We start from the raw sequence: 72,089 nt of genomic DNA, 5'->3' as shown, positions 1-72,089 counted from the left end.
TGAAACATAAAGAAAATAAATTATAAATCTTATTCAACAAGAAAACATGATGTAGCTTAATAAGAAAACTTACCATACAAACCAAAATAAAGAAAAACATAAAAGGCAGCGTACAGAACAACAAAGTTCAATATTTTTATTAACAAAGTTTTAGTACAATAATTAGGATTGTAATTATGAAAATCATTGTGAGAATTATAATACAGTACATTTTGTACATTGATATGGGCCTGACCAATACAAGAACTAAAATGAAGAAATACATGAATTTTTGTGGAAACCAGTCTTTATTTTTAATTTTTCAGTTCATGTTCTTAAAAAATGAGTGGGCTTATAAACGAGGGACGACATTCATCTGGTATGATTGAGGTCTTGCAGCATTGGTGTTAGGCTCTGGTTTTATACTCAAATCCTTTCTGTCTATGGTGGGCTCCAATGTAAACTTTTGTAGTATAGTGGTTAGAAAGAGGAAGAGCTCCATGCGAGCATACAAAATGAGCATATACACAAGTCACGCAAAACAGAAGTGTCCTTTTCGATTACTCTTTTAGACAACTGTGAGATAATAGAGAATGCTGTGATAGCCTGGGGGAGTAGGGTATATGGTGTAGCTATGCGGTGAACAAAGGGTGTCTGGTTAACCCTTTCTATTCGTGATGCCAGGGTGGGGCTCCTCTGTAATGCTTGTCCTACCGCCACCCTTCCCAAGAGCGATAGGGAGGTATAGAATAATTGAATGTCCACAACCGGAGAGTTTGCTGAAAACAGTTGGAACTTTACAGAAGATTTTATGCAAGATTCATAACCGGAACAGTCTCTATACATGCAAAGTCTCTAGAGTCTGTAGACTGATATGTGCTGTTCCACTGGATTTAGGGGATTTAGTTTCGGTCCAGTAGTCACGCTAGCTTTAGCGGGGATTAGTTTAGAACTCATGGTTTAGTTTAGGCTGAGGCCGGTAGGTTTTCTGGCCTAGCGTGTCTTTGAAAGTTGCGCAGATCCATCCTGCTAGTCCGGCATCCACAAGAGCAGCAACCCAAGAGAGCGATAATTGGCTACAGCTCCCTTATATGGGCAGGGGCTGGACTAGAGCTAATTGGTCCAATACTTCTGTCAATCACCTTCACATAGAATTATGGTAGCATGTGACCCAAGGACCTCCAAAGGTCCTCTAACATACCATAGAGGAATCAACATAGTCACATGACTGAAGGTCCTGCGACACCAACAAGGTAAGTAGACTATACATTATATTAAATATACACATTATTATTAAATATGTACATATAAACATTATAAATTTAGAATAGAAAAGAGGCGACTAGGGCCCTTGCCACCTGGGGGACCCTACCTGAACGCAGTAACTCTGACTTTGGGGACCACCACACAAGGTACGATATGCAATACGGTACAGGGACACCACAAAACCCTTATCTATGAGCCACCGGAATTTCAGTGATCACTATGTAATGCTCACTGGTAGTTATCACTTGCGGCATTGTGTGATGGTTTCCAGTGTCCATGAACAGAGCATTCACCTCTACTTATTAACACCACTTGCGACCGTGGTCAGTGTTCTGTGACCCCGGTCGCAACTGCAGACGGAGTGCAAGCATCTAGTGGTGTGAACGCTGCCGCACAATGTAGAGTCTATCTTGCACCGGGGATGTGGAATTTGTATCACCCAATGCCTGGGACACTCAGTTCCGGGAGCCGGGCAGGTGATTTCTTCAGGCATTAACCCTGCTTCGGGCAAGCAGCGCTAAATGCCAGAAGACTTCACACAGGTCGGCACACACTGCTACTGTAGCTATATCTCCCTGCTGCAGCCTATAACGAGCCTTCCTGGAGGGATGCGTGCGATTGGTAACATCATTGCATCGGCAGCGCAGGACGCCAGGAAGCTGAAGTTCTGTGCGGCGCATGTGATGACGTCACCTGACGTGCGCATACCCGCTAAGAAGGCTCGTTTTAGGCTGCAGCAGGGAGATGTAAGTACTGTAGCTGTGAAACTTAACTTAATTTGCCTAATTACTTGCCTAATAAGCGAGGACCTGCTTATCACCAGGGGCTAACCTATCTTCTTAGGGGGCATAATTGTTTAAATTTGAGCCCTACCTGCCAGAGGTAATATCTATCTGGGGGCCTGTACACCTATTGGGAACCCCTACCTGATCATCAAATAGGGCTCCCTAGTAGGTAGACAGGCCCTCAAATGGATATTACCCCCATCAGTGATGGGGATCATACTGTATGTATCTGGGGCCTCTATACCTACTTGGGAGCCCTACCTGATGGGGTCATATCTATCTGGGGTCCTGTGTACCTACTGGGGAGCCCTACCAGATGGGGGTCATATCTATATGGGGGCCTATGTACCTACTGGGGAGCCCTAGCAGATGGGGGTCATATCTATATGGGGGCCTGTGTACCTATTGGGGAGCCCTACCTTATGGGGGTCATATCTATCTGGCAGCCTGTCTGGGGACATGATGAGGGCATTATATGTGAGGGGCGCATAATGGGGGCATGATATGTGAGGGACGCATAATGGGGGCATGATATGTGAGGGGCGCATGATGGGGGCATTATATGTGAGGAGCGCATGATGGGGGCATTATATGTGAGGGGCGCATGATGGGGGCATTATATGTGAGGGGTGCATGATGGGGGCATTATATGTGAGGGGCGCATAATGGGGGCATTATATGTGAGGGGCGCATGATGGGGGAATTATTTGTGAGGGGCACATGATGGGGGCATTATATGTGAGGGGCACATGTGGCCCAGCCTCACCCAGCCTCTATCTCCAGTGGCCCCCAGATAATTTGAGATTGAGACCCCTGATCTAGATCAATCTAAAACCCTAGATTTTACATTTTGATTGTTAGATGTGCTGAAATGTTCAACCTTTTTTTATTTCTAGCCAAAACTTTATATGAAAACTGTAGGCTACAACGAATAATGTTTTTATGTGATGCAAATAATTTATATGGTTGTATTAATTTATTAATGCTCAACATATTATGATGTTTTTTTTTTTTTGGAAACCATACCACAAACCATACCAAAACAAGTTGACCTTTTAAATCACCAAACCCCAGATTAGTATTAATTGAAGATTTTCCTAGTTTTAATGATGGAAAATATAGATTTTATTAACGACAGGAGGCGAGCTATATTTGCATTCTTTCTTTACTGAACTCACATAGCAGCGAAACAGTTAATGAAAGTTTGTAGAGAAGAAAACTTAGGTGTAACCAAGCATAACAGGTTATCACAGGTGCACTAATCATACTCTTAGTACAGGTAATAAATAGCCAGGCAGGTTAAGTCCCACCCTCTTTCTGAGATGCGACAAAGTAATAAACAATTAAAATAAACCATAGTCCAGAATTCCGGGAAGAAACCAACAGACTATAAAACTGAAGACTCTTAGATGAAAATGAAGATCTTGAACTGGGACATGGAGTCATCAAAAACTTTTAGCGGAAAGGATTCTTCCGAAGAGTAGTCCATGGATATGGGATGAAGATCATCAATATGCTGAAAAATATAAAAATGGTAAATCATAATAAGGGAGGGATATAAATGATAGGGAGGGATATTGCTCACCTCCTGTCGTTAATAAAATCTATATTTTCCATCATTAAAACTAGGATAATCTTCAATTTTATGTCTGACAGGAGGCTCCCAATATTTGCAAGTTTAAAGCTATAAAAACATAAGCAATAAATTATACATTATAGAATAGACATGGAGACATGAGTGTCTGGACTGAAGTAAAATGTTTTAAATGTATGTTCGGTTGACCAGTTGGCTGCTTTAAGAAGATCAAAGAAAGATCCTCCTTTTTGAATGGTTTTGGTGGACATAGCTCCTCAGGTAGAGTGTGCTCCGAATTTGGAGGTATCAATTCCAGCCATATCCATGGGTATCCTGACCCATCTTGCTAAGGTAGCTGATGTAACTGGAAGATGGGGTTTATAATAAGATATGAGTAATTGGGAGAAAGAGTGATTACGAAGAGAAGATGTTTTATGTTCGTAAGATTTTAGGCCTCTAACTACACAAAGTTTGGGATGGTTAATGAAGGTGGGATAGAAGACCGAATGGATATTGTTTTTTGTACATCGGGAAATAGCAAAATGAACCCCGTGGGGAGAAACGGATCTTTTTGAAATATCTAGAGCTTTGACATCTGAAACTCTCTTTATAGAAATGAGGCAAAGAAGTACCGTAAGTTTGATCGAAAGTAATTTCAAGGGAAGGAGATCATTATCTTCCCAAGAAGAAAAGAGATTGAGAATTAGGGAAACGTCCCAGGTGGATTCATATTTAAGACGAGGAGGTCTTTTGAGGCGAATTCCTTTCAATAAGCTACATAAAAGAGGGTGCTTACCAATTGGGAGAGAATTGATGTGTTTGTGCTCTGCCGAAATGGCAGAGCGGTACAGATTTATAGTTCTGTAAGCCTTACCTGAGTCAAAGGATTCTGAAAGAAAATTTAGGATATGGGAGATAGATGCTCGAACGGGATCCAGAGATCGTTGAGAGCACCAATGAACCCAAAGTCTCCAGGCTGATCTGCAAGCTTTGTGGGTACCTGGAGCCCATGATTCTGAGAGGATGCCTTTAGTTGATTGTGAAATTTCGCAATCAAGTGGGGATTGCCTGTGATCATCAAGGCGATGAGTGATAGAGAGCCGGATAGGATCAAGGGGTGAGGGTTCCCTAGAGGGTCCTCAAGAAGAAGAGGGAAAACAGGTAGGATTTTTGCAATATCCATGGATAGTTGGAGAAACCAAGTTTGGGATGGCCACCATGGGGTAATCAATACCATGGTCGACCGTTGAGTTATCACCTGAGATAATACTCTCGGAATCATTGCAAATGGAGGGAAAGCGTAGAGGGTTTTTTGTGGCCACAGTTGAAGAAAGGCGTCTATTCCCAAAGCTTCCGAGTCTGGTCTCCAGCTGAAGAAAAGAGGTAATTGATTGTTCAAGCGGGAAGCAAAAAGGTCCATATAAAGAGGTCCCCATATGGAATTGATAGAGGAGAAAATGGAGGAATCCAGTCTCCAGTCGCTGGAATCTGTAAGGAAGCGAGAATTCCAGTCTGCAATGGAATTGGCTAAACCAGGTAAGTATGCTGCTTTCAAAATAATATTCTTTTCTAAGCAGAAATGACAGAAATCCTTTGCAATGTCTGATAAAGCTTTGGAAGTTGTACCTCCCAAGCGGTTGATGTACTGAACCGCTCAGATATTGTCCATTCGAAGCAAAATACAGCAGAGGGATCTGTACTTTGCGAAACTCTTCAGGGCAAAGGAACCTGCAAGAATTCCACTTCCCATGACAGGGTCAGAATTGATTTTTTTGTTGTTGATGTAAAAACCTAGTGAGGTGAGAAGAGATATTGTCCATTGAAGGTGTTGGAGAAGAGTTGTTTGAGACTGAGCCATGATGAGAATGTCGTCCAAGTAAATAATTAGACAGACACCTCTGCTCCTGAGAATGGATGTAATGGGTTTCATGAGCTTTGTAAAGCACCATGGGGCTGACGACAGGCCGAAGGGGAGGCAGGTGAACTGCCATTTTTTACCTTTCCAGATAAATTGGAGGTATTGTTTGTGGGTGGAATGTATTGGAACAGTGAGGTAGGCATCTTTTAGATCTACCTTCACTAGCCAATCTCCTTGAATCAAGATGTCCCTGAGAAGGTGTATCCCTTCCATTTTGAAGTGTTGGTATAATACAAACTTGTTCAAAAGGCGAAGGTAGATTAATAGTCTGTATCCGCCATCTTCTTTCTTCACAAGAAAAAGATTGCTGAGGAAGCCTTGTGTGTGATTTGGGATTGGAATAATCACTCCTTTGGAATGAAGGTCTATGATCTTTTGATCTACAAGTTTTTGGTCTGAAATTGAAAATTGAATTGGTATGGGAAGAGTGTGTTGTTTTGGGGGAGTCATGAAGTCTATGAGGAATCCTGAAACCGTGTTCAGAATCCAAAGGTCTGAGGTTATTGAAGACCAAGCATGAATAAAATGTTGGAGTCTTCCTCCTAGGGGAAGAAGGAAAGAAGATAGAGGAACTGGACTTACCTGAAGATGGTCTGGTCCTGGGGTAGCCTCTGTTGCCTCTGGATCTCCATGGGTGTCCTTTAGTTGGGAAGAATGGAGCTGGAGTGAAGGAGGATGATTGTTAAAAGTTGCTTCTTTCTTGATTGGAGCCTCTAGGGTACTGCCTAGATGAGGAGGTTCTGCTGGGAAAGCGGCCCCTACCTTTCCCAGCTTTCCCAAAAATTTTAGAGGGAAAAACTTTCTTTAAAGATGATTGGGCTTTGTCAAGGGATGTATAAATCCCAACAAATTTCCCTATTTCCTTAATAAAAGCGTCTCCAAAGAGAAGACCTTAAGAAGAGTTTTCCAACTCATGTGTTGCTAGATTAGCTAATTGAGGATCCATCCTCATTAGAATTGTGCGGCGATGTTCCACCGCAATAGCTGAATTAGCATTGCCTAGTAGGCAAAGGGCTCTTTGTGCCCAACCATGCAAAGTGTTGGCATCAATGGGGTGTCCTGAGGCTATTGCTGAATCAGATATTTCTAATATCTGTGTTAGAGGGCCTAGGACATCAAGCAATTTATCTTGACAGGCCTTGAAGGATCTGTCTAGACCTTTTTCTAGGATTCTTCCCCGTTTTATTTAGATACTTGACTAGAATAGGGTCAAGTTCGGGGGTGCATTTTGCTTTTTCAGGCAGATTAGGCCGAGGGCATTCGAATCTTAACTTGTTTCGGGTGGATCTGTCCAAAGGTTTCCTAATTCTGGCAGACAGATATTTTGCCAGATGGGAATTTGGCACCCATTCTGAGGATCTTGGGTGATGAATCAGATTGAAATATGGGGTGCCCTGGCTATCTAGAAGAACCGTTTCTGTAGTTGTCCGAGTTTCTGGGTCATTATGTGTTTCAGCAATTTCACCTTCCTCATACTCCATTTCTTCAGCAGAAGAATGATCAGATATATCTGAGTATGAGTCAGAGTCATTATCTGAGGAAGATGGGACCACACATGAATCAGGTTTGGATCTTTTAAGAGCCTTTTTTGCCCTAGCACTTTTGACTTCCCTCTGGGCAGGGGGTCTGGGATGTTTAGGGTTAACATCAGTATGGTGACTAGTTGTAGTCAAATTTTCATTTGTGTCCTGACCTAACCCAGAACGAGAGTGTCGCTTAGGCAGGGTTTCACGGTCGTCATTTGCACAGAAATGTATTTTATGTGTGCGTTTCCCCTGAGATTTGAAACCTTTAGCTAAACCGGTTGTGGACTCCTCTGCAGACCAAAATATGTCTAAAGGAGTAGATGGTTTATTAAAACTGGGGTTATTGTGTGACATAGCCGATGACACAGCTTCTGATATGGTCTCACGTATGGAGGAGATAGCTGATTTTATAGCTAATTGTATTGTATGGTTTACCATATTTTTAACAGCAGTTGGGTCTGACATATCAATATCGCCAGAGGTAGAGGAATGTTCCTCTTTAGAGGTTTTATTTTCAGAGGACATTGAAATAATAAATTACTATGGTAAGTATACCGATAGAAATATAGGGTAGTAATAAATTATGACCTCAGAAATATAAGTATGACTGGAAAATAGTTATAATTAATAGCTATCTGCCGGTGAATAACTTTCCTGAGTGATATAAATCTTTTGGCAAAGTCTGACAGGAGCTGAGAAGCGATGCGGAGCTGTGACAGGGTCTCGGCAAGAGAGCTGACAGGCAGACTTGAGCTGTTACAGAGATATTCAGTGAGAAGCGAGATCTCGCGATAAACGGGAGTTGAGCTGTGAGGGGAAATTGAGCTGTGTGGGAGAGCGCGTGCAGGAGTGAAAGAGAAACAGTTACAAGGTATATATCATTGACACAAGGGAATATATGACGGAAAGAATAAGGATAAGATGGAACGAACATTACCGGGAGGAAGGGGGGTGGTTGGCGTGGGAGACGGTATAAGTGTGTATAGTGTATTGAGTAACGTAATGTACCAGCGTATATGTGTGAGCAATGTATAATACTGCAATTCTGGTAACAATATTATATTATATTTAAACAATATATTACTACAATATAACACTTGAGAGAGAAGACAATATGGTACTTATCTCTTGAGTGAGCAGTGAAGAAAGAGGGTGGGACTTAACCTGCTTGGCTATTTATTACCTGTACTAAGAGTATGATTAGTGCACCTGTGATTACCTGTCATGCTTGGTTACACCTAAGTTTTCTTCTCTACAAACTTTCATTAACTGTTTCGCTGCTATGTGAGTTCAGTAAAGAAAGATAATGCAAATATTGGGAGCCTCCTGTCGGACATAAAATCTGTGGTTAATCTTAGTATCATCTCATAAATTTGACGTAAATCAGCACTTTAACAGCTGAAAATTTTTGTCTGTAAAACACGTCCACCACAGACAATAATGATAAATTCCCCCATGGTGTTTTGTCTCCTGAATGAATAGAAGAAGTATAAGGAACACTGACTTGACGTCAATGTAGCCCAGCATACCTTGCAGCTAACAGCAAGATCACATAATCCAATCCTAGCCAATAATTTCTTGCATTATGTGACAGCTTCCAGGGCATTCGGAAGACAGCATAGAGATGGGTTTAAGAGGCTGTTAAAACCCTATACACTACATTGCGGTTGCCATCTTGGAGAGAAAGCTGAGAGAGCGCACAGAGAAACTACTGATCCAAGAAAGCCTTCACAAATCCAATAAAAAGCAAGCTGAGCAAAGAATTGAGCATTGGGCTGACCTAAGGCGGTGACCTTTCATCTGCATTGCTGTGTCCAGTTAGTAAACTACAAATCCCAGCAGTGTCACTGCAGAATGACCCCATAAAATCACATTGCAATACCTAGCAAGCTGAGCAAAGCAGTGGGCTGACATGTATTTAACATAAATATGCATTATAAGTATAGATGAGCGAATCGAAGCTGACAAACCCGAATTTGTTACGAATTTCATGAAATATTCCATTTGCAACGAATGAGAATATCGCTGTGTTTCGATCGCGCAAATCGCTTCATTAAACTTAATTTTACAGCATTCCAGGCTATTGGAGACCTAAAATGGCGGATCCACATGTGAGTACATGGGGCAGGGGATTATGGGAGGGCGGGAAACAGCGGCGGGAATGAAGGTAGGCGGGCTGACCCTGAACCACATGTGAGATGCAGCCTATCAGTGTTCACTGACCCCTGTGATGTCACAGCCCCTATATAATCGGCGGCCATCTTGCCTCTCTTCATTTAATCTATGCACTCAGATGGAGAGGACGGGACTGCGTGTGTGTGAATAGCTCATACCACAGCATTACACTGCAACTGCTACTCACATCAGCATTAGGGAAAGGCAGGAGTGCAGAGTGCTGTGCTGTTACTCTGAGAAGGATCATTGATAGCTAAACCTCCTATTCACGTTATTGAGCATTGCAGCAGAGAGGGGCAGATAGCTGTCAGCTGCCTCATACAGATCTCCAAGCTGCCTGAACTTTATCAACCATCTTACCACCTCATTTTTCAGCGCAATTCAGTATTTTTTTTGCTCCACAAATCATCTGCTGCTCAGAATTGTGTGACAGAGTGCAATTTAGGGTTTAATCCCTGTATTTTTTTTTGTGGTGCTGCACTGTTGGGTCCTGCTGCTGTTCACAAATACGTTATTTTTCAGCGGACTGTAGTGCATTTGTCTTCCCTCATAAGTGCATAACACATGCCTACATCAAAGCAGTCTACTATTCTGTATCTGTAACAAGTCTAGATACAGGGAAAGTCCTGGCAAAAGTAATCAGCTGCTGGGGTTTTTAAAAAAATACTTATTTTCTCTGCGTATTGTTGCGCATATTATTGCCCTAATCAGTGCATACCGCATAGGTACATCCAAGTATTGTACCATTTTTTACCTGTTAGTCTGTCAAGTGGCTACATACTGTCAAAGTCCAAACAATAGTATCCACCGGCTGGTGTTTTACAAAAATACAGATTTTTTTATGCGTATAGTTGCGCATATTACTGCCCTCATCAGTGCATACCGCATACATACATCCAAGTAGTGTACCATTTTTTACCTGTTAATCTGTCAAGGGGCTACATACTGTCAAAGTCCAAACAATAGTATTCACCGGCTGGTGTTTTACAAAAATACAAAGTTTTTTTCTGCGTATAGTTGCGCATATTACTACCCTCATCAGTGCACACCGTATATGTACATCCAAGTAGTGAACCATCTTGTACCTGTTAATCTGTCAAGGGCCTACATACTGTGAAAGGACAGCCATAAGTAATCACCTGCTGCTGTTCTAGACAAAAACTGTTTAAAGAGTAGTGTTGCATATTGTAATACCGTCATATACGCACTAAGTATGTCAGGCAGAGAAGTGCCAGGACGTGCACAGAGGATGGCAGAGGCCTAAATACTTCAGGCAGAGTTGGCAGCAGACTAGGGGTGAGTGGCAGCAGGAGTCGCAGCGAGAGGAGCAAGCTCCCGTTATCAGCCAGCGGTCGTGTCTTGATCAGCAACCCATCTGCCGTCGTCGATTGGTTAACACGCTCATCCACATCATCACAAGTGACATCTGACACCCCCAGTCTAATAGAGGACAGTTAGCAGCTACTGCCCAGCCAAGAAGTGGAGGAGACATGCGCCGCTTGCTCCGCTAGGCGGCCAAGTAGGGATGCGGAGAGTGACGTGGGAGGTGGTGTTCAGGATCCTGAAGCAGACAATGATGGGGAACCTGAGGAGGACATCAGTGACGTGCACACACCTGTTGATGATGATGAAGCCGATCACAATTGGGAGCCAGGTGCAGAAGGGATTTCATCATCATCAGGAGAAGAAGAGAGTTGCAGGTTGCCCTTGAGGCAGCAAGGCGGTAGCACGGTTGGCAGTCAGCGTGGTGGCAGGAGTGGAAATTCAGGAGCCAAACGTGCCCGGGGGAGACCACCTGCTTCGCGGCAGCCTACCTTTCTGGGAGGTAGTGGAACAGGGGTTCCTGGAGACGGCGCCAGTAGCAGTCAATTAGTGCGGACTGCAGGTGGGAAAATCAGCTACTCGGCGGTGTGGAAGTTTTTCATAAGGCATCCGGAGGAGGTTCACGTAGCCACATGCAAGATCTGTCGGCAGAAGGTGAAGCATGGCCAGGGTCCCAATGTCGGCACCACATCCCTCCGTCAACACATGCTTCGCCACCATAAAGCAGCCTGGGAGAACCGTGGCTCCGATGTAGTAGTCCAGCCTGCTGCATTACCTAGTGGCCATCCGCTCTCTCCTTCATCCAGCCAAAGCTCCACCACCTCAGCCGAAGGGAGCTGTGTGCCAAAACCTCCTTCTGTTGCTCCTGCTTCTCCTGCTTTTAGTCAGTCATTCCACCAACAATCCATCGGCGAAGCCATGTCCAAGAGACAACAGTATGCGCCAACTCATCCAATGGCACAGAAGTTGAATGTGCTCCTGTCCAAGTTGCTGGTGTTGCAGTCCCTCCCTTTTCAAGTGGTGGACTCTGCACCTTTCAGAGAATTGATGGCTAGTGCCTAGCTGAGGTGGAAAGTCCTAAGCCGTAATTTCTTTGAAAAGAAGGCAGTACCAGCCCTGCATAAGTTTGTACAAGAGAAAGTGGGCCAGTCCTTGAGCCTGTCGGTGTGTTCAAAAGTGCACGGCAGCACCGACGTGTGGAGCTGTAACTACGGGCAGGGACAAAACTTGTCCTTTACGGCCCACTGGGTAAATGTGGTTCCTGCACAGCCACAACAGCAATTTGGACCGGTCACACCGCTTTCTCCTCCCCGCTCTCACTCTCAGGCAGTTTATCCTGTTACAGTGTGCAACGCAGCCTCCTCATCCTCCACCGTGTCCTCAGCCTCCACTGCACGTCCAAATCTCGGTGGCCCTTCATCGTACCATGTGTGTAGGGCACGGCGGTGTCATGCTGTTCTTCACATGGTTTGCCTTGGCGAGAAGTTTTGGGAACAATGGCCGGTCAGGGCAATGGAGACGTTGTGCTAACATCTCACGGCCACATCAGCCCTGTGGGGGCTTGTTATATTTGGTCCTTCGTGCCCACACTCTGGGGTCGGGACGCTCAAAGTTTTTATTTAAATTTCAAATCAAAAAATGATGGCGCTGCTGGGCCTAGGTCTGGGAATTTAACATTTTCTCATAGGTAGCACCCGATATCCAAAATCTTTAAAAAAAATGTCTAAAATTGTGGTGTTTTTTTGGGGGGGGATTGTGAAGCCCTGCTGTGTACTCGTGCATCAGCCAACTCCAGGCTATGTCATTCAGGCAATATATGGTTTACTGATGCCGCTGTGGGGCCTGGGTCTGGGAATTTCAAATTTTCTCATAGGTAGCACCCGCTATCCAAAATCTTTTTCAAGAATTTCTAAAATTGTGGTGTTTTTTTGGGGGGATTATGAAGCCCTGCTGTGTACTCGTGCATCAGCCAACTCCAGGCTGTGTCATTCAGGCAATATATGGTTTACTGGTGCTGCTGTGGGGCCTGGGTCTGGGAATTTCAAATTTTCTCATAGGTAGCACCAGCGATCCAAAATCTCTTTGAAAAATTTCTAAAATTGTTGTGTTTTTTCTTAGGGATTGTGAAGTCCTGGTGTGTAGTCATGCATTAGCCAACTCCAGCCTGTGTCATTCAGGCAATATATGGTTTACTGATGCCGCTGCTGGGCCTGGGTCTGGGAAATTAAAATTTTCTCATAGGTAGCACCCGCTATCCAAAATCTTTGGTTTAAATTTCTTAATTCATCTTTTAATCTTAGGGATTGTGAAGGCCTAGTGCCTACTCATGCTGCTGGCAACTCCGGGCTGTGCCATTCATCCACTATATGGTCTCCTCATGCTGCCAACACCTTCACGCTGTGTCATTTAGCCACTATATGGTCTCCTCATGCTGCCAACACCTCCACGCTGTGTCATTTAGCCACTATATGGTCTCCTCATGCTGCCAACATGTCCACACTGTGTCATTCAGCCACTATATGGTGTCCTCATGCTGCCAACACCTCCACGCTGTGTCATTCAGCCACTATATGGTTTACTGGTGCCGCTGTGGGGCCTGGGTCTGGGAATTTCACATTTTCTCACAGGTAGCACCCGCGATCCAAAATCTTTTTTTTTTATTTCTAAAATTGTTGTGTTTTTTGGTGGGGATTGTGAAGCCCTGCTGTGTACTCGTGCATCAGCCAACTACAGGCTGTGTCATTCAGGCAATATATGGTTTACGTATGCCACTGCTGGGCCTGGGAATTTCAAATTTTCTCATAGGTAGCACCCGCTATCCAAAATGTTCTTCAAAAATTTCTAAAATTGTTGTGTTTTTTCTTAGGGATTGTGAAGCCCTGGTGTGTATTCATGCATCAGCCAACTCCAGCCTGTCATTCAGGCAATATATGGTTTACTGATGCCGCTGCTGGGTCTGGGCTGTGCCATTCAGACTCTATATGGTCTACTCATGATGCCAACACCTCCACGCTGTGTCATTCAGCCACTATATGGTCTCCTCATGCTGCCAACATGTCCACACTGTCAGTCAGTCACTATATGGTGTCCTCATGCTGTCAACACCTCCACGCTGTGCCATTCAGCAACTATATGGTCTCCTCATGCTGCCAACATGTCCACTCTGTGTCATTCAGCCACTATATGGTGTCCTCATGCTGCCAATACCTCCATGCTGTGCCATTCAGCCACTATATGGTCTCCTCATGCTGCCAACACCTCCACACTGTGCCATTCAGCCACTTTATGGTGTCACCATGCTGCCAACACCTCCACGCTGTGTCATTCAGCCACTATATGGTCTCCTCATGCTGCCAACACCTCCACGCTGTGTCATTCAGTCACTATATGGTCTCCTGACACTGATGCCACCACTAGGCTCTGTCATTGTGCTGCTGTGCGGCATTGATTCTAAAAGCGATGCCAGTAATCTGCATGTTATTCTGAATAACAGTATTATTTCACTACCCCAGTACACTCCATATGCGTTTTAGAACACAGCAAAGTGTTCTATACCCCTATAGATGCTGTATGTAGGCTAGAAATAGCCTTTTTTTAATATAGATTTGCTGCAAAAACATTCGGATCAAAACAACTTTTTCAAAAAATTTGGCGAATCGGCTGAATTGAATTTTTTAAATGTTCCCTCATCTCTAATTATAAACTTTAAAAGTGAATGTGGATTAGGCATCCAAGACCAAGTTATGTGTATTTTCTAGGTTTAATAAAACAAATAGCATTTCTACCAGGGTTTAACATAAATATGCATTAATAGTGTTGAAAGTAAATGTGAAATAAGCATCTAAGGCCAGGTTACACGCATTTATTGAGTTTAACCCCTTGGGGACTTTGGGCATATATGTACACCATAGTTCCACTCCTACTGTATTAATGCACTCAGCAGTCTTGATACCCGTTACCCGGCAGGCATGAATTACAGAAATGATTTATCATTTATTTATTAATGATCCATAGTAAGCCTGCTTTGCGGGTACTGTGTATATATATATATATATATATATATATATATATATATATATATTATGTGTGACTATTCAGACTTGTTTTCAGTTTGTCAGTTTCATGTTTCGGTCAGTACCTGCAGTATTAGCGGGACCACTGCAACAAAATTTAGGGGTCCCGATCAGCTTAGAGGATGGTTAGAGGGTCCTTTAGAGTTCCTTTAGTGCAGGAAGCCATGCACCAGCCTGCACTAGTTGAGGACCGATAACACTGATCAATGCTGTGCTATGCCACAGTATTGTTCAGTATATGCAATTGCAAGATTGCGTGTAGTAGTCTTCAATTGGGACTAAAGAATAGTGAAAAATTAGTAAAAAATTGTTAATAAATGTGAATAAGCCCTTCCCTAATAAAATTTTGAATCATCCACTTTTCCCTATTTTGTAAATAACATAATGTAAACACAAAATAAACATACGTGGTATCGCTGCATGCGTAAATGTCTGAACTATTAAAATATAACATGAAACTGCACAATTAAAACTTTAAAAAATACTAAAGAATTAATGATTCTTGGTCACTTCATATAGCAGATGAGAATTTATTTTAAAAAAATGATCAAGTCCCATCAAAACAAAAATGGTACATATGAAAACTACAGATGCAAAAATAATCTACCATACAGTCCCATACAAAAGTCCTTATAAAAGCTTATAGGCATCAGAAATGGAAAATTTTAAGCATACAAGTACAATGGTTATACAATAGTACTTGTTAAAAGAGGTAAAATAAAATTAAATTAAACTTATATAAATTGGGTATGGTTTTAATAGTATTGAACTACAAATTAAAAATAACATGTCATTTTTACTAAACAGTGCACTGCGTAGAAACGGAAGCCCCCAAAAGTTGGCTTTTTTTTCCAATTTTGCCCCATAAATAATGTTTTTTTGGTTTATCGTAGATTTTGTGGTACAATGAGTGATTTCACTATAAAGTACAATTGGTGGCCCAAAAAACATGTCCTTATATAGGTCTGAAGGTGGAAAATGTAAAGTGTTATGGCTATTCATAGGTGAGAAGGAAAAACAAAAGTGGAAAAATAAAAAACTATGCCCTTAACCCCTTAAGGACGCAGTGTTTTTCCATTTTTGCATTTTTTCCTCATCACCTTCTAAAAATCATAACGCTTTCAATTTTGCACATAAAATTCCATATGATGGCTTATTTTTTGCGCCACCAAATCTAATTTGCAGTGACATTAGTAATTTTACCCAAAAATCCACAGCGAAATGGAAAAAAAATTCATTATGCGACAAAATTGAAGAAAAAATGTCATTTTGTAATTTTGGGGGCTTCCGTTTCTACGCAGTGCATTTTTCGGTAAAAATGACACCTTATCTTTATTCTGTAGGTCCATACGGTTAAAATGATACCCTACTTATATAGGTTGGATATTGTCGTACTTCGGAAAAAAATCCTAACTACATGCAGGAAAATTTATATGTTAAAAATTCTTATCTTCTAACCCCTATAACTTTTTTTTTTTTCTGCATATGGGCCGGTATGGGGACTCATTTTTTGCGCAGTGTTCTGAAGTTTTTATTGGTACCATTTTTGTATTGATCAGACTTTTTGATCGCTTTTTATTCATTTTTTCATGATATAAAAAGTGACCAAAAATACACTATTTTGGACTTTGGAATTTTTTTGCGCGCACGCCATTGACCGTGTGATTTAATTTACAATATATTTTTATAGTTCGGACATTTTCGGACAGTTTTTTTTTATGGGAAAAGGAGGGTGATTCAAACTTTTATTAGGGAAGGGGTTAAATGGCCTTTGTTAACTTTTTTTTTCACTTTTTTTTTTTTTTGCAGTGCTATAGCTCCCATTGGGAGCTATAGCACTGCACACACTGATCTCCTATGCTGATCCCTGCAAAGCCATAGCTTTGCACGGATCAGTCAAATAGGGGCTTGATTGCTCAAGCCTGTAGCTCAGGCTTGGAGTAATCAATCGACGATCGGACGCCGCGGAGTCAGGTAAGGAGACCTCCGCCTGCGTCCCAGCTGATCGGAACATCGCGATTTTATCGCGATGTCCCGATCAGCCCGACTGAGCTACCGGGAAGCGTTTGCTTTCGTTTTCAGACGCGGCTTTCAACTTTGATCGCCGCGTCTGAAGGGTTAACAGCGCGCGGCACAACGATCGATGCCGCGCGCTGTTAGCCCAGGGTCCTGGCTATGATTAGTAGCCGGGACCGACCCGGTGTGATGCGGGGTCACAGCGTGACCCCGTTTTAAACACCGGGACCGGGCGTAGGGCATACAGGTACGTTCTACGTCCTTAAGGAGTTAAAGGGGTACTCTGGTGAATGAAACCCTTAGTCCATCCTTTCCCTCTCACCAACCAATTTATTTGTCTAAATATCTTTCATTATCTATATAAAGCAGTTTCCCTCTTTCAGCTGTCACTTACATGCAGGGAATGAGAGAAATACGTCATAATCAGATCCTCCATATTTTTGTGCAAAGCCCTCACTAAGAGTAGCCCCCACCTTTCTGGAAGACAAACACCACATGGTTTCTGTCTTGTCTAGGAACCACATACCCCCTCCCCTCCCTGTATGAGATCTTGCCGGCAGAGAAACACCTGCTGCAGATCCAATCACTGACTGCTGCCATTCAGAGCGTAGCATGATTTATTGCTGGGATGAGGGATAGTTTGAAAGAAAATACATTGTGTGCTGCTGTGTGTTTACAACAACACAGCATGCACACAGATAGTAATAGCAATTGGCTGGCAGCCATTACACAGAGTTGCACTGATTTTTTTGAGTTGTAGTCTAGGCTGCAAGCAAGGGAAAAGAATATTCAGGAGACAACAGGGGCCACATGAGTTGGCAAAATCACAAGGATAACTACAGGGGGCCAGGAAATAGAAAACTGGTATTGTGATGGCTTTAGGGCATTTTTTTTCTTTACTTCCCCGCAGCACAGTTTTAGGGGGTTTATCAAACATTTAGCATTTATATCTGGGTTTAATATAAATATGCATTAAAAGCTTAAGCGTTAATGTGGAATATGATTCTAAGGACAACTTAAGTGTATTTTCTGGGTTTAATCAAACACATAGTATTTCTACCTGGGTATAACATAAAAATGCTTTAAAAGCATTGAGAGTGAATATGCAATGTGCATTTTAAGCCAAGTTTAGCCCCTTTAGGACACAGCCCATTTTTGCCTTAAAGGGGTACTCTGCCGAAAAACATCCTTTGGATAGGGGATAAAATGTCTAATGGCAGGGGTCCCGTAACTGCGGACCCCCACGATCTCCTTCATGGCACCCCAGTCACCTGTGCATGGAGCGAACTCTGCTTAGTGATGGATGACTTGCAACTACAGCCGCCATGCCCCCTCCAATCATATCTATGGGACGAGGCGTGATGGCTACGTACTGCTGTCACGCCCCCTTCCATAGACATGAATGGAGGGGGTGTGGCAATCAGACATCTTGTCCCCTATCCTTTGGATAGGGGATAAGAAGTTTTTTGGCGGAGTACCCCTGTTTAAGGACAAAGCCAGTTTAATTTTTGTGCTTTCGTTTTTCCTCCTCGCCTTCTAAAACCCCTAACTTTTTTATTTTTCCATCCACAGACCCATATTAGGGCTTGTTCTTTGGGTGACCAATTGTGCTTTGTAATTACACCTTTTATTTACCATAAAATGTATGGCACGACAAATAAAATATTCTTTTGTGGGGGAATTAAAAGGAAAAAATCAATTTTGCAACTTTTTGAGGGTTTCATTTTCACGCAGTGCATTTTACAGTAAAAATGACATGTTCTATTTATTCTGTGGGTCAATATGATTAAAATGATACCCATGTTTACATGCTTTACTATTATTGTACTACTTTAAAAAAAATCTTAAGTTTTAAACAAAATTAGTATGTTTGAAATCATCCTATTCTGACCTTGCTAACTCTCTAATTTTTCCATATACAGGGCTGTATGAGGGCTCATTTTTTGTATATGTGACTTTTTAATCACTTTTTATTTCATTTTTTCTGGGATGTAATGTGGCCAAAAAGCAGCAATTTCTGAGTTGTTTTTTTTTACGTTTACGCCGTTTCCCATACAGGATCATTGACATATTTTGATATTTCTTACATTTGCGCACTTGCAGATACCAAATATGTTTATTAATTATTATAATTTTTTAAGTTTTTTTTTGTAAATTGAGGAAAAGTGGTGATAAAAATTTTGATTGGGGAAGTGGCTTTTTAACATTATTTTTTTTATTTCATATTTATTTTACACTTTATATGTCCCCATAGGGGACTATTTATAGCAATCTTTAGATTGCTAATAACAACCTGCAAACAGCTCATTCTCCCGTACTCCAAACACCTGCGACCGGACTGGCCGGTCAGATTCTTTACTATTTTGAGACACTCACCAATCCTGTTGTAACTTTCTAAAAGGGATAGTTTTTGGAACTCTTAGAAAAAGCTATTGGCCGACATTTATCATTGTCTTTAGACAGTTTTTTGTGTCTAGAAAAGGCGCAAAAAAGGCGCAAGCAGGGTTTATTTGTGCCTTTTTTGCGCATTTTGGCTTACACATTTCTGCTAATTTGGAGTTGCAATCCACTGATTTTGGTAATACACATGAAATGGAAGGGTTTTATTAACTGCGCCTTTTTGTGAAAAGGCCCAAAAATGGCGCAAAGCCACTGAAAAGTCTTTAAAACTACACCAGCCCAGACTTAGCTTAGCTTTATTGTGTATGAGAAGAGAGAGATTTCAGAAAATGTGACCTGCACAAAATTTATCAAATGCTCTGTGACCATTTAAGAAATGTGGTGCTCCTACATATTACCAGCACACAAAAAAAAATGCTTTACTTACACCTACAATGATAAATGCTTCACTTACACCTACAATGATAAATGCTTCACTTACACCTACAATGATAAATGCTTCACTTACACCTACAATGATAAATGTTTCACTTACACCTACAATGATTAATGCTTCACTTACACCTACAATGATAAATGCTTCACTTACACCTACAATGATAAATGCTTCACTTACACCTACAATGATAAATGCTTCACTTACACCTATAATGATAAATGCTTCACTTACACCTACAATGATAAATGCTTCACTTACACCTATAATGATAAATGCCGGCCATTGTCCCTTTGATACCTTCAAGTGCATTTTAACATCGGCCAACAACCAGGGATATTTTATGCAGCTTTATTTTAGTGTTAAAAGTATATAAAATCTGCTAACACGGTGTAATTTTGTACATGCTGTAAGTTACCATGGTTCGCATGTTGGCGTAACGTTGATATCAACTTTAGCCTTAAAACACTTTAAAACTTCTTGAATACATTCCTAGTAATGTTATATAGCGCTCTAGTGCTTTGAGGATTATTCTATCGCGTGGAGAACTAGTTTGACATGAACTGAACATTTTGTGAAAGTTTCAAGTTTCTTGAGTAAGTTGATAGATTAGCTACATTAGTGTAAGAAGTTCCCAATGTAATCTGCAGATGTTTTTGATACCTTCATAAGATTTTTCATGTGTATCACTGTATATACTGTCTGTATACACCTTTGCACTCCGTATGCAGCTGTTCTACATTCAGAAATATCTTTTGGCTCGGTAAAGTCTTCAGCTTGTTTCCATAGTCTCTTCTCTGGACCTCCAGTTCTATTTGTGAGAAAGTCTATTAAAAGGTGCAGCAGTCAACGGATACACCCCTACCCACGGTGACCTACAATGAGCCCTCCCTAAAAAATAACTTTTATTAAATACTTTAAAAAAAAATATATATATATATATATATTTCTCTATCGGCTCCATTGGGGGACACAGACAGTGGTGTATCTTGCTGTCTCTATGAGGTGTGACACTATGGTGATAAAAAAAAAGTCAGCTCCTTCCCGCAGAATACACCAGCCTTCAGGCTCTGAGCTAGTCAGTTTAAGCTTAGTGTCTGAAGGAGGTGGACGTGGTCTGGGTTGCTCCAGACCAGGTCTTCTAGTTTTTTGTTTTCCTAGTTAGGGACGTGTTAGTTTTTTATTCTTTTTCTTTTCTGTTTTCAGGTGGGGACTCAGGGACTGCGGTTCCCCGTTTCCCCATTGCGAGTGAGGGGGCACAGACATTGCGAATATGTGCTATTAACCCCCCCTCGCCAACGGTCAGCGCTTGGGTGGTACCTCACGGGTCCGGGTCCCCCTATTTCCCTGCTCGCCTCGCTCTCACATAGCAGCCAGGCGTGATTCAGGTAACTAATGCTGACTGAAGATTTCACTGAAGACTCCACTAGGTGAGTTCTTCTGACTGAGGTAAGTACTTCTCCCTTTTTTCTCCACAGATACGGACTTGCAACAGCTGGAGACCCCCTGTTTTGGCCCACCTTTCAGTTTTTGGGGCTAACTTACAGGGGCTGCACTGTATTTTTGGGGGAGCAGAGGCATCTGAAGGGGCATCATATAGGGGGCACTTCTCTTGTGTGTGTGTGCTTGGGTGTCTACGTCCATAGCGCCTCATTCCGGCACTTCACTTTGTGTGATTGATACTGCCTTCAAAACAGCGCCTTATAAGCGGCAGTCAGCCGCGGCGCTGTCCCGGGCCGGGCACTCTCAGCGCCGGCTTACTTTCACTTTGTCGGCAGCGCCTTATAAGCGGCTGACAGCCGCGGCGCTGCTATGAGCCGGGCGCTTCTGCGCTGGCTTACCTCTTTTCTACCTCTATTCCTCCGAGCGCACAAGCGGCCGACAGGTGCACTCGGGGCAAGGAGCGGGCGCCATGACAGTTCTCTTCAGCCGGTCTGTAGCTCCGCCCATGGGGCTGGGAGCGCTCAGAGGCGCGAAGCAGACTCCAATCAGCGCCGTGGGGGCGAATTTCAGTAGGAAGGGGTCATTTACTCAGTGCCTTGCTTCAGGCACGCCCCTCTCTTCCTATTGGCTGGCCTGTTTCTCTCTCTCTAGCTGCACAGAGCGACTCTCCTCACTGCAGCTGACAGGGGACACAGACTAGGGTGAGAAATTTCCTATCTCCCTTCTTTTCCCACATTATGTCCGTACCCAGAGCTGTTCCTCCCTCTAAACAGAGACCTGGAACTTCAGTGACTTACTATCTCTGTAAGCACTGTAATACCAAAATGTCTGGCTCTGCTGAGCCCACTTGTACTGCCTGCTCCACTGCTCCCCCAGACCCCCTGGTACCCCCTGATGCCCCTTCGGTCCCGGTGGATCCAGCCACTCCCCAGCCTGGGTTTCTTCCCTGACCCAGTATATGGCTGACTTGAACAAAGTCTCCCGCTCGGTGACTGAGGCCTCCCGGGAAGTGGTGTCCGCCTTGAAGGGCTCGCTCCTCGTCTCCATATTCTTCACTATCTCACAAGCGTCCTAGGGGTGCCTCGTCTGACTCTTCCAATGAGTCTTCAAGTAGACGTGAGCGTTCCCCTCATGGGTCCCGCCCCCCTGTCATCTGGGCACAAACGTCGCTCCTCCAGAGGACGTTCTCGGAGTTGCCGCTCTGCCACGCCAGAGCCGCGTTCTCGGTCAGAGTCGCCCCTCTCCAGGACTGCCTCTACTCATTCTCATTCCCCTGGCGAACTGGTGGACGAGGCTTCCGAGCCGGCATCTGACTCTGAGGACCGCCCGGACTCAGTCGCAACGGTTAACTCTTTGGTTACAGCCCTAAGAGACACCTTTCACTTAGAGGACCCAGGATCTTCGGATGTCAATCCAGGAGTATCCTTTCATCATGCTAAGCCAGCACCTCAGAAGTTCAGCTCTCACGCTGACTGACGACATTCTGGAAACCGCATGGAAACATCCAGACAAGAGGTTCCCGGGAATCAAGACAATTCAAGATCGTTATCCATTTGACAAGGTCTTTGCCACTAAGGTGGTTTCTCCTCCCTCAGTGAACCCACCAGTTTCTCAGATCAATAAGGTGACTACACTGCCTCTGGCAGATGCCGCTGCCTTCAAGGTTCCCACGGACAAGAAGGTGGAATCCTTAGCGAAGTTTGCCACTGAAGCTGCTGGCTCTTCTCTTCTTCCCATCTTCGCCTCCACATGGGTGTCCAAGGGCCTTTCAGAGTGGTGCCAAAAGCTCAGTCAGGATATCTTAGCGGGATCCCCCCCGGAGGATCTTTCTGCTTTGGCTCTCCAATGCTCTAAAGCCGGGGATTTTCTGTGCGCAGCTTCCATGCAGGCAGCCCGTTGTTCTGCCTATGCAGTGGGTCATCTAGCGGCTCTCCACTGCTCTATGGGGCTTAAGGCTTGGAATGCGGATGCCGCTTCCAAAAGATCTCTCACTGAGCTTCCCTTTACGGGTGGCCATCTTTTTGGCAGACGCCTTGATGAGATTATCTCCGAGGCAACGGGAGGTAAGAGTTCCTTGTTACCTCAAAATAAGGCTTGCCCTACTTTCCAAAGGAAGGCATTTTCCTTTCGGTCCTTTCGGACCTCCAGCTTCAACAAGGGATCCAGGCAGGCGCCCTCGTAGAAGAAGAAGGCTACCTCGTTCCGGGCTCGCCCGTCTTGGAAGTCGGACTCCAACCGGTCCGGCCGTTTTGTGCCCAAATCAGGCAACCGCAAGCCCACTTCTGCATGAAGTGAGGCCCCCACCCGCGGTTTCTTCTCGGGTGGGAGGTCGTCTCTTATTTTTTCGAGACATTTGGACCGCTCACATTCAAGACTCTTGGGTCAGGGACGTGGTGTCCAATGGTTACCGGATCGAATTTGCATCCCTTCCGAGGGATCGCTTTTTTCGATCCTGGGCCCCCCCGGTCTCCTCCTCTGGCAAAGCAGTTTCGAGCGGCTCTCCAGTCTCTGCTTCTCCAGGGGGTGATTGTTCCTGTTCCTTCAGGGGAACGTTTTCGGGGTTTCTATTCAAATCTTTTTGTGGTCCCCAAGAAGGACGGTTCTGTGCGTCCAATTTTGGACCTCAAGCGTCTCAATCTTCATCTTCTCATCCGCCACTTCCGAATGGAATCCCTCCGTTCAGTAGTTGCGTCATCGGTGGACTTCAAGGATGCCTACCTCCATGTGCCAAGATGCCTACCTCCATATTTCCGGGTCATTATCGGGACCATCGCTTTGCGGTTCCGGAGGGGCACTTTCAATTTGTAGCCCTCCCCTTCGGTCTAGGCACGGCTCCTCGGGTCTTTACAAAGGTCCTTGTGATGGGCCTGTTACGGTCGAGGGGAATCTCGGTGATACCCTACCTGACGACCTGCTCATCAAGGCTCCAACCAGGGCCCAGACTCTGGAGAATCTGGACATCATTCTCCACACTCTGACTCGCTTCAGGTGGATGGTCAACCAGGGCAAGTCAGTCCTCCATCCTACCCAGTCTCTAACCTTTCTGGGACTTCTCCTCGACACGGCCTCTGCTCGAATTCTACTTCCGCCGGACAAACTTCTGGCACTCCGGTCGGGGGTCCGTTCCCTTCGGACCCAGGTATCAGTCTCCATCTGCACTTGTATGGAAGTCCTGGGTAGGATGGTGGCAACTATGGAGGCAGTATCTTTTGCCCAGTTTCATTACCGTCCCCTCCAACTGGCGATTATCTCTCGGTGGAACAGGTCTCCTCTGTCCCTCGATCGTCAGATTGTTCTCCCTCTCAGGGTCCATCATCTGGTGGCTCCGCTCCCCCCTTCTTCTCCAAGGGCGGTCGTTTCTTCCCCTTCACTGGCAGGTTGTTACAACGGATGCCAGCCTGTCGGGCTGGGGCGGCGTGTTCAGGGATTGGACGGTTCAGGGACTCTGGTCTCCCCAGGAGACCCTTCTTCCGATAAACATATTGGAATTACGGGCGATTCTTCTTTGTCTTCTTCATTGGGAGTCCCATCTTCAGTCCCGTCCTGTCTGCGTTCAGTCGGACAATGCCACGGCCGTGGCATACATAAATCATCAGGGCGGCACTTGCAGCTTGGCAGCCATGGCCGAGGTGACCAAGATTCTCTCCTGGGCAGAGAGCAAGGTTCCGGCCAGTTCAGCGATTCACATCCCGGGGGTGCTCAACTGGGAAGCGGACTTCCTCAGTCGGTCCTCACCCGACCCCGGCGAGTGGTCCCTACATCCAGAGGTCTTCGCGCAACTCTGCGACCTCTGGGGCATTCCGGACGTGGACCTCTTCGTGTCCCGGCACAATCGGAAGATACTTCCGTTTGTGTCCAAGTCAAAGGACCCTCAGGCTCTGGCCGTGGATGCCCTAGTGATTCCTTGGGCGGGGTTTGCCCTGCCCTATCTTTTCCCTCCTCTTCCGCTTCTTCCCAGGGTGCTGAGGAAGCTCAAGGCAGAGGACGTCCCCGCCATTCTGGTGGCTCCAGATTGGCCCCGAAGGTCGTGGTACGCCAACGTAGTCAGGCTCCTGGCCGACGCTCCACTGCGCCTTCCGCTCCGTCCGGACCTGCTCTCAGGGTCCTCTTTGCCACCCCAATTTACAAGCCCTCCTCTGCAAGGATTTACCACCGTACTTGGAGGTCTTATTTTTGTTGGTGTGAAGCACAGGACTTCTCCCCGGTGACCTTCTCTGTTCCCCGCCTTCTCTCCTTTTTGCAGTCGGGGTTGGAACTGGGGTTGTCTCTCAGTTCCCTTAAGGGTCAGGTTTCGGCCCTTACTGTTCTTTTCCAGCAGCCCCTGGCTTCTAATCCTCATGTCCGGACCTTCCTGCAAGGAGTGGCGCACGCTGTTCCTCCTTATCGGTCACCTTCTCCCCCTTGGGACTTGAATTTGGTTCTGAGTGCCCTCAAGGGTGCACCCTTTGAGCCCCTTAGAGAAGTGTCTCTCCGCCTCCTTTCTTGGAAAGTGACGTTTCTGGTGGCTATCACCTCCATCCGGAGGGTGTCTGAATTGGCAGCCCTTTCCTGCCATTCTCCGTTTCTGGTGATTCACCAGGACAAGGTTGTTTTCCGGCCAGACCCTTCCTTTTTACCTAAGGTGGTCTCGGCCTTTTCATCTCGATGAGGATATTGTCCTCCCGTCATTTTGCCCGGCTCCCTCTCATCCTAGGGAATGCTTACTATACAAGCTGGACGTGGTTCGGGCTGTTCGGTCTTATCTCTCCATCACTTCTTCCTTTCGTCAGTGTGATTCCTTTTTCGTCCTGACGGAAGGTCGTCGCAAGGGACAACCTGCTTCCAAGGCCACCATTTCTAGGTGGATTCGGTCCGCCATTTCTGAAGCCTATCGTTATAAGGGGAAGATTCCTCCTTTCAGGGTTGTGGCTCATTCCACTCGTTCTGTTGGGGCATCCTGGGCTCTCCAGAATAGAGCCTCGGCCTAGCAGATTTGCAAGGCGGCTGCCTGGTCGTCTTAGCACACTTTCTCAAGGTTTTATCGGGTTCATACTTTCGCATCGGCTGATGCTTCCCTGGGGCATAAGGTGTTGCAGGCGGCAGTGGATCAGCCGTCTGCCTGATTACTTATCTGCCCACCCAAGGGACGGCTTTGGTACGTCCCACTGTCTGTGTCCCCCAATGGAGCCGATAAAGAAAAGGAGATTTTTTAACACTTACCGTAAAATCTCTTTCTCGAAGGATCCATTGGGGGATACAGCTCCCGCCCTTTTGGGGTTTTTTCCTTGGTTCTCTGTCCGAGGGTGTGTTCAGTTATGTTTTTTCTTCTGGTTCTCGGACAGTTTTGGGTTTTTCCTTGACCTATTGGTCTCCTCCTATTGCTCTGGAACTTAAACTGACTAGCTCAGAGCCTGAAGGTGGGTGTATTCTGCTGGGAGGAGCTGACTTTTTTTTATCACCATAGTGTCACACTTCCTAGAGACAGCAAGATACACCCACGGTCTATGTCCTCCAATGCATCCTTCGAGAAAGAGATTTTACGGTAAGTGTTAAAAAATCTCCTTATAAATGATTACAATGGTACTGTGATGTGTTAAAGTTGGATATATGAAAAACAGGGACTTTCCCTGTTACAAGTATGAGAGAGGTGCTGCAGTCCACCGATTATAACACCATCATAGTGTGCTGTTTAAAATGTGATCACATTGCCACCCTCTGGGCACACTATGATGGTGTTATAATCGGTGGACTGCAGCACAGCTCTCATACTTATAACAGAGAAAGTCCCTATGATTCATATATCCAACTTTAACACCATCACAGTATAATTTTATTCATTTATATAGGGTTTTATTGAAGTATTTAATAAAAGTAATTTTTTATGGAGGGCATATTGTAGGGGTGAATGAAAAATTCGATTTGCAATGAATGCGAATAATGCCGCAATTCTATCACGTGAATAGCTTCATTAAACTCCATTTAGAGCAGTCCAGGCTCCAGGGCATCTAAAATGGCGGATCCACATATTAGGACATGGGGCAAGGAAGTGTGGGAACAATGGTAGGCGGGATGACCCTGAATCACATGCAGGATGCAGCCTATCAGCAGCCAGTCACCCCTGTGATGTCACAGCCCTATATATTCGGCAGCCATATTCCGGGTAGTCACTTCATTCATTACACTGCAGAGAGATAGGACGGACAGTGTGTGTGTGTGTGTGTTACACAGAAAAGCTCATTTCAGCAGCGTTTCACCTCCTAGTCACATCAGCGTGGACAGAGAGCAGTGCTTTTTCCCACTGAAAATGATTTTTACAGCAGCCAGTAACCTCCCAGTCACTTTCTACAGCATTGTATTACAGAGAGGGGCAGAGAGCTTTGTGTTGCCTCATACATTTCAACAAGCTGCCTCAACTTCATAAACCTTAGCAGAGGAGGCAGGAATAATTTTTCAGCGCAATTCTGTGTCTTTGTTCCACAACAAAACATCTGCTGGTTATACTAATCTGTGCTTTTGTGTGCTCCAGCGCTGTTGTGTACTGCTGGTGTTGTGCAAAAATAGTTTTCTTTAAGCGTACTGTAGCACATTATTCTGCCCTCATAAGTGCATACCACATACCTACATCTAAGCAGTGTAATATTTTGTAGCTGTTAATCTGTCAAGGGCTTAGTTACTGTGAAAGTCCAGGCAAAAGTAATCGACAGCTGGTGTTTTACTCCAATACGTTTTTTTAAGGGTACTTTACCGCATTTTTCTGCCCTCATAAGTGCATACCACATACCTGCATCTAAGTAGTGTACTATTTTGTACAGCACAAAGAGAAACACAGCCACACATCCACCATTTGTATTTTGATCTACTTGCTTCTCATTTTCACATAATTTCAAAAACTAGGGCTGGGAGAATGCTAGGAGGAAACCCTTATGCAGTCTCCTGCTAATTTAAAACGCATGGGTGGAATGGAGTGCTGTCCAAGAAAGAAGGGAGAGACTAAAAATGTACAACACAAAAAGAAACACAGCCACACACCCACCATTTGTATTTTGATCTACTTGTTTCTCAGCATAATTTCAAAAACTCACAGATTGTTAGTATACATTTTGATTAGTGTTGCTTGTGAATATTCGCAATGTGAATTTTATTTGCGAATATCGCATATTCACGAATATAGCACTATATATTCGTAATTACGAATATTCGTTTTTTTTTTTGTTTTTTTTTTCACAGTGCACATCACAGTGATCACCCCTCTCTGCTTCCAGCTTGTGTGGTGTAAAGAAGGCTCTAACACTACTGTGTGAGACTGGCGTGCAAATGTTTGCATATGCGAACATTTGCATATGTTAATTTTCGCATATGCGAATTTTCGCCTATGCTAATTTTTGTATATGTTAATTTTCGCATATGTTAATTTTTCGCACATGCGAAAATAAAACGAGAATATTAACGAATATGCGAATTTAGCGAATATATGACGAATATTCGTCCATATATTCGCGAATATTCGTGAATTCGAATATGGCCTATGCCACTCAACACTAATTTTGATCAAAAAGTACAAACCCACTCGCCACGTCAAGGCCACCTAGTCAGACTGGGTCCCTAACCTGACACTGGTGTAGCGCCGGGCAGCGACCACTGCCTCCGAGACACCATGCCCACAGGGGGAGCGAACCAGTGGCCAGGCAGCCCCACTGCTGCCCTACCAAGCCTCTGGCTCTGGGCCACACCACCCCACAGTCAAAGCATCACAGAAACAATGGCCACCACAGAGAACCACACCAGCGTGAAACCTACCATGTGCTCCCTGCCAGAGGGCTGGGAGAATGCTTGGAGGAAACCCTTATGCAGTCTCCTGCTAATTAAAAATGCCTGGGCCGAATGGGTGGAGTGGAGTGCTGGCCATGGAAAAAGGGAGAGACTAAAAATGTACAACACAAAGAGAAATACAGCCGCACATCCATCATTTGTATTTTGATCTACTTGCTTCTCAGCATAATTTCAAAAACTAACAGGTTGTTAGTACACATTTTGATCAAAAAGTACAAGCCCACTCACCACGTCAAGGCTACCTAGTGAGAGTGGGTCCCAAACCTGACACTGGTGTAGCGCCGGACAGTGACCACTGCGTCTGAGACACCATGCCCACAGGGGGAGCGACCCAGTGGCCAGGCATCCCCACTGCTGCCCGACCAAGACGTGGTGAGTGGGCTTGTACTTTTTGATCAAAATGTATACTAACAACCTGTTAGTTTTTTATTTTATGCTGAGAAGCAAATAGATCAAAATACAAATTGTGGCTGTGCGACCATGTCTGTTTCTTCTACTTGAATTCACAGTATACTATTTTTTTACCTGTTAAACTCTCAAGGGCCTAGATACTGTCAAAGACCAGGGAAAAGTAATCACCGGCTGGTGTTTTACTAAAATACATTTTTTTAAGCGTACTGTAGCGCATTTTTCTGCCCTTATAAGTGCATACCACATACGTACATCTAAGTAGTGTACTATTTTGTACCTGTTAATCTGTAAAGGGCCTAGATACTGTGAAAGTCCAGGCAAAAGTACTCACTGGCTGGTGTTGTGCTTAGATACTTTTTTAAGCATACTGTAGTGCATTTTTCTGCCCTCGAAAGTGCATACCACATACTTACATCTAAGTAGTGTACTCTTTTGTACCAGTTAATCTGTGAAGGGCCTAGATACTGTGAAAGGCCAGCCAATAGTATACACCTACTGCTGTTCTAGACAAATACTGTTTTAAGCATATTGTAGCGTATTGAAGCGTATTGTACTCCCCTGATGTACGCAATAAGTATGTCAGGCAGAGTAGTGTCAGGACGTGCACAGAGGATTAGCAGAGGCCTAAATTCATCAGACACAGGCAGAGATCACAGCAGAGTAGGCGTGTGGCAGCTGGAGTTGGAGCAAGAGGTCTGAGCTCCTGGTGTCAGCTAACAGTCGTGTCTCGACCAGCAATCCAGCAGCCGTGATTCATCGGTTCACTCTGTCATCCACTTCATCCCAAGTAACATCCAACACCCCCAGGCAACAGTCGGTGGGTTCCTCAGACTCAACCCTCAGTTGGCATGGCCCTCATGCTGCTGCTGCCACCTCCAGGCTCTGTCATTGTGCTGCTCTATGGTTCCCTCATGCTAATGCTACCACCTCCAGGCTCTGTCATTGTTCTGCTCTATAGTCTCCTCATGCTAATGCTACCTCCTCCAGGCTCTGTCATTGTGCCGCCATATGGTCTCCTCATGCTGATGCTGCCACCTCCAAGCTCTCTCATTCTACTCTATGGTCTCCTCCTGCTAATGCTACCACCTCCACGCTCTGTCATTGTGCCACCATATGGTCTCCTCATGCTGATGCAGCCACTTCCAGGCACTGTTATTGTGCCGCCATATGGTCTCCTCATGCTGATGCTGCCACCTCCAGGCTCTCTAATTGTGCTGCCCTATGGTCTCCTCATGCTGATTCTACCACCTCCAGGCTCGCTCATTGTGCTGCCATGGATACTGCAAAACATAATTTAGCTGCTGGTCCCCAGTTTCAGAAATTTCTCTGCATTAGACCACAAGTAAGTATTGAGGATATACATTACGTAAAACTTAACTTTTCTTAGGATAAAATATATGGACCCCAAATTTTTTTTAAATCTAATAAAAGGAAAAGTGTGCAAAAACACCATGTGCCATCAATACCACCAAGTATTTATGCGATGCAAAGACCTCTAAAAGGTGGAAGGGAACAACGTATGGTCCATTGTAACGGGTGTGGGTAAATATTTACCCTGTAAGGCCCTAATCTCACACTATTAATTCCCTTCTTGGCAAGTGTGACTCCTAAAAAGGGCAGGCCCCCACAGGAACCTCTCCCTATTTCCAACTAAAAACCATGGGAAATGGCAGTGTTTTTAGGTGGAAATAGGGAGAGATTCCTGTGTGGGCCGCCCTTTTTAGGATGAGTAACACTTGCCAATAAGGGAATTAATAGTGCAAGAGTAGGGCCCTACAGGGGAAGTTTTTACCCACACCTGTTACAATGGACCATACGTTGTTCCCTTCCACCTTTTAGAGGTCTTTTCATCGCATAAATACTTGGTGGTATTGGTGGCACATGGTGTTTCCTTTCCTTTTGTTAGATAAAAAAAAATTTAAAATTGGGTCCATATATTTTATCCTAAGAAAAGTTACATTTTACGTAATGCATATCCTCAATAATTACTTGTGCACATTAATACTTTGACAAAAAAGAATGTTTTCTTCTGCCTACCTGCCTCAGCTACTATTCTGATCCTTCCACCGGCCTTATGCCAAGTTCTCCTTCTTTCACCCACCTTCGTCACCGGGTTCAGGTATTGCCACCCACCGCACCACTTTTAGGACTCTAGATGCTGCTGCTGCAACCTCCAGGCTGTCTCATTCAGCCACTATATGGTCTCCATGCTTCAGCCACCTCCAGGCTGTGCCATTCAGCCACTATATGGTATCCTCAGACTTCACCACCTCCAGGCTGAGCCATTCGGCCACTCTATGGTCTCCTCATGCTTCATCACCTCCAGGCTGTGGCATTCAGCCACTATATGGTCTCCTCATGATTCAGCCACCTCCAGGCTGTGCCATTCAGCCACTATGTGGTGTCCTCATGCTGCCAAAAACTTCAGGCTGTGTCATTCAGCCACTATATGTTCTACTCATGCTTCAGCCACCTCCAGGCTGTGCCATTCAGCCACTAAATGATCTCCTCATGCTGCCACAAACTCTAGGCTGTGCCATTCAGCCACTCTATGTTCTACTCATGCTGCCGCCAATGCCAGGCTGTGCCATTCAGCCACTATATGGTCTCCTGATGCTTCAGCCAACTCCAGGCTGTGCAATTCAGCCACTATATGGTCTCCTGATGCTTCAGCCAATTCCAGGCTGTACCATTCAGCCACTATATGGTCTCCTCATGCTTCAGCCACCTCCAGGCTGTGCCATTCAGCCACTATACGGTCTCCTCCTCCCTTCAGCCAACTCCAGGCTGTGCCATTCAGCCACTATATGGTCTCCTTATACTTCAGCCAACTCCAGGCTGTGCCATTCAGCCACTATATGGCCTCCTCATGTTTCACAACCTCCAGGCTGTGGCGTTCAGCCACTATATGGTCTCCTCATGCTTCAGCCAACTCCAGGCTATGCCATTCAGCCACTATATGGTCTCCTCATACTGATGCCACCTCCAGGCTCTGTCATTGTGCCGCCTTGTGACATGTGACTCCTTGTTAGATTTGGGCCTTTGTAACCACACGCCGGGGCCCGGGACATTAAAACTTGGGAGTGTAATCTTAAATTTCAATTTTAAAACCTTAAATTTAAATGTCAAAATCTTAAATTTCAATTTCAAAATCTACCACAAGAATCCAATGAAACAGGTTGGAGCGATCACAATGAACTAATTAAATGAAACATTTGCAGTTCCACAAAAGAGTAAGACAGTGTGGGGAGGTGAGAGGCAGGGGCTGGAACAGGTGGTAGCTCACCTCACGCAGAACCGCCAGCTCAATGCTCACCAGAATGGGTACTCAAAAAATGTAAATAAATTCAAATTAAATTAAATAAAAATTACATAAAAAAATCTATTTACTCTCTTCAATTTTGACGCCATATGGTCTCCCTGTTGCCACATTCAGACGCTCTGTCGCAGTGATTCTAATAGCAATTCCTGTAATCTGCATGTCATACTGAATAACAGTATTATTTCACTAACACAGCACACTACTTATGCATGTTAGGACAAGGCAAAGTGTTCTACTCCCCTATTAGGCTCGCTGTAGGCCAGAAATAGCCGTTTTTAATACAGATACGCAACAAATAAATTTGTACCAAACCGAATTTTTTCAGAACCGAACCGAATCGGCCGAATCAAATTTTTCAAAAGTTCGCTCATCTCTAGGTGTTAGTCATTCGGCCCAGGAGTGTTTGGTGTGTTGAAGAATTAAGGACCCCTTACCCTTGCTTAGGGTCACTTGTATGCATATAAGTGTTGTGCCTATATAAAATGATATATTATCTTTTCTATCTAGTACCACATTGGTTACAGTAATGAATTATACTAGGCTGTGCCTCCTAGCAGTGAGGTAGCTCAGTTACAAAATATATCATACAAGCCTCAGTAAACAAAATCACAAATAAAACACCCAGAATAATATGGAACAAGAGACCCATAACAATCTGATGTTTTTATTATATCAAATTACTACATATTGAGAATTTAATATATTGCATTGTAAATTTATACAAAAATTACCAATACAGAGATGTAAAATTACCAATACAGAGATTACCAATACAGAGATGTCCTTGAAATATTGGAGTGGTAGTTTTGTAAATTATAGATCTTCTTGGTTTCCTTTATGCAAGAACTTTGTCCTCAACTCAGAAACGAGGGACAACATTAATCTGGAATGAGCAAGGTCTTGAACCATTGCTGTTGGGCTCTGGTCTTATACTCAGATTCTTTCTGTCTATGGTGGGCTCCAATGTAAACCTTTGCAGTACAGTGATTAGAAAGAGGAAGAGCTCCATGCGGGCCAGGCCTTCTCCCATACACATACGTTTACCTGAGGAGACAGAATCAGCATACAAAAAAATGCTAATTAAACTTAGTGAGGTTCTTTAGTATCCACATGTATTGTCCCAGCTATATGTCAGCAATTCGTTAAAAAAATGCAGCATTTTCTGAGGTGAACTCAACTGATCCATTCACTAGTCCGGTCAGCTGATCACCTTGTTTGGGCAGATACTTGCTCCTATGCGTTTAATTTTCTTTATAGTGTAGAAGACCATGGTATGGAGTACAGCAAAATAATTGTGTAGAAGTGGCCGGATCATAGTCACCAGCTTACTGGACAAGTGAATGGATCCACCCTTTTGACAAGATGCCAAAGTATGACTAGGATTTAAAGCATTAATGCTGTGTGCCTTTCATTGAGAAGAACCTTTCTATTATGGACGCGCAGACCATCCTACACAAATGTTGCGCATTCTCTATTTTTAGCCAACACTAGATAAGAAAACTGGGGTGAATCAGATGGATGTAACTTATAATATCAGAATTAATTATTACTATTCCTTTCAAGTCATGTTTTTAGCCTTTCTAAACCCAGCTTAGATCCACCAGTCATAGCAAAATAAGATGACCTCAAAATATATTAACTCACAAACTAGAATAATAAAGATCTCAACTTCAGCTATAGTTAAAATTTTTTGCTAGTTAGCTCTTATCAAGGAATAACCTCGTACCTGTAGAGAATGGCATGAATGCATCATTTTTCTTAAAGGAACCTTTATCATTAAGAAAATGTCCAGGATCAAACTCATCTGGGTTCTTGAATTGTTTGGGGTCTTTCAGGACAGAGGTCAGGACTGGAAACACCATAGTTCCCTGAAAGTGAATGTATAAAATATGTAGAAAATCTGAAGAAATAAAAGTCAGGTCTGGTTGGTAGATATGATTGACAAGTCATTGATAAGATCAGCACATCTTCTTTGTCATGGGATTGCTCTGACTGTCTCTAAGGTCCCATAGTTAGTCCTGAAGCATGCAGAATAGTTTAGAGAAGTGTCATATTTTAAAGAGAGAATATTAAATGTTGTGCAGTATATATATAGACAAACGAGGACGTCACTAACCGGGATGCAGTGCCTTAATTTCTCTGTATTGAGCACCTAGGGAATTGTATTGTTTCATCAAACATGCCATCCACCTGCAATTTGTCAGAAGTCGGATTTAGGGTTAAATTGGGGGAGAAGTGCTGACTACTGGACTTTCTACATACACTAATATTAAATGTTGACCTTGATTTGCAAACCTAAAAGAAAGCAACATCTTAAGTCAATAAGTTGAGAGGACTATCATGTTGTACCTTTGGAATATGATATCCCCTGAAGGTTGTGTCTTTGCTGGTGGCATGGGGCACTCCTGCAGGAACAATATCAGCCAATCTCTGGATCTCATGGATTACGGCTTCTGTATAGGGCATTTTAGTCTTATCTTCTATTGATGGACAGCGTTCTTTACCGATGATATCGTCAATCTCTTTGTGGATCTTCTCTGAAATGAAGAAAAATAGAAAAAAAAGCATATTTTTCAGTCTAGTATTATATTAGAAATACATCTATATTGCAGTCACAACCAGATTATTGATTAAAGATCGTGCATCATGCACATGGCATGCAACCAAACAACACATATCCATAAAATGGTACCCATAAAAATGTTTCAGCCCAAAAATGTACCTTTCTATGTTCCTTCTTTAATGAAAAATGGGATTCTGTGGTGGACAGTGGTATTTTTCCAGGACTTATGGTAATATACAGCCAGTGTCATTGGTAGTGCGAGTGTTGAACATTCCCATGTAAACCCTGAACACACAATCATTTGTCAATAAGGATTGTACTTGGTGGTATTATGGCAGGATCCTCAGAGGGGATCCCTGTGTACTGGAAGTCGGAATGCCCTTGATGTTTGTGGGTGTTGGTAACCAGGTAGTACACAGCAGTAACAGTCCCAGGCTGTAATGCTAAAAGGGTTGCTAGTACATGCAGAATATAGGTTGATGTTACAATGTACCAGTCATTGAATGTATCGGAAATGAACTTTTCCCATGTCTCTTTGTTTTTTTCCAACTGAATTCATATGTATATTTTATACGTTCTCTCCATTGTTTCAATGTATGTGTCCTCATGCAAAATTACTATATTTTCTCTATACCTATCCTTGCCCCCTTAAAGAGTACCTGTCACCAAATAAAACATTTCATATAGTGTTCCTTGTGTAATTAGCAGACACTTTCCCATTCACTTGCTTTTAAAATTATCAACATAAATTTGTTTAAAATGTAATAGAAAAAAACGGCCACTAGGTGGCTCAGTTCTGCTCCCTGCCACAAATAATACAGTGAGTTTGGTCTCCTTCCGGCCTGGCAGGAGTCCAAACTCAGGAAGTGTTTCTCTGCACTGAGCTTGATTGACAGCTGCACAGAAAGTGAAAGCTCCACAAATTCTTTCAGAAAGCCACACAGACTGAAAGCTAAAGGAGAATCTCACTGATAGCAACACAGACTAAAACATGCATAGAGCCTGAGGTCTTCTATTCATTACAATGCTGCAACAATGTGAGGGCGGAAGTTGTCCCCCAGCAGGCTTCAGTGATGTCAGGCCTGCTGGGAAACGCCCATTTTCTCCTGCTGGGACATTGCACTATGCGAGCAAGAAGAGAGGTATGATACACAGCTTTTTGAAGCCCTGAAATTGTTTTTAAGTGTAGGAGAGATGTTAGGAGTAATTAAAGGGTAGCTCCCACCATCCTTTTTTTTTTTCTAGCCCGTTCCCCCCCCCCCCCCCCCCCCGCTACGGCACTAGCCCGTTCCCTCCTCCACCCGCCCCGCATACCCCGTTCCCTCATTACACTTGCAGTTACTGCAGAGTCCGGCAGCGGGTGTGCAGGGACAGCAGCGGCAACGAGGCGGCGGCGATGTGCGGGAGGAGTGGCCCAGCCAGTGGTCGGGGAGCCAATGCGCTCGCTCCCACCTGTCTGATTGACAGGCAGGGAGGGAGTGCAGCCTAACTGAAAAAGGACTGATTGCCACTCCGAAATCAGTCCTTTTTCAGTAGCCGGTTTTTAAATGTAAATTAAACCTTTTTAATGAAAAAAAAAAATAATAAAAGTATATTAGAGATATGTTGTGTTGTAGTACATAATTACTACAACATATCAAAAAATAAAGTTGGTGACAGTGCCCATTTAAGGAACATAGCCTGAGGTAGTTGAGAACAGTTTATTTGGTGACATGTGCTTTTACCCCTTTACCAGGCAAAATAGGCACAAACTCACGTTCCATGTTGTTTTAAACCTACTGCATTTTATCAGTGGTATTGGTCCCTTTGTTTTCTTTAACTGTATGTTCTCCTATAGCTGTCTGACCAAGAGGACCTCACATTTTGGGAGATTTATCAAATTTACACCATTCACAGTACAGTACAGTACAGTAAAAAGAACATTTTTGGGAAGATTTATCAAAACCTGTGCAGAGGAAAAGTGGAGCAGTTGCCCATAGCAACCAATCAGATCACTTCTTTAATTGTCCAGTGGCCTTTTTAAAAATAAAGAAATTATCTGATTGGTTGCTATGGGCAACTCGTCAACTTTTCCTCTGCAAAGGTTTTGATAAATCTCCCCAGTTGCCACATAAATTAGTGGTACATATTCTCATGTTTATGCATGCCTACCTTTGAATTCATTAAAAACATGTCATGTTTTATTTATACATCTTTTTGTAATTTCATTTATGATCTTTATGTTTTTTATGCCTTTTTTCCTGTTTTATGCCTTTTTTTTTCTTTTTTTTTTTTGCCTTTTCCATGTATTCATTTTAGTGATTGCTATTGGACCGGATGACGGTGCACTTGAGTGCCGAAATGTGCTGTCCACCCTTGTATTTATTGAATAAACCTATAGGTCCTGTGCAACTGTGGCAGCTAAGTATTTTCATGTAAACCAAGCAGCAGCCCTTATTCCAGATTCATTTTCTTCCCCAAACCCCACTCTTCTATCCTCACTCCAGGGTAAGTGGACAGGGTCCGTGAGCAGCATACTGCATAAAACTATATGTCTTCTTGTGCCTATCCCATACCCCAACCTGACAAGATTAGTATAGCACAAGAGGTGCAGTGGCAGGCTTATACCTTCCTGAAATACTACACCAAGGAGCGACCCAGGTTTTTTTTTCTTTTTGTCTCCTTCATTTAGCCACAGCTCTATCATTTCTATGGGATTCCAGATCTGAGCACCGGCATCACTACAAAAGGTTAATCTGGGTGCTCAGTGTCATGGAGATATTATGGGTGCACTTAGATTTTGCATTATAATTGTAGGCCTATGATGTACAAATGAGCATTTGAGTATAACTGTGATCCATATTATTTTCCTTCGTACTGAATTCCAGATCTAATAACCAGCATCATTACAGAAAACTGATGACATTGGTGGACATGGCTGATTTTGGAAGACCGAGTTATAACTTGTTCCAGCGCCTCAAAGCAAAATCACTAACTCTGACCTCCAGTGCGATTTATAGTGTTTTCTTATGTGTCAGTACTTTGGGACTCCTCCAACCCCAACTTGAGGTGTAATGTCTTCCTCTGCACCCTTATAGCTATGGCCCTATGACATGATGTGTTATTTATAAATAAAAAATAAAAGAAATGATTACCTTGTATTTCTGGATATTTCATGAGTATTAGAAAAGCATATCGCAATGTCAAACTTGTAGTCTCTGTTCCAGCAAAGAATAAGTCTAAAATTGCTGCCTCTAGGTTTGTATCATTAAATTCTGTTTCTGGATTCTTTTTTTCCTGGAAAAATTCAGTTAAAAATAATTTTAGTTATCAAATAATGTCAAGTACATATAAACCCGGTTATTAACCCCTTGCTGCAGAATGCCATTTTTTATACAACGCAGCAGCGCTTCAAGGGTATGAAGCAAGCTCAGGAGCTGAGCCGACTTCATACCTGCTTGGTCCCGACTGCTATCAGCAACTGGGACCCTTGGCTAATGCTGAATAGCATCGAACAGGCAGATGTTCAGCATTAATTCTTTAGACCCTACAATCAAATTTGATTGCAGAGTATTAAAGTGCTAAAATCTAGTGCCGGTAGCTCAGGATAGCTGATCGTGACACTCAGCTGTAAGGATGAAGGAAAGTCTTTTACCTGCTTCCCTGCTGTCCAGTCGGCGCTCCTATGCTGCAGCCAGCCATTGAAGCCTGTAGCAATGGATCGCCGATAACAATAATCAAGGCTGTTCTATGGAGGAGCATTGTTCAGTGTTTGCAATCCGAAGATTGCAAGTAATAGTCTCCTATGGGGACTAAAAAATTGTGAGTAAAGTGTAGCCCCCTCCCTAATAAAATTTTGCATCACTCCCCTTTTCCCATTTTTAAATAAAATTATGCAAACAAAATAAATGTAAACATATGTGGTATCGCCAGGTGCGTAAATGTTCAAACTATTTAAAATATAATGTTAATTAAACTGCATAATCAATGGTGTAAACATAAAAAAAAATAAAAAGTCAAGAATTGCATATTTTTAGTTGCTTCATATACCAGAAAAAAGTTATAAAAAGCATTCAAAAAGTTTAATCAAAAGAAAAATGGTATAAATAAAAATTAAAGACCTAGATGGAAAAAATTTTTTCCTCATACATTCCCGTATACTGAAAAATAAAAGAAATATGGGGGAAAGAAGGACAATTTTAAGCATACTGATTATCGTACAAAAAGTTGTAATTTTTTAAAGGTAGTAAAATAAAACAAAAGATATATAAATTGGTATTGTTTTAACCGTATTGACCTACAGAATAAATATAATGTGTCATTTGTACTAAAAAGTGCACTGAGCAGAAACGAAGGACCCAAAAGTTGCTATAATCCTTTTTTTAATTTCTCCCCACATATATTTTTTTTTTCCATTTAGCTGTAGAAGAAAAAAAATGGTCTGGTTTAAGGGGTTAATACCCTTGTTGGATTAATAAGAGTCAAAATAAAAGCAAAGAAGAAGTGCAAACAATATAATTATTGCTTTCAATACATTGGTTTCAAGCACAGCTGTATTTTGGTTGCTATGGACCTTCTGTACATGTATATTGTTCCACTGGGAACCCTGAAGGGCCTGTTGGTTGGGCCATATTTTTTGCCATATTTGTAGCCTTATATTTAGCCTGTTTTTGTGCTGTACCTTGTGTTATCTTTCAAAAGGTTTGTATTAGAGGTTTAGCATAGCAAATAGCAAAGCTTATTGCAAAAGAGAGAACCACTTAAATTTAAACTAGACATGTACCAGAAACATTTAGGAGAACAGGGGTGAAGATAAAAAGATGTTACTAAAATTTAGTACAAGTTTGAAAATATATTAACCTCTTGGGGACACAGGGCCTACCTGTACATTCTCCGCCCGCTCCCTATGGGGGCTAAAACATTTTGCACCCACTACCTATGGGGGCTATAACATTACAAAAAAACTGTGAAAAAATTGTTTAGATGTTTTAACCCCTTCCCTAATAAAAGTTTGAATCCCCGCCCCCCTTTTCCCATTTAAAAAAAAAAAAAAAAACTGTGTCACACAATGATTTTTTGGTTTTGTTTCGCCATAGATTTTTGGGCAAAATGTCTGATGTCATTCCAAAGTAGACTTGGCGGTGCAAAAAAATGAGTCTGTAGGTGCATAATTGAAAGGGTTATGATTTTTAAAAGGTGAGGAGGAAAAAAGAATGGGCAAAAATGAAAAAACCCTGAGTCCCTAAGGGGTTAAAAATGCATTTAAAAACAGCTTAATGGAGTAGTCCAGGGAACCAAACGTATCCCCTACCATAAGATAGGGGATTATTAGTGTATGATCATGGGGGGGTCTGAACGCTGGGACCCCCACAGTCTCCAGAGTGGGGCCGTTTTTTTTTTTTTCTGTTTTTTTAACCTTGGAGCACCTTGGCTCCCACCTTTTGAAACAAACTAGTCTCAGGAGTGACAGGCCGCTCTGCCAATTACCAGTTGAACCAGGACATTCTTATGGCCAGTGATTGGCAGAGTAAGCTGTCACTCTCGGGATCAGTTTATCTCAGAAGGTGGGGTCCGTTATAGATATTGTGGGGGTTCCCAATAGTCAGACCTCCAGGAGATTATCCACTTATCCACTGTGGATAGGGGATCATTTTTATTTGCTTATAACCCCTTTAAGCTGTATTTTCAATGTAATCTCATTGTACTGTATTTTCAAACTTGTACCAGGTTTTTAACCTGTGTCAATCTCCTGTACTAAAGGGAAAGGAATTAAAGATTAGTCTAGTCCATGCTTTCAGGCCGATATGTGTTGAGCATGGTGCAGCCTCTCCTTAGAAGAGGGTATGTTTGGTTAGGCCATTAGACAGGACCTTTGGGGCCCCCCTGGCTTCTCTAAAGAATTCTGTTTTATTCTTGTGATCTAAACCTAGTTCTTTCTGGAGAAAAAAGAGTAGAAGAGACAAGAGGCTTATACAGAGTATGTAGGGAAAAGTGGTACATGTCCAGCACATTACCCTAAACCCTTCCAGGGTTTTGGGCCAGGCCTAGAACTGTTCAGCTATTATGCTTCATAATTGAAAATAGATACCTTTGTATAGTGCTTGTTGGCAACCAGTTTGCATTTCATGTCAAGAAAGAGAAAGACAGGACTAGTAACCAGACTCACAGGTCAAGGCAAAATATGATAAGCTTTAGGTACCCTGAAATTTTTTGTCTTAGAACCTGTGCCTCCAATTTTGGATGAATCATATTATTCAGTTGGCTGTTCAGTTACCTCAGTGTTTTTGCCCTATTTCTGCACCTCACCATCAAAACTCCAAAACACCCGTAGGCTGGACAATGTAAAGGGTGTGGTGGGATTTATTACTTCTGATGCTAAACAACAACCATTCCTGGTGAAGTACCACAGGTCTCCACCATCCCACATGCATTCTCCCCGTCAACAACATCTGTATACCCTCTGGGCTGATGTAAATGTGTGAAACTCCCATAGGTCTTCAAATATTAGATTATCTACCAACGCACCTCTTCCATCTTCGTAAGAAAGCAATCTATGTAGTCACGAGGGCAGTTCTCATCCAAGGTGGCCTTGTGGGTGTTCGCCATCTCCTTAACAAATTGTTTCATGTTACCCAAATATTTGAAAATCTTTTGGTGAGGCCCCGGAATGTATGGCATTATGGATGGAAACATGTTGATCAGCTAATTAAAGAAAAAAAATAGAAATAAGAAAATTAACATTTGCTTGTTGGTAAATTACCAAATTTATATCCAGCATTTACTATAAAATGTAAAAAAAAAAATGTAAAAGCCTTTTATCTACCTTTACAAAAAAAAAGGGCTTTTGTACTGCTTTATCGCAGATAAGAAAAAAATTAGGGAAACTATCTTCTGTTTTTTGTGTACACTTCTCCTTTAGAAGGCTGTATGATTCCAAGTTTACAGACTCCATAGAAATCCCGAAGCAAAATCTCTAACAGACTTCCACCTTCCTTTTTATGTGGCAGTGGGGCCTTTGGGCAGACACCAGTGTCCATGTGCAACTGGTTCCTCTACAACTAATAACGTATTCAATGGTTCATCTGTTCAAAGGGTGAAAATATCTTTGATGCAAGTCAAAGTATCCTGACATTTAGCATTGGTCTATTATATTCCCTATACATAAAATTTCGACTATACAGTTTTGCCTCACTTTTTCAAAATTGTCGGTTCGATTCGGTTTTGTTCGACGTGAACCGGCAATGAAATAACCCCCTAAAAATGTTTATAACAGCACCTAACAGCTGTAAAGCCCTGTCAAGGAATGTATTCAAGTAGTTTCAAAGTGGTTTTAAGGCTCAGTTATGGCGACATGTGGTAACCCATGGTTACTATTACAGATCGTCAATTTTTAAGGCTTAATCACACCAAAATAAAGCAACATAAAGTATCACTGGTTGTCGGTAGATGCCTGCCGGTGTTAAAATGCACTTGGAGGTATCGAAAGACGCAGTGGCATTTTCTAAGCCTGCCTTGGAGATTTCTATCCTTTTTTTTGGGAGTAGCAACAGGTTTTGATTTTAGCAAGTGAAGAAGATGGCATGGATTTTTCCAAGCATTCCAAAAAGTATTCCTTTTATTGAGAGTAGCAACAAAATTGGTGTTTTAAAATAGTGAAGAAGAAATAGCTTTTGTATAATAAGCCAAAAAATGGATGATTGGTTGTGTACGGATGATGGGTTGTGTACATGTAGGCCTGGCTGGAAGTAAGGTGATGGTGGATTGGTGTTACTAGTATTAGCCAGCGTACAGCAGGTGGTAGCTAACTGAATTTACTAGCATACAGCCTGAGATGATGGACTGATGTTTGTAGTAGAACCTAGTGTACAGCAGGGGTGGTGGAAGCACTGTGTAATCAGTGTAATTTGGCACAGATTTTTTCAAAATTTGCCAGCCAGATGACCTAGGCCTGACTGGAAGTTACAGGTTCTAAAAAAAAGATTATTTTTAAAATTTTGCCAGCTAGGCGACAAAGGGCTTGCTGGAAGTAACAGGGTCCAAAACATATATTTTTTTTCAATTTTGCCAGCCAGGCAAACCAGACCTACCTGGAAGTAACAGATTCTTAAAAGATTTTTTTTCCAATTTTGCCAGCCATGAGACCTAGGCCTGGCATGAAGTAGCAGCAGGTGGTGTGGAGGCTTACCATATTGCCGCTGTATAAGAACAGCTAAACCAAACACACACTTTCCTGCACGTTACTGTGACCAGCACAAGTTCTCAAGAAACGTTTAACGACAATATTTAGCATGTGTGCCAAAAAGGGACAAAATATTTTTAGATTCTAATTTTTTCTCAGCCAGGTGAGCCAGGCCTGGCTGAAGGTTGCACCATCAAGGGTGATGGTGATAAGGATGACCCTTATGTTTCTGATGACTGATCTATATATTAATACTGATATGCCATTGCATAGGCTGGAGAAAGATATTTGTTAACTACCTTTAACCCAAAAATCAGCTTGCAATTTGCTCATGACTAAGATGACGTGAGGTGACGTCAGGAGGGCAAAGATAAGAAGTCAAAAGACAAAATATCTGATGGACAGAGAACTCTGGAAGAACTTCTACCAAGAAAGAAATGGATGCTAGATATGCTAACATATGCAATACTCAAACAACCAATCAAAATGTAATATGATGATTTTGACATCATAACTAAACCTCCCTTTTTTGTCAAATGTAAAAACAATCTACTTCTGTGTAATAAACAGAACTCTTTTAGGCAGAACTCTTTGGGAGTCAGTACGGAGAAGAAGAGCCAAGTCTGGTGGGCCGACACCTTCCCGGCTGTCCAGGGCAACCCAGAACTGTCCAAATCTCCAGAAGAACACGGTAAGTCTGCTGATTTCTTTATGAAACTGTAGCTTATGGGTGTCTTTTGGGCAGGCCTAGGAGCCTGGAAATGGCTTCTGTTGACCCTCTATAACTAGTCCTAGTGGCGGGGAATCTTCCCCCTGTGGGGTCTCAACTTCAAAGAGGATTTCTAGTTGCAGGTTACTGACTGCTGCGGCGTTAACCTAAGTCCACAATTTAGCAAAGCGGGAGAAGTTGGGAGAGAACCAGTAAAATGTTCTTTTTGCCAACCTTAAAATTTAGGGTTTTTTTCTTGTTTGGATTTGGATTTTTTGACTTTTTGACTTTTTTTTAACTTTTTGATCTATCCAGTGGATTTGGTCAAGGGAGTTAAGAGTGCCGAAGATTTTTGTGTTCAAAGTCCCTGGTAACTTTTGGTTGATTGTACTGCTGATATCTATTAGTGTTGCTCGCGAATATTCGCAATTCGAATTTTATTCGCGAATATCGCATATTCGCGAATTCGCGAATATTCGTGAATATAGCGCTATATATTCGTAATTACGAATATTCGTTTTTTTGTTTTTTTTTTTCACAGTACACATCACAGTGATCACCCCTCTCTGCTTCCAGCTTATGTGGTATAAGAAGGCTCTAATACTACTGTGTGAGACTGGTGTGCGAATTTTCGCATACACGAAAATTTGCATATGATAATTTTCGCATATGCGAATTTTAGCTTATGTTAATTTTTGTATATGCAAATTTTCGCATATGTTAATTTTCGCACATGCGAATATTCGCATATGCGAAAATAAAACGAGAACATTACGAATATGCGAATATTCGCGAATGACGAATATTCGTCCATATATTCGCGAATATTCGCGAATTCGAATATGGCCTATGCCGCTCAACACTAATTGTTATAGAACAAAAGAAAATCCATGTGGTATTAACCTCTTAAGGACCCAGGGCGTATGGATACGCTCTCACACCCTGGGCCTTAAGGACCCAGGGCGTATCCATACACCCTGGCGTTTTCCGGTCTCTGCCGCGCGCCGGGCAGAGATCGGAACCGGATGCCTGCTGAAATCCTTCAGCAAGCATCCAGGGCAAACGCCGAGGGGGGCCATGTAGGCAAATCGCAAGGGAAATCGCCCCTTGTGATCTGCGGCGATACCAGGCTGATCGGGTCTCTGGGACCCGACCGCCCGGTAATTATGCATGATCCCGGCTGTCACAGACAGCCAGGACCATGCTATAGTATAGGAGCGAGGTGGCAAGCCTGCCACCTCCTCCTATTCCCTGCGATCCGTCGGTTAGTTAACCGACCAATCGCAGGGGGGGGGGGGGGGGCGGTTACTTCCTCCCGCCCTGCCCGGCCCCTGAAAGTCCGGAGAGGACGGGAGGAAGACCGGAGGATGCGGCGGGGGACGGGGGAGTGCTGGGTACCGGCCCCGGTACTTACCTCGTCCCTGAAGACCCGGATCCCTGCGATGAAGACGGCGGCAACAGGTGAGTTGATCTTCAGCCGCGGTCGGGCCCTTTACAGCAATGCACATCGCCGTAAAGCGACATGCATTGCTGTATTGGCGTCTGGGCATTCTGGGAGTTGCAGTTTTGCAACATCTGGAGGTCCACAGTTTGGAGACCACTGTGCCCTTCCAGATGTTGCAAAACTACACATCCTCAGCATGCCCTTACTGTCCAGGCATGCTGGGAGTTGTAGTTCTGTAACATCTGGCCCTTCAGATGTTGCAGAACTACAACTCCCAGCATGCCTGAACAGTAAGGGCATACTGGGAGTTGTAGTTTTGCAACATCTGGAAGGGCACAGCTTGAGAACCACTGTATTAGTGGTCTGCAAACTGTAGTCCTCCAGATGTTGCAAAACTACAACTCCAAGCATGCTGGGAGTTGTAGTTCGGCAACATCTGGCTCTAAAGATGTTGCCGAACTACTACTCCCAGCATGCTTGAGAATGCTGAGAGTTGTGGTTTTGCAACAACTGGAGGCACACTGGTTGGGAAACATTGTCTGTTTCCTAACTCAGTGTTTCCCAACCGTGTGCCTCCAGCTGTTGCAAAACTTTAACTACCAGCATGCACTGATAGACTGTGCATGCTGGGAGTTGTAGTTTTGCAACAGCTGGAGGTCCCCCCCCTGTGAATGTACAGGATACATTCACATGGGCAGGGGGCTTACAGTGAGTATCAGGCTGCAAGTTTGCGATGCAGCAAATTTTGCGCGGCAGCTCAAACTCGCTGTAACCCCCCGCCCGTGTGACTGTACCCTAAAAACACTACACTACACTACACTAACACAAAATAAAATAAAAAGTAAAAAACACTACATATACAGATACCCCTACACAGCCCCCCTACCCTCCCCAATAAAAATGAAAAACGTCTGGTACGCCACTGTTTCCAAAATGGAGCCTCCAGCTGTTGCAAAACAACAACTCCCAGTATTGCTGGACAGCCGTTGACTGTCCAAGCATGCTGGGAGTTTTGCAACAGCTGGAGGCACCCTGTTTGGGAATCACTGGCGTAGAATACCCCTATGTCCACCCCTATGCAAATCCCTAATTTAGGCCTCAAATGCGCATGGCGCTCTCACTTTGGAGCCCTGTCGTATTTCAAGGCAACAGTTTAGGGTCACATATGGGGTATCGCCGTACTCGGGAGAAATTGCCTAATACATTTTGGGGGGCTTTTTCTCCTTTCAACCCTTATGAAAATGTGAAGTTGGGGTCTACACCAGCATGTTAGTGTAAAAAAATAAATTTTTTACACTAACATGCTGGTGTTGCCCTATACTTTTCATTTTGACAAGAGGTAAAAGGGAAAAAAGCCCCCCAAAATTTGTAATGCAATTTCTCCCAACTACGGAGATACCCCATAAGTGGGCGCAAAGTGCTCTGGGGGCGCACAACAAGGCCCAGAAGGGAGAGTGCACCATGTACATTTGAGGTGATTTGCACAGGGGTGGCTGATTGTTACAGCGGTTTTGACAAACGCAAAAAAACTAAACCCCACATGTGACCCCATTTCGGAAACTACACCCCTCACGGAATGTAATGAGGGGTGCAGTGAGACTTTACCCCCCACTGGTGTCTGACAGATCTTTGAAACAGTGGGCTGTGCAAATTAAAAATGTTGTACAGACCACTGTTCCAAAGATCTGACAGACACCAGTGGGGGGTAAATGCTCACTGTACCCCTTGTTACGTTCATCAAGGGGTCTAGTTTCCAAAATGGTATGCCATGTGGGTATTTTTTGCTGTCCTGGCACCATAGGGGCTTCCTATATGGGACATGCCCCCGAGCAAAATTTGCTCTCAAAAAGCCAAATATGATTCCTTCTCTTCTGAGCATTGTAGTTCGCTCGTAGTGCACTTCAGGTCAACTTATGGGGTACCTCCATACTCAGAATATATGGGGTTACAAATTTTGGGGGGGTATTTTCTGCTATTAACCCTTGCAAAAATGTGAAATTTGGGGGGAATCACACATTTTAGTGAAATTTTATTTTATTTTTTTACATATGCAAAAGTCGTGAAACACATGTGGGGCATTAAGGCTCACTTTATTCCTTGTTACGTTCCTCAAGGGGTCTAGTTTCCAAAATGGTATGCCATGTGGGTATTTTTTGCTGTCCTGGCACCATAGGGGCTTCCTATATGGGACATGCCCCCGAGCAAAATTTGCTCTCAAAAAGCCAAATATGACTCCTTCTCTTCTGAGCATTGTAGTTCGCTCGTAGTGCACTTCAGGTCAACTTATGGGGTACCTCCATACTCAGAAGAGATGGGGTTACAAATTTTGGGGGTTTTTTTCTGCTATTAACCCTTGCAAAAATGTGAAATTTGGGTGGAATCACACATTTTAGTGAAATTTTATTTAATTTTTTTACAAATGCAAAAGTCGTGAAACACATGTGGGGTATTAAGGCTCACTTTATTCCTTGTTACGTTCCTCAAGGGGTCTTGTTTCCAAAATGGTATGGCATGTGTTTCTTTTTTTTTGCTGTTCTGGCACCATAGGGGCTTCCTAAATACAACATGCTCCCCAAAAACCATTTCAGAAAAACGTACTCTCCAAAATCCCCTTGTCACTCCTTCGGTTCTGAGCCCTCTACTGCGCCCACCGAACACTTTACATAGACATATGAGGTATGTGCTTACTCAAGAGAAATTGGGCTACAAATATAAGTATATATGTTCTCCTTATACCCCTCGTAAAAATTCAAAAATTGGGTCTACAAGAACATGCGAGTGTAAATAATGAAGATTGTGAATTTTCTCCTTCACTTTCCTGCTATTCCTGTGAAACAGCTAAAGGGTTAAAAGGCTGACCGAATATCATTTTGTATACTTTGGGGGGTGCAGTTTTTATAATGGGGTCATTTGTGGGGTATTTCTAAGATGAAGACCCTTCAAATCCACTTCAAACCTGAACTGGTCCCTGAAAAATAGTGAGTTTGGAAATTTTGTGAAAAATTGGAAAATTGCTGCTGAACTTTGAAGCCCTCTGGTGTCTTCCAAAAGTAAAAACTTGGCAATTTTATGATGCAAACATAAAGTGGACATATTGTATATGTGAATAAAAAATTAAAATATTTTGAATATCCATTTTCCTTACAAACAGAGAGCTTCAAAGTTAGAAAAATGCTAAATTTTCAAATTTTTCATAACATTTTCACATTTTTCACCAAGAAAGGATGCAAGTTACAATTTTTTTACCACTATGTTAAAGTAGAATATGTCACGAAAAAACAATCTCGGAATCAGATTGATAACTAAAAGCATTGCAGAGTTATTAATGTTTAAAGTGACAGTGGTCAGATGTTCAAAAAATGGCCGGGTCCTAAGGTGTAAAATGGCTGGGTCCTTAAGAGGTTAATTGAACCTATTTAATGCTATTTTATTAATTTCCTTAAATAAGTTTTGTTTTCACAGATTGCACAGGATAGATGTAAAAAAATTTAATGTATGAGGAAATACGATAAATTGTCTGATTATATTACAGGAGTAACAAGAGAAGAAGTTTTTAAAACAAGATAAAAATGAAGAAAGTGATCACTATTTAATTGATAAATATTACCTAAATATTTAAAATCAGCTATTTTTTTTTCTCCCCAAAAGATCTCTATATATTTCTCATTTGTTTGCATTTTTGGTGAGAATGTGGGCCCTGTGGGTTATGTGAGCCCTGTGTGTTGTATGTTGGTATTGTTACATGTTCCATGTGTCTTGTATGTCTCTTGATGTAAAGGAACACAGAAATCCAGTCAGACACTGGACGTTCAAATGTTGTTGAAGACTGACCTAGCTTGAGGGTAAGCAAAGGGGCGGTGACTGGTGACATAGAGTATTAGGAGGAAAAAGGGGGGGTCCATCCTTGAAAGGTGGGGCCATATAGGAAGAATGACAGCCTCCTCTTCTGAAATACAAAAATCACACTTGAAGAAAATGTATATATATATTTACTGTTTTAAATTGAGTATGTATATAGGACCTGCATACGTAATGTGATATACCTATACATTCCACATTGCATTTATTTGAATAATACCAATTTTTGAATGAATAACCATATTGGTAGCTTTGCTACTCTCAGATTATGATTTAAATTGTTTAGAACTTATGAGGTTAAGAATTCAAGAGCCATGATAAAATATCAGAGAATCCATGGTTCGTGCTGAGTTATAAATGTAAGCTTGTTCCAAGTAACGGCACGGTGATCGGCGGGCGGCGTGACGTGCGTCAGAAGAGGACGGCTCCCGGGATCCTACGGAAGCCGGTAAGTTGATCTGGAGGGCTACAGTCTGAGACTGTGGTTTCTAAACTGTAGCCCTCCAGATGTTGCAAAACTACAACTCCTAGCATGCCCAGACAGCTGTTTGGGCATGCTGGAATATGTAGTTTTGCAACAGCTGGAGGGCTGCAGTTTGAGACCACTATACAGTGGTCCCTAAACTATAGATCTTGATCTTGCAAAACTACAACTCCTAGCATGCCCACATAGCTGTTTGTTGTCTGGGCATGCTGGGAGTTGTAGTTTTGCAACATCTGGAGGTCCACAGTTTGGAGATGCAAATACCAGCATGCCCAGAAAGCAAACAGCTGTCTCGGCATGCTGAGAGTTGTAGTTGGATACCTCCAGCTGTTGCATAACTACATCTCCCAGCATGCCCTTCGGCGATCAGTACATGCTGGGAGTTGTAGTTTTGCAACAGCTGGAGGCGCACTGGTTGGAAAATACTGAGTTAGGTAACAGAACCTAACTGAAGGTTTTCCAACCAGTGTGCCTCCAGCTGTTGCAAAAGTACAACTCCCAGCATGCACGGTCTGTCAGTACATGCTGGGAGTTGTAGTTTTGAAACAGCTGGAGGTTCCCCCCCCCCCCCATGTGAATGTACAGGGTACATGCACACGGACAGGTTTACAGTAAATTTCCTGCTTCAAGTTTGAGCTGCGGCAAATTTTTCACCGCAGCGCAAACTCCGAGCGGGAAATTCACCGTAACACGTCAGTGCGAATGTACCCTAAAAACACTACACTACACTAACACATAATAAAGGGTAAAAGACTACATATACACCCCCTTACACTGTCCCCCCAATAAAAATTAGAAACGTCTTGTACGGCAGGGTTTCCAAAACGGAGCCTCCAGCTGTTGCAAAACAACAACTCCCAGCATTTCTGGACAGCCACTGACTGTCCAGGCATGCTGGGAGTTTAGCAACAGCTGGAGGCACCCTGTTTGGGAATCACCGGTGTAGAATACCTCTATGTCCACCCCTATGCAATCCCTAATTTAGTCCTCAAATGCGCATGGCGCTCTCTCACTTCAGAGCCCTGTCGTATTTCAAGGAAACAGTTTAGGGCCATATATGGGGTATCGCCGTACTCGGGAGAAATTCCACTACAAATTTTGTGGGCCTTTTTTTTCGTTTACCGCTTGTGATAAGGAAAAGTTTGGGGCTACACCAGCCTGTTAGTGTAAAAAAATTTACACTAACATGCTGGTGTTGCCCCATACTTTTTATTTCCACAAGCGGTAAAAGGAAAAAAAGACCCCCAAAATTTGTAACGAAATTTCTCCTGAGTACGGAAATACCCCAGATGTGGGCATAAAATGCTCTGCGGACGCACAACAAGGCTCAGGAGTGAGAGTGCACCGTGTACATTTGAGGCCTAAATTGGTGATTTGCACAGGGGTGGCTGATTTTACAGCGGTTCTGACAAACGCAAAAAAAAATAAATACCTACATGTGACCCCATTTTGGAAACTACACCCCTCATGGAACGTGACAAGGGGTATAGTGAGCCTGAGCACCCCACAGACGTTTGACGAATTTTCATTAAAGTTGGATGGGAAAATGAAAAAAATTATATTTTTTCACTAAAATGCTGGTGTTACCCTAAATTTTTCATTTTCACAAGGGAAAATAGGAAAAAAGCCCCACCAAATTTGTAACCTCATCTCTTCTGAGTAAGAACATACCCCATATGTGAATTTAAAGTGCTCTGTGGGGCGAACTACAATGCTCAGAAGAGAAGGAGCGCCATTGGGATTTTGTAGAGAAAATGTGTCCGGAATTGAAGGCCACATGTGTTTACAAAACCCCCATAGTGCCAGAACAATGGACCCCCGACACATGTGACCCCATTTTGGAAACTACACCCCTCACATAATGTAATAAGGGGTACATTGAGAATTTACGCCCCACAGGTGTCTGACAGATTTTTGGAACAGTGGTCCGTAAAAATGAAAATTAATTTTTTTTATATTCACAGCCCACTGTTCCAAAGATCTGTGGGGTGTAAATACTCACTGCACCCCTTATTAAATTCTGTGAGGGGTGTAGTTTCCAAAATGGGGTCATATGTGGGGGGTCCACTGTTCTGGCACCACAGGGGGGCTTTGTAAACGGACATGGCCCCTGACTACCATTCCAAACGAATTCTCTTTCCAAAAGCTCAATGGCGCTCCTCCTCTTCTGAGCATTGTAGTTCGCCAGCAGAGCATTTTACGTCCTAACATGGGGTATTTCCATACTCAGAAGAAATGGGGTTACAAATTTTAGGGGTCATTTTCTCCTATTACCCCTTGTAAAAATGTAAAATTTAGGGGGAAAACTGCATTTTTGTAAAAAAAAAAAAAAATTTCATTTACACATCCAACTTTAACGAAAATTCGTCAAACACCTGTGGGGTGTTAAGGCTCAGCAGACCCCATGTTACGTTCATTGAGGGGTGTAGTTTCCAAAATAGTATGCCATGTGGATATTTTTTGCTGTTCTGGCACCACAGGGGCTTCCTAAATGCGACATGCCCCCAAAAAACCATTTCAGCAAAAGTTGCTTTATGTCCTAACATGGGGTATTTCCATGCTCAGAAGAGATGGGGTTACAAATTTGATGGCATATTCTCCCATTACCCTTTATAAAAATGGTAAATTTGGGGGAAAAACTGCACTTTAGTGTGAAATTCTTTTTTTCCATTTACACATCCGATTTTAACGAAAAGTTGTCAAACACCTGTGGGGTGTTGAGGCTAACTGGACCCCTTGTTACGTGCCTTGAGGGGTGTAGTTTCCAAAATGGTATGCCATGTTGTGTTTTCTGCTGTTCTGGCACCATAGGGACTTTCTGAATGTGACATGCCCCCCAAAAACCATTCCAGAAAAATTCACTCTCCAAAATTCCATTGTTGCTCCTTCCCTTCTGTGCCCTCTACTGCGCCCGCCGAACACTTGACATACACATATGAGGTATTTCCTCACTCGAGAGAAATTGCGTTACAAATTTTGGGGGCTTTTTCTCCTATTACCACTTGTAAAAGTTCAAAAACTGGGTCTACAAGAACATGTGAGTGTAAAAAATGAAGATTTTGAATTTTCTCCTTCACTTTGCTGCTATTCTTGTGAAACATCTAAAGGGTTAACACACTTACTGAATGTCATTTTGAATATTTTGAGGGGTGCAGTTTTTATAATGGGGTTATTTGTGGGGTATTTCTAAAATGAAGGCCCTTCAAATCCACTTCAAAACTGAACTGGTCCCTGAAAAATTCCAATTTTGAAAATTTTGCGAAAAATTTTAAAATTGCTGCTGAACTTTGAAGCCCTCTGATGTCTTCCAAAAGTAAAAACATGTCAACTTTATGATGCAAACATAAAGTAGACATATTGTATATGTGAATCAATGTATAATTTATTTGGAATATCCATTTTCCTTATAAGCAGAGAGCTTCAAAGTTAAAAAAATGCAAAATTTTAAATTTTTTCATAAAATTTGGGAATTTTTCACCAAGAAATTATGCAAGTATCGACAACATTTTAACACTAAAATATAGTAGAATATGTCACGAAAAAACAATCTCGGAATCAGAATGAAAGGTAAAAGCATCCCAGAGTTATTAATGCTTGAAGTGACAGTGGTCAGATGTTCAAAAAATGGCCGGGTCCTTAAGGTATATTTGGGCTGGGTCCTTAAGGGGTTAAATAAATAATGGTTTAATATGTGACAAAATAGATAATTTTATGGGACAAAAGGTGATTAATATTTGCAGTAATACATTTAGTAAATGAAAAAATTCCTAGTTTTTTCCTTTATTTTTTTTCTTCATTTGTTTGTTTTGGGTTTTTCTCTCCCCTTAGTATAGCTTATCTCTTTGGCTCACAGATACTGTTAAGTCACTTTTCTGTTTTGCATAATTTTGCTTCAGCTACTTTTCAGGCCCTGTAGAACATATTATGCTGCTTTTTAACCATTGTTGTCCCATTGGGTTAAATGTAGATTGCATTCACTGACATGTAGTAGTGTTGGTGCTTATTAGTAGCTCCAGTAGAGTAGGGCTAATATAGGAGTCCCAGGTGAAGGATAAGTCTGGGTGCAAAGGGGGTTCATTAGGAGCTCGTCTCAAACCAGTGAAGCATCCCATACCCGCCCCCCCCCCCCCCCCTGAACCTGAGACTGTTAGGCGGAGTATATTCTAGGGAAACATGTTGTGTGCATTTAACAAATATCTTTAGGGGGGAATTGATAAGGATGACCCTTATGTTTCTGATGACTGATCAATATATTAATAATGATATGCCATTGCTGATGCTGGAGAAAGATATTTGTTAACTATCCTTAACCCAAAAATCAGCTTGCAATTTGCTCATGACTAAAATGGAGACCTTGAGATGACGTCAGGAGGACCAAGATAAGAAGTCAAAAGACAAAATATCTGACAGACAGAGAACTCTGGAATTTCCTGGTAGAAGGACTTCTGCCAAGAAAGAAATGGATGCTAGATATGCAAATATATACAGATGCAATACTCAATCATAACATGATGATTTTGATGTCATAACTAAACCTCCCTTTTTTGTCAAATGTAAAAACAATGTACTTCCGTGTAATAAATATGCCATAGATATATATATATATATATATATATATATATATATATATATATAGTGTCTACCCACTTTGATGGACAAACTCCCAAAATAATTCCAGAAAAAGTGTGGGGGGAGGGAAGTGATGTGCGCTGATAGCAGGCAGAATCGCACGGCTCCCCGCCACTGTGGGCGCGTGCATGAAGCTAGAATCAGGACATCTGACACGACCCTTGGATGCTCTCCTGAACCCCCTTTTCTCCACAGGACCAGAAACCTATTGACTGTGGGATTTTAAAAAGATATACTGTCAGTGTTATGCATGCCAGGGTTGTCACTGTATCGGTGCCTCTGGTATAGAGATATTTTTTGTACATGGGGGTGGATGGTCCTCCTGTATATGCATAGTGCAGGTAGCACTGCAGTTAGCCCCTGATGTGGTCACCCAGATTGGTAAACCAAAATGCCTAGGGCAGAGCATTTTGCTAATCTATGACATATAGCCAGACACATGTGATGGACTGTAAAGAGATAGTCTGGCAAAAATAAGACAGTATAAACAGCTGATAGGTATTATTGTTTGTGTTATCTTGGACCAAGGGAGCAGCATCAGTATCCCTTTTGTCAATATTATGCACTTGACTATATATGTTTCTTAACAGCATATTAATTAAAAGTTAAGTATTAATCACTCCCCTCCCCCACACTACTTCCGTGTAATAAACAGAACTCTTTGAGGCAGAACTCTTTGGGAGTCAGTGCTGAGAAGGGGATTTATACCAACATTGTCTGGTGTGAATTTTCTTATGTCAACACTCAACAGTGTCAACAGTATACAGCAGCAATCACTCACATTTTAATGCCTCACCTCAAGCCATCCTTGACAAATAGTAGTGGCATAGTGGTTGACTAGTGTGATTTGTACAGTAGGATTTAACTCCTTAAGGACCAGGCCCTTTTACACCTTAGGACCAGAGCGTTTTTTTGAACATTTGACCACTGTCAATTTAAACATTAATAACTCTGGGACGCTTTTACCTATCATTCTGATTATGAGAATGTTTTTTAGTGACATATTCTACTTTATCTGATTGGTAAAATTTTGTCGATACTTGCATCGTTTCTTAGTGAAAAATTCCAAAATTTGAGGAAAAAAATTGAAAATTTTGCATTTTTCTAACTTTGAAGCTCTCTGCTTGTAAGGAAAATGGATATTCCAAATAAAAAAAAAACTGCACCCCCCAAAGTATTAAAAACGACATTCAGTCAGTGTTTTAGTCAGCGTCAGGTGTTTCACAGGAATAGCAGCAAAGTGAAGGAGAACATTTACAATCTTCATTTTTTACACTCGCATGTTCTTGTAGATCCAATTTTTGAATTTTTACAAGGGGTAAAAGCAGAAAATGTATACTTGTATTTGTAGCACAATTTCTCTTGAGTAAGCAAATACCTCATATGTAAATTGTTCGGCGGGTGCACTAGAGGGCTCAGAAGCGAAGGAGCGACAAGGGGATTTTGGAGAGTACGTTTTTCTGAAATGGTTTTTGGGGGCATGTTGCACTTAGGAAGCCCCTATGGTGCCAGAACAGCAAAAAAAAAAAAAACATGGCATACCATTTTGGAAACTAGACCCCTTGAGGAACGTAACAAGGAATAAAGTGAGCCTTAATACCCCACAGGTGTTTCACGACTTTTGCATATGTAAATAAAAATAAAAAATGTCACTAAAATGTGTGTTTCCCCCCCAAATTTCACATTTTTGCAAGGGTTAATAGCAGAAAATCCCCCCCAAAATTTGTAACCCCATCTCTTCTGAGTATGGAGGTACCCCATCAGTTGACCTGAAGTGCACTACGGGCGAACTACAATGCTCAGAAGAGAAGGAGTCATATTTGGCTTTTTGAGAGCAAATTTTGCTCGGGGGGGCATGTCGCATTTAGGAAGCCCCTATGGTGCCAGAACAGCAAAAAAAAAAAAAAAAGTCCACATGGCATACCATTTTGGAAACGAGACCCCTTGAGGAATGGAACAAAGAATAAAGTGAGCCTCAATACCCCACAGGGTATTTATTTTTTTTCACTAAAATGTGTGTTTCCCCCCAAATTTCACATTTTTGCAAGGGTTAATAGCAGAAAATACCCCCCAAAATGTGTAACCCCATCTCTTCTGAGTATGGAAGTACCCATAAGTGGATGTCAAATGCACTACGGGAGCACTACAAAGCTCAGAAGAGAAGGAGTCATATTTGGCTTTTTGAGAGCAAATTTTGGTCGGGGGGCATGTTGCATTTAGGAAGCCCCTATGGTGCCAGGACAGCAAAAAAAAAAAAACACATGGCATACCATTTTGGAAACTAGACCCCTTGAGGAATGTAACAAGGGGTAAAGTGAGCCTTAATACCCCAAAGGGGTTTCACGACTTTTGCATATGTAAAGAAATATATATTTTTTTTCACTAAAATGTGGGTTTTCCCCCAAATTTTTCATTTTTACAAGGGTTAATAGCAGAAAAGACACCCCACAATTTGTAAATATATTACTTTGGAGTAAGGACATACCTGATTTTTGAATGATTTTGGCTCCGCTGGTGCCCACCAGGTCTTGGTATAGGCATGAGGTCAGTCAGGGCCTTGAGCTTTTCATAGTAGAGGATGTGGGACCCCCCCCCCCCCTCAAGGAGCGTTAATGGGGAGAGCACTGAGCCCTAAAATAGGGGAACACTATGGGGGACAACGGGCCGTAACTGGGGTATACAGGTGGGGTACAGAGGCCCGTAATATGGGGTACAGTGGGCCAGAAAATTATAAATTATAATAAAAAAGGATTTATTCCCAGAATGATGATCCAGAGCATATCCAAAACTAAAAAAAAATATGCCCGCCCCAAACCCTATGCTCTGAATCATCATTCTGGGAATGTGATGTGTGTGGCCGTCCCTAACCTGTTACCTCAAATGCGCACCTCGCTCAGGTGGAGAGAGAGCGCTGCACATTTCAGGCAACATAAAAAAGTCCCCGATGATAGTGACTCAGTGACCTATGAATGGGGAGACATTCTGGGTGTTCAATACGGGAATCTCGTCCCTCATACACTATAAACTTGTAAGTGTACCCGAAGGTACTCTCATAAAGTTTATAGAGCTTCACGCCATACCGCGCCCGCTTTGAGGGAATATACTGGCGGAAGATGAGTCTCCCCTTAAAACTGATGAGAGACTCATCTACCGAGAGGTCCTTGAGCAGTACGTAGGCCTCCAAAAATTTGGCCCTAAAGTGATCGATGACCGGCCTCACTTTGTAAAGCCGGTCATGGGCGGGATCACCTCGGGGCGGACATGCCGCATTATCTGCATAATGCAGGCATTTCCGAATGGCCTCGAAGCGCTTCCGTGTCATCGCCATACTGTAAAGCGGGGTCTGATAGAGGATGTCCCCACTCCAGTAATGACAAGCACTTGTTCTTTTGTCCAGGCCCATATGCAGCGTGAGGCCCCAATATATCCTCATTTCCGCTGCATCAATGGCGCGCCATTCATTGGGCCAGGCCAAAAGCGAATCGGGGTGGTGGGCAATGAACTGCTGGGCATACAAGTTCGTTTGCTCCACCATGTGATTGACCAGGCTGTCACGGAAAAAAAACTTTAAAAAGTCCAGATCAGTGAAGCAAGCCGTGTCAATCCAGATTCCTGAGTCGCCAACAAACTCAGGAATCCGTGGCTGATAACCCTCTGGGGGGCTCCAGACAGGGTCACCGGAACGGGGCTCCGGTGCACTTGTCTGGGGGGCCGGACTCCTATTACGAGCGGCATTGCCACTCCTACTAGTGTCGGCCACTGGGTCACTCTCATGGGGGGTGCTTGGCCTTGTCTGGCGGCGTCTCCGCCGTACAGGGTACTCATCATCACTACTAGATGATGAGGAGGACGAGGAAGAACACAAAAATGTAGGATCTCCCTCGACCTCACTGGCAGATTCGGAGTCGGAGGCTAAAAAAGCATAAGCCTCCGCAACCGAAAATGCCCGGCGGGCCATCGCCTTTTTTCTATGGTGGCGGGGGGGGGGGGGGGGTGTTCGGGGGTGGCGGGGAAGTATGTACTGTGTGGTGCTTGGTGTAAAAAGTGTATAACAGCTATGAAAAAAAAAAAAAAAAGGGTGGCTCACGCAGCTCCCTGAACCCCTAACAGGACCCGGGATAAGGGATCAGACCCTAATAGGACCCTGGGGGACCTATTAGGGGGTCAGGGGGGGAAAGCTGCGGCCAAAAAAAAACGGTTGGTGCACGCAGCTCCCTGAACCCCTAATAGGACCCGGGGTCAGGGATCAGACCCTAATAGGACCCTTGGGGACCTATTAGGGGGTGTCGGGGGGGGACTTTTTTTTTTTTACTTTTTCAACTTTATTAACCCCTACCTGTCCCTGCAATCTGCTGTCCCTATTCTAAGGCTCCTGAGGGGGCTCCGGAGCTCCAAGGGGAGATCCACGGTCTTCTCACTGCTGCACTCGCTGACTGAACATAGAGAGCGGGTGCAGCAGCGGGATGGGACCGTTAACCCCTCCTCTGCCGCACTCCTATTGGCTGGATGATCGCCGGCCAATAGCAGCGTTGCTGTGGAGATTATAGTATTGTCACCTCTCCCCAGCAACGGCAGGTGATTGGCAGTGTATTGTACACCGCCGATCACCATCTAGTTCCGGGTCATCGGGTCACCACTGACCCAAATGACCAGAATCACCGCAGATCGCCCGTGCGATTTCGCGGACGATCTGAGGTGACCGTTGACATGTGGGGGTCCGGGGACCCCCCTCGGCGTTTGCCTGTGATGCCTGCTGAACGATTTCAGCAGGCGTACGGTTTCACAACCTGCCCTGTGCGCGGAAGGATGCAAAATTCCCACGGACGTATGAGTACGTGCCTGGTCCTTAAGACCCAGGGCGCAGGGACGTACTCATACGTGCTTGGTCCTTAAGGGGTTAAAAAGAAGATTATTTTTTTTTCTCCAGCTAGCAGCTAGCTGAAGGTTGCAACAGCAGCCGTCATGGCATAGTAGAAAAAAAGAGGGTTGCAATGCACCCCTCCCTGTTTTACAGAAGGTTTTTTAAAACCAGTGTTTGCTGGAACCAATAATATTCACGAATAACAGCGATGTTATTTCCCACACAGGAAGATGTAACCGGTGTTTACTGAAAACAATAATATTCATGAATAACGTATTAACAGGGCTAATCCCTGTCAAATGCATGCCCTTCTTTAGGCGCTGCTATGTCCCAAGCAGGAAGATGACCGGTGTTTGCGGAGTAAAGCACTATGCTGTTTTTAGAGCGCTTTGCATATGTATCTCTATCATACAGGTCTTCCGCAGCACAGCTTTGCTTGGCTTTGTGGTACACGATGAGGCTTGTGAATGAATGGACAGGAGGTCCCCCTATGATCAGCCCACTCACATACACTGGGAGGGGGATGAGCACTTCTTTGCTGTGGATCCTTGTATGGCCCCTATAGGACATGTGCACTGCGAATGTTATAGATCAAGAAGGGATTCTGACTCCTGGATGAGAATTGTGGTCCCTGTTCTCACACACACAAACACTGTCTGGTTTTCTTTGTTTCCTATCTCTGTCCTATTTCTATCCCTATATCTCTCTCTGTCTCACTCAGACTAACTGCAGGGAACAGTGTGTGAGCCCTTATGGCTGTGTAAAACTGCCCTCCCCTTCCTGTCTCCTATTGGTCTTTAGGCTGATTGACACATACACCAGCAAATCATATGATAACCAGATAGTTTACCATCAACCACAACTAAAGTTGCCAGATGAAGTGAAACCCTTTAATAATTGTGCATAAACAAAGAAGAAGGATCACACTCACCAGGAATTCAACTGTTTATTCCGTCACCAGTACGCAAGGCAATGACATAAGTGGAGGCGGGGGGGGGGGGGGGCAGGAGCTCCGGAACAAGTTGTTTCATGCCTGTTTGGCGCTTCCTTGAGGAAGCGCCAAACAGGCGTGAAACAACTTGTTCTAGAGCTCCTGTCGTCCCCCCCCCCCCCCCGCCTCCACTTATGTCATTGCCTTGCGTACTGGTGACGGAATAAAGAGTTGAATTCCTGGTGAGTGCGATCCTTCTTCTTTGTTTATGCATGAACTTTCTTCTTCCTGTTTATGGAGACGCACCACTACAGGCAACCCTCTAGCTAGCCCCGCAGCCCCCTCGGATGCTAATAGTGCCAGTAGCCTTTAATTCTGATAGTGCCGGATCAGTTTTCTTCTTACTTTGAATAGACTGCCTTTAATAATTGTAATTCAGTCTGAGTTACTTTGCACACACCTTGTAGACATTTAGTAATAATTACCTGCCCTGAGGTGGAGTTAAACAGCTCGGCAATGTCATTAAGATATGACAGGAGAGTCAGGAATTTTTGGTCTTCATAGTCAAATCTTTCACCAAACACGACTGAGCAAATAACATTGGAAACAGCAAGTCGCAATGTATATACTGGGTTAATTGGAGAATCTGTTAATAAATATAAAGAGGTTGGGAAAATATGGTAATGATAACTAGTGTTGAGCGGCATAGGCCATATTCGAATTCGCGAATATTCGCGAATATATGGACGAATATTCGTCATATATTCGCGAATATTCGCATATTCGTTATACCCTCGTTTTATTTTCGCATATGCGAATATTCGCGTATGCGAAAATTAACATATGTGAAAAGTTGCATATACAAAATTAACGCATGCGAAAATTCGCATATGCGAAAATTAGCATGTGCGAATTTTCGCATATGCGAATTTCCGCACGTCAGTCTTACACAGTAGTATTACAGCCTTCTTTACACCACATAAGCTGGAAGCAGAGAGGGATGATCACTGTGATGTGTACTGTGAAGAAAAAAAAAAAAAAAAAACGAATATTCGTAATTACGAATATATAGCGCTATATTCGCGAAATTCGCGAATTCGCGAATATGCGATATTCGCGAATAATATTCGAATTGCGAATATTCGCGAGCAACACTAATGATAACTATACTAGAGAACTGTAAATGTATAATCTGATGTTGATGGCTTAGTTAGCTCACTGAATCCGACCATACAGATTAATGCTGGCTTTAATTGTCGGGATCAATTGCTCTAGTATATATAGGGGTAGCCTAGGGCTATGTTCACACGGCAGAATTTCTGCACAAATTTCCAAATGGAAATCTGCATGAAAATTCTGCATGTGTTTACAGCCTTATGAACTTCAATGGGATTCCACAGTCCCATTCACACTGCAGAATTTCCGCATCAGTTTTTCCGATGGAAGCCTATTGAAGTGAATGGGGCTTTTATTTAATCAAAATGCAGAATTTATGCAGATTCTGCACGAAAAGTAACAAAAGCAATGAATGCAAAGCACCTTTATCCGTGCACAGAGAATTATTGCAGAATTCATGTGGAATATCCTCATGATTTCTGCATGAATTCTCCTAAAAAGCCTCCTTATTTTGGGGAAAGAAGGATCTGGCTCCCTAAATGTTTCCCCAGGACTATATGTTCCAGGGAAACACTCTATAGATAGTTGTTGGTCAACACCAGCTATTTAAAATACTGTATACGGCTAGTTTGAAAGTAAGAAAAATTTTGACTCAACCTTTGTCCTTCATTAATTTCTCAACAAGACATCGGGCTTCTTCTTGGACTCTTTCTTCAATGCTCCTTTTTCCCATTCCAAAGTTTCTCAACGTTGTTAGAGAGAATCGACGAAGGATTTTCCACCTTTCTCCATTGCTTGCAATGATCCCTGTAATTTCACACATGTAGTTAAGGTGGTTGATTAAAGGGGTACTCCTCCCCTAGACATCTTATCCTCTATCCAAAGGATAGGGGATAAGATGTCAGATCGTGGGGGTCCCGCTGCTGGGGACCCCTGGGATCTCGGCTGCAGCACTCACCTGTATGGCTTCCAGCAACGCTGGAGGCTTCGGATCCCCACCACAATGGTGAAAGAGCGTGATGTCACACCCCGCCCCCTCAATGCAAGTCTATGGGAGGGGGCGTGATGGACCTCCCATAGACTTGCATTGAGGGGGCATGACGTCACGCTCTTTCACCATTGTGGTGGGGATCCGAAGCCTCCAGCATTGCTGGAAGCCGTACAGGTGGGTGCTGCAGCCGAGATCCTGACGGTCCCCAGCAGCGGGACCCCCACGATAAGATGTCTAGGGGTGTGGAGTACCCCTTTAAGGAAAACATGGAGGTTTTCTCCCAAAGCACCTCCACATCGGTCCACAGGTTGTGTGATACTGAAGCCTATTCCCTTCATTGAAGCTGAGATGCAATACCAGACATAATTCTACACTGGTGTGACATTGTTTCTGGAAAAAAGTGTCTGTTTTAAATAGTTTCAAAATTTAAGTATGACCAGAAAAAAGATTATGTAATTAGATAAAGCACAATTTAATCAATTTGTAAGCTTTACCTACATATTTAAAGTGCAATGGTCATTAAACTAATATTTTTGACATGTCATAGAGACAACCTACCAAAAAATATAGATCACCCTTTTCAAAATATCCTTTTATAATCATAATATCAAAACATAATTTTTTTAATTAAATACAGATCAAACATATAAACGAGACATACAAATTATTTGGGTAACAGCAAATATAAAGTGAAATAAATGTAGAATGGTTTATATGGTATACGTACCATAAATATACATGCAAACCCTGTAAGTAGTAAAAGTATGTAGAGTCCCAGTAATACCAAAGGGTTAAAGTCCAACCCAATAGTAACCCTAAGGAAAAAAAATGTACATGCACATAGTGCTAGGCAGAGAATAATAACAGAGAGGACTCATATAATCCACAATAAAGTATGTTGAATACAATACAAACCCCTGTGGGTTTTGTGGAGTGGTGTGATCGGTGATCCAACAGTGCAGGCAGCCTTACAAGCCTGTACTAATGCTGATAACACTGATCAACAGCAATCGAAAGGTTGCTGCATTGATTAGTCCCCAATGGGGAATAAAAAATTGTGAATCAAAGGTTAAAAAAAATTATATTAATAAATGTGAATAAGCCCCTTCCCTAGTAAAAGTTTAAATCACCGCCTTTTTCCCAATAAAAAAAAATAAAAATTATGTAAACAAAAATAATCATAAACATATGTGGTATCTCTATGCGCGGAAATGTCAGAACTATTAACATGTAACAGTCAGTGGCGTAAATGTTAAAAAAAAATCCTGAATTGCTGATTTTGGGTTAATCTATATACCCGAAATTTTCTTTTCCAGATCACAGTGCAAAAACTGCGCCCACATACAGCGTTGTATATTGAAAATTAAAAGAGACATAATGGTCAGAAGAGGCCAAATTTAAGCATACTAATTATATATATATATATATATATATATATATATATATATATATATATATATATATATATTAGGTATAATTTTTAAGAGTGCACTGCATAGAAACAGAAGCACCCAAAAGTAACAAAACGGTGTGTGTGTGTGTGTGGGGGGGGGGGGGGGGGTCAACTTTGTCTGACAAATCCTTTTTTTAATTCTGGTTTTGCTGTAGATTTGGTGTTCAAATGATAGATGTCATTACAAAGTACAATTGGTGGTCCAAAAGCAAGCCCCATATGTGTCCTTAAGGAGTTAAAGTTAATGGGCCTGCTGTGATGTGCCACTGCATAGGTTGGCATCCCCTTTTCTATGACCTTGTATCTAGATAAAACTGCATAACTGCAGAGTAAAACCAGCCTAAGGCTAGGTTTCCACACAAGTTTTGGAATACTGCCACAGCAGTTTTTGAGCCAAACTCAGTAGAGTATTTAAAAGGAATGGGAAATATAAAGGACAGATTTATACCTCTCCTTCTTGCTGGATCCACTTCTGACTTTAGATCAAAAGCTGTAGTGGCAGTATTCCAAACAAAAGCCAGAAAGAACATAGCCTTAAAGGGGTATTCCAGGCAAAACCTTTTTTTATATATATCAACTGGCTCCGGAAAGTTAAACAGATTTGTAAATTACTTGTATTAAAAAATCTTAATCCTTCCAATAGTTATTCGCTTCTGAAGTTTTCTGTCTAACTGCTCAATGATGATGTCACGTCCCGGGATGTGAGTCATCAGAGAGCAGTTAGACAGAAAACAACAACTCAACTTCAGAAGCTAATAACTATTAGAAGGATTAAGATTTTTTAATAGAAGTAATTTACAAATCTGTTTAACTTTCCGGAGCCAGTTGATATATATATAAAAAAAGTTTTGGCCTGAAATACCCCTTTAACCCCTTAACCCCTTAAGGACTCAGGGTTTTTCCGTTTTTGCACTTTCGTTTTTTCCTCCTTACCTTTTAAAAATCATAACCCTTTCAATTTTCCACCTAAAAATCCATATTATGGCTTATTTTTTGCGTCGCCAATTCTACTTTGCAGTGCATTAGTCATTTTACCCAAAAATGCACGGCGAAACGGAAAAAAAAATCATTGTGCGACAAAATCGGAAAAAAAACGCCATTTTGTAACTTTTGGGGGCTTCCGTTTATACGCAGTGCATATTTCGGTAAAAATTACACCTTATCATTATTCTGTAGGTCCATACGGTTAAAATGATACCCTACTTATATAGGTTTGATTTTGTCGTACTTCGGGAAAAAATCATAACTACATGCAGGAAAATTTATACGTTTAAAAATCTCATCTTCTGACCCCTATAACTTTTTTTATTTTTCCACGTACGGGGCGGTATGAGGACTCATTTTTTGCGCCGTGATCTGAAGTTTTTATCGGTATGATTTTTGTTTTGATCTGACTTTTTGATCACTTTTTATTCATTTTTTAATGTTATAAAAAGTTACCAAAATACGCTTTTTTGGACTTTGGAATTTTTTTGCGCTTACGCCATTGACCGTACGGCTTAATTAATGATATATTTTTATATTTCGGACATTTACGCACGCGGCGATACCACATATGTTTATTTATTTTTTTTTTTACACTGTTTTATTTTTCTTATGGGAAAAGGGGGGTGATTCAAACTTTTATTAGGGAAGGGGTTAAATGACCTTTATTAACACTTTTTTTTTACTTTTTTTTTGCAGTGTTATAGGTCCCATAGGGACCTATAACACTGCACACACTGATCTCTCATCCTGATCACAGGCGTGTATTAACACGCCTGTGATCAGCATTATCGGCGCTTGACTGCTCCTGCCTGGATCTCAGGCACGGAGCAGTCATTCGTCGATCGGACACCGAGGAGGCAGGTAAGGGCCCTCCCGGTGTCCGATCAGCTGTTCGGGACGCCGCGATTTCACCGCGGCGGTCCCGAACAGCCCGACTGAGCAGCCGGGATACTTTCAGTTTCACTTTAGAAAGGGCTAATACCGCACATCGCCGCGATCGGCGATGTGTGGTATTAGCCGCGGGTCCCGGCCGTTGATTAGCGCCGGGACCCACGCGATATGATGCGGGATCGCGGCGCGATCCCGCTTCATATCGCGGAAGCCGGCGCAGGACGTAAATATACGTCCTGCGTCGTTAAGGGGTTAAGGACGGAGCCCATTTTCACCTCTAGGACGAAGCCCTTTTTTGCAAATCTGACCACTGTCACTTTAAACATTAATAACTCTGGAATGCTTTTAGTTATTCTGATTCTGAGATTGTTTTTTCGTGACATATTCTACTTTAACATAGTGGTAAATTTTTGTGGTATCTTGCATTTTTCTAACTTTGAAGCTCTCTGCTTGTAAGGAAAATGGATATTCCCCAAAACATTTTTTGGGATTCACATATACAATATGTCTACTTTATGTTTGCATCATAAAATTGACGAGTTTTTACTTTTGGAAGACACCAGAGGGCTTCAAAGTTCAGCAGCAATTTTCCAATTTTTCACAAAATTTTCAAACTCGCAATTTTTCAGGGACCAGTTCAGGTTTGAAGTGGATTTGAAGGGTCTTCATATTAGAAATACCCCATAAATGACCCCATTATAAAAACTGCACCCCCCAAAGTATTCAAAATGACTTTCAGTAAATGTTTTAACCCTTTAGGTGTTTCACAGGAAAAGCAGCAAAGTGAAGGAGAAAATTCAAAATCTTCATTTTTTACACTCGCATGTTCTTGTAGACCCAATTTTTGAATTTTTACAAGGGGTAAAAGGAGAAAATGTATACTTATATTTGTAGCCCAATTTCTCTCGAGTAAGCACATACCTCATATGTCTATGTAAAGTGTTCGGCGGGCCCAGTAGAGGGCTCAGAAGCGAAGGAGTGACAAGGAGATTTTAGAGAGTACGTTTTTCTGAAATGGTTTTTGGGGGGCATGTCACCTTTAGGAAGCCCCTATGGTGCCAGAACAGCAAAAAAAAACACATGGCATATCATTTTGGAAACTAGACCCCTTGAGGAACATAACAAGGAATAAAGTGAGCCTTAATACCCCACAGGTGTTTCACGACTTTTGCATATGTAAAAAAAAAAAAAAAAAATTCACTAAAATGTTGGTTTTCCCCCAAATTTCACATTTTTTAAATGGTTAATACCAGAAAAGACCCCCCAAAACTTGTAACCCCATCTCTTCTGAGTATGGAGGTACCCCATAAGTGGACTTGAAGTGCACTGCGGACGAACTACAATGCTCAGAAGAGAAAGAGTCATATTTGGCTTTTTGAGAGCAAATTTTGCTCGGGGGGCATGTTGCATTTAGGAAGCCCCTATGGTGCCAGAACAGCAAAAAAAAAACACATGTCATACCATTTTGGAAACTAGACCCCTTGAGGAACGTAACAAGGGATAAAGTGAGCCTTAATACCCCACAGGTGTTTCACGACTTTTGCATATGTAAAAAAAATAAAAAAAATTCACTAAAATGTGGGTTTCCCCCCAAATTTCACATTTTTGCAAGGGTTAATAGCAGAAAAGACCCCCAAAATTTGTAACCCCATCTCTTCTGAGTATGGAGGTACCCCATAAGTGGACCTGAAGTGCACTACGGGCGAACTACAATGCTCAGAAGGGAAGGCGTCATATTTGGCTTTTTGAGAGCAAATTTTGCTCGGGGGGCATGTTGCATTTAGGAAGCCCCTATGGTGCCAGAACAGCAAAATAACCCCCACATGGCATACCATTTTGGAAACTAGACCCCTCACAGAATTTAATGAGGGGTACAGTGAGCATTTACCCCCCCACTGGTGTATGACAGATCTTTGGAACAGTGGGCTGTGCAAAATTTTTCATTTTCACGGACCACTGTTCCAAAGATCCGTCAGACACCTGTGGGGTGTAAATTCTCACTGCACCCCTTATTACAATCCGTGAGGGGTGTCGTTTTCAAAATGGGGTCACATGTGGGTGTGTTTTTTTTTTTTTGCGTTTGTCAGAACCGCTGTAACAATCAGCCACCTCTGTGCAAATCACCTCAAATGTACATGGCGCACTCTCCCTTCTGGGCCTTGTTGTGCGCCCCCAGAGCACTTTGCGCCAACATATGGGGTATCTCCGTACTCGGGAGAAATTGTGTTACAAATTTTGGGGGGCGTTTTTCCCTTTTACCTCTTGTGAAAATGAAAAGTATAGGGCAACACCAGCATGTTAGTGTAAAATTTTTTATTTTTTTACACTAACATGCTGGTGTAGACCCCAACTGTTCCTTTTCATAAGGGGTAAAAGGAGAAAAAGCCCCCCAAAATTTGTTAGGCAATTTCTTCCGAGTACGTCGATACCCCATATGTGACCCTATTCTGTTGCCTTGAAATACGACAGGGCTCCAAAGTGAGAGCGCCATGCGCATTTGAGGCCTGAATTAGGGACTTGCATAGGGGTGGACATAGGGGTATTCTATGCCAGTGATTCCCAAACAGGGTGCCTCCAGCTGTTGCTAAACTCCCAGGATGCTTGGACAGTCAATTGCTGTCCAGAAATGCTGGGAGTTTTTGTTTTGCAACAGCTGGAGGCTCCATCTTAGAAACACTGCCATACAATACGTTTTTCATTTTTATTGGAGAAGGGGGGTGGGGGGGGCAGTGTACGTGTGTATATGTAGTGTTTTACTCTTTATTTTATGTTAGTGTAGTGTAGTGTTTTTAGGTTACATTCACACTGGCGGGAGTCTCCCGCTAGGAGTTTGAGCTGCGGCGGAAAATTTGCCGCAGCTCAAATTTGCAGCGGGGAACTCACTGTAATCTGCCGCCAGTGTGAATGTAGCCTGTACATTCACACGGCAGGGGGGTCAAAACTACAACTCCCAGCATGCACTGACAGACCATGCATGCTGGGAGTTGTAGTTTTGCAACAGCTGGAGGCACACTGGCTGGAAAACCTTGAGTTAGGTTCTATGACCTAACTCAGTATTTTCCAACCAGTGTGCCTCCAGCTGTTGCAAAACTGAGTTGTAGTTTTGCAAGATTTAGAGGGGTTCAAGTTGTAAATCACTGTCCAGTGGTCTCAAAACTGTGGCCCTCCAGATGTTGCAAAACTACAACTCTCAGCATGCCCAGACAGCAAATTGCTGTCTGTGCATGCTGAGAGTTGTAGTTTTGCAACATCTGGAGGGCTACAGTTTGGGACCACTTAGTGATCTACAACCTGAACCCCTCTAAATATTGCAAAACTACAAGTCCCAGCATGCCCACACAGCAAACAGCTGTCTGGGCATGCTGGGAGTTGTAGTTTTGCAACATCTGGAGGGCCACGGTTTAGAGACCACTGTAAACTGTGGCCCTCCGGATGTTGCTAGGCAACAACTCACCTAGCAGGACTCGGAAGCCGCCGCCGTCGCCGCACGTGGGGGATCCCCGCATGGAGGATCGCGATCCGGGATCCAGGTAGGGACCTTCGGCGCCGACCCTCCCTGGATGGTTCCCCCGTTTTGCCCGGACACCGATAGGTGGGCAAAGCGGGGGAACCGAACTTTAACCCCCCCTCCCCCGGTCTGCTATCGGTCGGTCGCTCGGCCGACCAATAGCAGGGATAGGAGGGGTGGCAACCCTGCCACCAAACTCCTATCCCTTCAGGGGGATCGAGGGTGTCTCGGACACCTACGATCCCTTTTATTTTCCGGGTCACCGGGTCACCAGTGACCCGTATGACCCGGAATCGCGCAGATCGCAGGTCTGAATTGACCTGCGATTTGCGCGCATCGCGGTCATGGGGGGGTCTCAGGACCCCCCTCGGCGATGTGCCGGGATGCCTGCTGTTAGATAACAGCAGTCATCCCGGTCCGATCACCGCTCCCGGCGACGCGGCGCTCCCGGAACCCCGCGACGTACATGTACGTCGCCGCGCGCCAAGTGACACTTCGCGGCGCCGTACATGTACGTCGCTCGTCGTGAAGGGGTTAAACTAATATTAAACTTGGGTTTATTTACTAAGAGTGGAGTGTAGTTTTCTTTGTGTTTTTTTTTTTGGTCGCAAATTGTGTCGCATGCAACGTGCAACACAATTTGGGCACAAAACCCGACAAAAAAGAGCCGGGATCACGTTAGTAAATAAACCCCAATGTGAAGGAAATATACTGTAATGCCCCCTCCCATCTTTCATATATTACATATTTTCCCAGATACGTGTGAATTGTATACAGCATTGTTTATTTATTCACATTGTAATCAATCAAAAAAAAATGAATTGTTATTTTACATTTCCTTTATCAGCTTACCAAAATCCTTAGAAAGAAACTCTCCTACTCCTGCGTCTCCCCTATCACTAAATGCGTCACTGCAGTCTACCAGCGCCTCCTTCACTGCGTCGTACCCGATCAGTATTATTGTCCGGACGTTCGCTATGTAGATGGTATAGACAGGTCCATATCTCTCACTCAGCTGGAGATAAAGAAAACATTAAAAATATTGCATAACAGGTCTGAGCTGGAGATAAAGAAAACATAAAAAATATTGCATAACAGGTCTGAGCAGGAGACATAAACTTCTATAACCCTGTTTATTGTAATCACGAAAGCCAAACTCACAAGACTCTCCAGAGCTCATTAGATGGGATATGATTTCTACCTGTAATACGTCATTAGGGAATTCTGAGTTAATAAAGCGCTGGGGTAGAGGGGTCCCATTTCAGGAGAACAAATATTGTCATCAAATATCCTACATATCATAATAGACTGGTAGAAGAGTGGATGGGAATATATATTCTGTAAGGCTTCTATTCCTGGATCACCCACACATATGATGTCTACAGTAGGTCTATAGTAGGAATTGTTATATAACCAGTGACCTAAGGATATTATTATAAATTAGTATACATACCTTAACTAAAGACTGAGGTAGTTCTGAGGTGCTGATCTGCAGGATGTTCCCCAGGCCCGGTAGAGGTGTAGGTCCTGGGGGAAGGTTCTTTAGCTTCACCCTGCTCCACCATTTTATGAGATATATGAGGAGAGTGACCCCAGTAACCAGGAGAAGGGTTCCTGCAATGTTTAGAGCCATCCTGTACCCCAGAAATATCAGCTCCGTCTGTACTATGCCCCTCTGTATTTATACATGACCAGGTACAGGGCAATAATCCAACAGATAAGAACAGGTTGGTTGTGTTCAAAGTACAGATTTTGAGCTGTATTGTGTAATACTGTACATTATAATTAAAATTAAAGGGGTACTCCGGTGGAAAACTTTTTTTTTTTTTTTTTCATATCAACTGGTACCAGAAAGTTAAACAGATTTGTAAATTACTTCTATTAAAAAATTTTAATCCTTCCAGTACTTATCAGCTGCTGTATGCTACAGAGGAAGTTCTTATCTTTTTAAATTTCTTTTCTGTCTGAACACAGTGCTCTCTGCTGATACCTCTGTCCATGTCCAGAGCAGGAACAAATCCCTATACCAAACCTATCCTGCTCTGGACAGTTCCTGACACAGACAGAGGTGTCAGCAGAGAGCCCTGTGGTCAGACAGAAAATAAAATAATTAAAAAAGGGTACCCCCAAGCGGTAATAAAAGGAGCAAGGAAAAGAGTCGATGCAGTAAATAGAGTTCAACAAATATAGAATCAAAATCCTGCAAAATAAGGCTGAGAATAAAAGAAAAGAGATAAATAAAAATGAAGATTATGGTATTGCCTTTACTTACCGTTATTCTGGTGATGCTAAAAAAAAAGTTCAAAGGATCATTACAAAAAATTGGGGGATTTTCCAGCATGATCCTTTTTTAAAAGAAGCACTAGGGATTGCTGATTTTAAACCTAAATTCATTTATCCTCGTGCAAAAACTGTGGCACAAGTTATTGGCGTGGCTAGTTTGAGCATGGCGGTGGCGACCTAGCACGGAGCACCGCTAATTCTCCAGCGTGAACCCGGCACAGAGCAACCGACAAAGGAATACCCCTCCTGGGCATTAATTGTGCGACTGTGCAATGACGAGGACCAGGACACAGAAGAAAGCAACAGCTACCCCAGTAAAGATGACTACTTATTTTCCTGCGATGAGTCCAGCAGCGAACCAGAATAGAGGTGCAGACAAGGGGAGAATCCCTGTTATGGAAGCGGGAAGGATGGCTACGCCGTCCCTGACAACTAGGAGCAACCCAGCAGTATGCCGGGACGCAGCCCCGCCTATGAACGGAGTACAGTGGCCTGTGATGCTCAGGCAATAGCCGGAATTAGAGGGTGAAGCACGCACGCTGTGGAGCCGGCGACGGAGAGGGGGACTATGGGGCTCAGGCAAGAGCTGGAACCAGAGTTAAAGAGCCCGAACACAGTGAAGTAGATGGTGGAGAAAAGGAGGCGGCAGGGCAAGGAGGAAAAGAGGACGGCAGGATCCTGCAAGGCAATGCTGCCAGCGAGGGAAGCCGGACAAAACCCATAGAGGACAGGCCACTGCTCCCTCGGCCTGAAGGTGGTATCCTA

The 72,089-nt window shown here is 43.1% G+C and overlaps 1 protein-coding gene across 3 annotated transcripts; it reads right to left on the bottom strand.

Annotated features, from left to right (window-relative positions):
* Positions 1-33,118: 33,118 nt before the first annotated feature.
* LOC130290755 (cytochrome P450 2C8-like) lies at positions 33,119-70,834 on the bottom strand. Of its 3 annotated transcripts, none has more exons than XM_056538810.1 (9): positions 70,495-70,760; positions 69,894-70,056; positions 61,869-62,018; positions 60,581-60,741; positions 41,526-41,702; positions 38,156-38,297; positions 34,808-34,995; positions 34,185-34,326; positions 33,119-33,502 (listed from the first exon to the last, which is right to left on the bottom strand). In XM_056538810.1, exons 1-9 carry the CDS (start codon positions 70,672-70,674, stop codon positions 33,318-33,320), a joined length of 1,488 nt encoding a protein of 495 aa, XP_056394785.1. In that variant the 5' UTR covers positions 70,675-70,760; the 3' UTR covers positions 33,119-33,317. The 3 variants fall into 3 exon arrangements, with proteins under 3 accessions (XP_056394785.1, XP_056394787.1, XP_056394786.1); XM_056538812.1 differs by lacking the exon at positions 70,495-70,760 and adding an exon at positions 62,930-63,017 and having other exon boundaries at positions 69,894-69,949; XM_056538811.1 differs by lacking the exon at positions 33,119-33,502 and adding an exon at positions 34,575-34,648 and having other exon boundaries at positions 34,247-34,326; positions 70,495-70,834.
* Positions 70,835-72,089: the final 1,255 nt, after the last annotated feature.

This window comes from Hyla sarda, chromosome 9 (genome assembly GCF_029499605.1).
Source record: "Hyla sarda isolate aHylSar1 chromosome 9, aHylSar1.hap1, whole genome shotgun sequence".
In the NCBI taxonomy this organism is placed as follows: Eukaryota; Metazoa; Chordata; class Amphibia; order Anura; family Hylidae; genus Hyla; species Hyla sarda.
The sequence above is the reverse complement of the archived record's forward strand: the minus strand, read 5'-3'. Positions and strand labels throughout refer to the sequence as shown.

Coding starts and splice junctions, on each gene's coding strand:
- LOC130290755 (XM_056538810.1), bottom strand. CDS start 70,674: ATGGCTCTAAACATTGCAGGAACCCTTCTCCTGGTTACTGGGGTCACT. Junction 60,742..61,868: donor GAAATTAATGAAGGACAAAG/GTTGAGTCAAAA, acceptor ATTTATTAACAG/ATTCTCCAATTAACCCAGTA. Junction 38,298..41,525: donor TTCTTACGAAGATGGAAGAG/GTGCGTTGGTAG, acceptor GAATTTTTCCAG/GAAAAAAAGAATCCAGAAAC.